Source organism: Mytilus edulis, chromosome 6 (assembly GCF_963676685.1).
Source record: "Mytilus edulis chromosome 6, xbMytEdul2.2, whole genome shotgun sequence".
NCBI classification, from domain to species: Eukaryota; Metazoa; Mollusca; class Bivalvia; order Mytilida; family Mytilidae; genus Mytilus; species Mytilus edulis.
Genome location: NC_092349.1, coordinates 84267859 through 84339947, shown reverse-complemented (window position 1 = coordinate 84339947; position 72089 = coordinate 84267859). Strand labels below are relative to the sequence as shown.

General features: G+C 32.5%; 2 protein-coding genes across 3 annotated transcripts in view; both read right to left on the bottom strand.

The window, feature by feature from the left end:
• Nucleotides 1-20082: 20082 nt before the first annotated feature.
• On the bottom strand, nucleotides 20083-48879 carry LOC139528703 (macrophage scavenger receptor types I and II-like). Of its 2 annotated transcripts, XM_071324829.1 has the most exons (9): nucleotides 48819-48879; nucleotides 43220-43258; nucleotides 42714-42739; nucleotides 34269-34407; nucleotides 28082-28266; nucleotides 25660-25737; nucleotides 24009-24169; nucleotides 22922-23005; nucleotides 20083-20783 (listed from the first exon to the last, which is right to left on the bottom strand). In XM_071324829.1, the coding sequence occupies exons 2-7, from the start codon at nucleotides 43252-43254 to the stop codon at nucleotides 24138-24140; spliced, it is 495 nt and encodes a 164-aa protein (XP_071180930.1). In that variant the 5' UTR covers nucleotides 43255-43258; nucleotides 48819-48879; the 3' UTR covers nucleotides 20083-20783; nucleotides 22922-23005; nucleotides 24009-24137. The 2 variants fall into 2 exon arrangements, with proteins under 2 accessions (XP_071180930.1, XP_071180929.1); XM_071324828.1 differs by lacking the exons at nucleotides 20083-20783; nucleotides 22922-23005; nucleotides 24009-24169 and having other exon boundaries at nucleotides 25452-25737.
• Nucleotides 48880-65076: 16197 nt separating this feature from the next.
• Nucleotides 65077-72089, bottom strand: part of LOC139526846 (uncharacterized) — a 20194-nt gene continuing 13181 nt past the window's right edge. The window contains exons 2-3 of the mRNA XM_071321992.1: nucleotides 68209-68660; nucleotides 65077-66485 (exon numbers count right to left, since the gene is read on the bottom strand). Of these exons, the coding sequence (XP_071178093.1) occupies nucleotides 65763-66485; nucleotides 68209-68589 (1104 nt within the window). The 5' untranslated portion in view covers nucleotides 68590-68660 and the 3' untranslated portion in view covers nucleotides 65077-65762. The remainder of the gene's footprint in view (nucleotides 66486-68208; nucleotides 68661-72089) is intronic.

The window sequence follows — 72089 nt, the reverse complement described above, 5'->3', positions numbered from 1 at the left end:
AGACAGATGGAGGAAATGGTGGATGGGATGAACGAATAACAGATGCAATGAGACAAAAGTGGATTGAGTTCTTCAAGGGAGTCTTTCAACTAGAGTCGATTCAGTGTCCTAGATGTATTAAGCCAGAGGCTGCATACAAGAACCCCGTATTAGTAGTATTTTCGGATGAGAGCAGTGTAGCATATGAAGCTTATGCATACATAAGATGGCAAATCGGTCCCGAGACATATGAAGCCAATCTGATTATAGCAAAAAAACCGGATAGCACCAACAAAACAATTGTCGATTACGAGGTTGGAATTATGTGGTGCAGTAATTGCATCAAGAATCAGAGAAAAAATAGTGAAGGAGATGGACACTAACTTTATTCGAATAATTCACGTGTTAGATTCAACAATAGTAAGAGCTCAGATACAAAGAGAAAGTTGTGGCTTTGGAACATTTGTGGCAACTAGAATAGCCGAGATTCAAAGTAAGACAGAACCTTCTGATTGATGGTGAGTACAAGGGGAACAGAATCCTGCTGATTTGACCACGCGTACGAGAGCAACAGATCCAACCGCATTGGTAATGAAATCAGTTTGGCAAAAGGGTCCAGATTTTTTTGTGTTGGCCATTGAACAATGGCCGATCAGGCAAGATTATTCAGAATCAAGTCAATTGCCGGATGCAGTTGGAATCAGGATGTCAGTTGAATATGAAGAAAAGAGTGGAGACATTGTGCCCGATCTAAGTGACATTGATCTGAATCGATTTTCGAATGTAAGCTAGATGTTGCGCGTGACAAGTATAATTCTGGATATAGCTAAAAATAGATCATTCAAAGGTTCAGCGAACCGAATTTCAGCAGGAAATATACAAATAGCAGAAATGATATGGATAAAACATATTCAGAAGAGTCTACCGAAGGATTCATTAGTGAGATTTCGAAGGTTAGGTGTACAAACAAACTCAGATGGCATAATAACAGTTGGACAAAGAATGCAAGAATGGATGAAACGCACTTGGAATCAGACTGAATTTATTCTCTTGCCAACTTCGCATCCGTTTATCAAGTTGATTGTTGGTTCCTTTTATTCGGAGGATCATTCAGGGGTGGATACAACGTTGGCCAAATTAAGGAGCAGATACTGGAGCAGATACTGGATTCCTGGGGTACGTCGGATTATTAAGCTCGTAAAGAAACGATGCATCATTTGTAGGAAGCGAGAGAAAAACATTGTAGGACAGCAGATGGGTATGTTACCGATAGAGAGACTACAACCTGCACCAGCATTTTATTATTGTGCTGTTGATTTGTTTGGACCATTCATGATTCGAGATACTGTGAAGAAACGAACACATGGTAAAGCATATGGTGTCCTTTTTAACTGCTTGACCACCAGAGCAGTATATGTTGACTTGGCAGAGGGTTATGATACAAGCAGTTTTATAATGACATTAAGAAGATTTATTACTGTTAGAGGATATCCAAGAAAAATGATATCTGATTCAGGTTCACAACTTGTGGCAGCAGGCAAGGAACTACAGCCAGTAGTTCACAAATGGGACTGGGAACCAATTAAGTCGTTTGGTGAATGCAAAGGTATGGATTGGGTCATTACCAAATCGGCAGATGCCCCATGGGAAAACGGAGTCAGTGAATCACTAGTCAAATCTGTGAAAAAGAGTTTGGAGGTTGCCATAGGAACATCGCTGATGACGTTTTCTGAGTTACAGACGGTGTTATTTGAAGGATCTAATCTATTAAATGAAAGACCAATTGGAAGCAAAAATTCGGACCCAATGGAAGGATCATATTTGTGTCCAAATGATTTGTTATTAGGTAGATCAAGCATTCGTGTTCCTAATGGAACCTTCAATGAGAACAGCAATTATAGATTGAGGTGGAAATTTATTCAACAAGTCGTCCAAAACTTTTGGAAAAAATGGACACGAGACTTTTTTCCTACACTAATCCTTCGTCAAAAATGGCCATGGCATACCAAACAAAGGAATGTAAAAGTTGGGAACTTAGTGATAGTGCAAGATTCAAACATTGTCCGTTGACGGTGGGAAATGGCACAGATAATCGAAGCGAATGCCGGAAGAGATGAGTTTGTGAGAGATGTGATTCTTAGATATAAAAATGTCAGTCAAGGAGTCTCATACAATGGATGCGAGGATCAAACCATACGCCGTTCCGTGCACAGGCTTGTTGTAATATTACCAGTTGAGGAACAGTTACAGGATTAACTATTTGCCGGGGGAATGTATCGTTTGAACGATATATATCTTGTTTTTGTAGAATTTAATTTAGCATATTCCAATATCAAAACTGTCGTTTCTATCCCCATTATTAACAATCCCGTAAATGAATGACAAGGCGAAACACATAACTTGGGTGTATTATGTCAATGCGTAAGTTGAATTACAGATTAAGAACAGTTATTTAACAGTTTCGTGTACAGAACAATGAATATGAACTGATAATTACGTTTGTTTTATATATGAACATGATTCGAAGATGTTATTATGTTACAATGATCAACGTTTGGGAAAAACTATGGAACACGTGAATAACATTTACATATCAATACAAAGATCAACGGCTGGGAAAAACTATGGAACGCTTGAATAACATTTACATATAAATACAAAGGACAATCGGAATCAATGATTAAGTTGAAAGTGAATTTACGGAACATTTATGGGGTTAATTTGATTTGAATTATTGTGTTTATTATGTGACTGAAAATTTGTTTTTTGTTTGTTTGTAGGTTGAAACGATAGGAATAAATAGTTACAACCTGACAATTGATTTCATGCCCAAGTTATACACCAATTACCTTACTACTATTTTTGGTTTCGTTATCGGTTTCGGTTTCAGTATCGATTTAGGTTTCGGAGTCGGCTGATGGTGAAAATGTCTACTAAAATATATTTATGCCCTGAAAAAAATCCCAATGAGATCATTACAAATAAAATTCAAACTCATGCAGGATGCAAAGGTTTGTTTATCACTTACATTGTAAACGTCATTAGTGATATAAGGAACCACATGGTGCTGAAAAGTAAAAAAAACAATATGATTTTGCATTTTTTGTAATTCAATAAAAAAAAATTTGGAATTAGAAGCACTTATCATATTTCATTCTAAAATGATTTTTATTTTAGTACATTGTCACCTTATCGAGAACGAAAGGCACAAAAGCCGTTGGGTACAACTTATGGTATAGATTGGTTATTTTTTTTTCACAACGATACAACATGTTAGTGAAGTATTATCAAGCAATTCTTCTGTATAATTGTTGGAGTCTATAACAAGGGGGGGGGGGGAATCTACGTCATCACGCAGGGTGTCGGCGATTGAAATTGGACCACCATTTTGTCGCTTCAAGGTAAGAATTTGACTTATTATGCCAGTTATATGAGGGTTATGATTATACAAGATAGTCCACCAAAGACTATATAGAGTAGGAAAATAAATGAGCCATCGCTCAATATTATTGGTTATCTCAATTTTGCAAACACTTCGATACCAGTTTTAGGAATTGGGTCAACATGCAGGATATCGGCAAAATTTTTCATAACAACATGTTGATTATCAAGAACCGCCTACTTTATCAACAAATGAACATGTCCGAATTCTTTATTGTACTCTGGAAAATACTTGTTACTCACAAATATCCGTCATTATGGTCGAAAAACGTCTTATTTTTAAAAAATTGAAAAAGGATGTCGGGGACACACTAATATATTAACAATGTAAGTGTCCTTTGATTATATCAACCATAATAAAGATACGAAAAAAAACAGGATTAGTGTTCCTTGCTTGCTTCCATTTCATGCACTCAATTTCAGGATTCAATTTTTGTAAATAATCGAAAGAGAAAAAGTTTTAGAAGGTGAAAGTCAGATTTCGTTTCAGTTAAGCCAGGGGTCCCACAGGGGTCAATTATTGGACCAAGTCTTTTTATTTATAAATTAACTGTTAACAAAATTTTGAATTTTTTGAAATACTAAGGCTTTTCTACCTCAAGCATAGATTACCTTAGCTGTATTTGGCAACACTTTTAGGATTTTGGATCTCAATGCTCTTCAACTTCGTACTCTATTTGGCTTTTTTAAAACTTTTTTGGATTCGAGCGTCACTGATGACGAAGACGAAACGCGCGTCTGGCGTATATATAAAATTTAGTCCTGGTATCTATGATGAGTTTATTTTATACTATATATATATATATATATATATATATATATATGACATTTCATCTGGCCCTACATCTACCGGGTGTTTAGTAAAGGCAACAGTAGTATACCGCAGTTCAAAATTCATAAATCGAGAAATAAAAACAAATCCGGGTTACAAATTATAACTTAGGGAAACGCATCAAATATAAGAGGAAAACTACGACACAACAGAAATACAACATTAAAATGTAACAAGCACAGAAACGAACTATTATATAACAATGGCAATCTTCCTGACTTGGTACAGGACATTTTAAGAAGAAAAAAATGGTGGATTGAACCTGGTTTTGTGACATGCCAAACCTTCCACTTTAATGGCAATAATAAATATAACATTAAAATGACAATATTACCTGACAGGATTACATTACAAAAAAATGGGAGAAAATATAGGACAGAGAAATACACTAATAATAGCTAACAAAAAGTATCAGGTTTAAAATTTTATACGCCAGACGTGCGTTTCGTTACATTTTTACTTGCATATGATACCGTAGTTAATTTGGCTTTTTAATCGGACTTTCATGTCTCTACAGTACAAAAAAATCTCACGGGAAACTATGCTGGTAAAGGCATTCCACCCAGACAATTATGCAATGTCAACCCAGACACCAGATTAAAAAAACAATCTTATATAACTACACGTTGTTCAACCACACATTAGAATACGGAAGAACTGCAGGAGCAAGTGTTATCAATTGTTGCAGTTTGTCATTTTTTGGGGAATCCTTTATTTCATGTTCCATTTCATGTAACATGTCGTTTTGAAGTTGATCTTTAAACAATCGTACGCATGGCCCTGTTGGTCCTCTATCGTGACATTTGCGCAAGTCTACAGGCGGTTTTGTTGAAATTTCTTCAGTAATTGGCATTGGGGAAACTTAACATTTTTGCCAGGCGTTTTTATTTTGATGACAAATGAGGACTTGCATGGTTTTGATTTTTTTTACGGGTGGCGATTTAGTGGGCGATCTGGTCGGCTGTTCAACATCAGATTGTATTCGCGATCGTTTCCGCCTGCAAAGTTTAAATTTGGTTTGCGGCTTGTCATGACCATTAGTTTTAAATTAGATCTAGTCACATGTTGAATAACATATGTGTTAAAAATAGTATATATTAGTGTGTCCCCGACATCCTTCGATATTCGATGTGTTGCCGACATCCTTTTTCAATTTTTTAAAAATAAGACGTTTTTCGACCATAATGACGGATTTTTGTGAGTAACAAGTATTTTCCAGAGTACAATAAAGAATTCGGACATGTTCATTTGTTGATAAAGTAGGCGGTTCTTGATAATCAAGATGTTGTTATGAAAAATTTTGCCGATATCCTGCATGTTGACCCAATTCCTAAAACTGGTATCGAAGTGTTTACAAAATTGAGGTAACCAATAATATTGAGCGATGGCTCATTTATTTTCCTACTTTATATAGTCTTTGGTGGACTATCTTGTATAATCATAACCCTCATATAACTGGCATAATAAGTCAAATTCTTACCTTGAAGCGACAAAATGGTGGTCCAATTTCAATCGCCGACACCCTGCGTGATAACGTAGATTCCCCCCCCCCCCCCTTGTATAAATGGACTCTGTAAGATATTCCTTTGGCAATAATACCTAACTGTTTATTTTAAATTCTTGGAATACTGTATATACAAAAAAAAGCCAGAACTCCGTCAGAACATGTCATTTATATTCTTGTGTGTTCTTTATACACAAATATTCCAAAAGATGAAGCAATTGCCGCGTGTGAAAAAGTATGGAATACTCAAAAGGATAAACATCCCCAAACTAATAAAATTGAGAATGGAAATGGGGAATGTGTCAAAGAGACAACAACCCGACCAAATAAAAAACAACAGCAGAGGGTCACCAACAGGTCTTCAATGTAGCGAGAAATTCCCGCACCCGGAGGCGTCCTTCAGCTGGCCCCTAAACAAATATATACTAGTCCAGTGATAATGAACGCCATACTAATTTCCAAATTGTACACAAGAAACTAAAATTAAAATAATACAAGACTAACAAAGGCCAGAGGCTCCTGACTTGGGACAGGCGCAAAAATGCGGCGGGGTTAAACATGTTTGTGAGATCTCAACCCTCCCCCTATACCTCTAACCAAACTGACTGTCTAGTTCAATTGCTCAAGCTAGTGCTTGAAAATAACAACTTTATTTTCAACGACAAGCACTTTTTACAGATTGACGGAACTAGTATGGGAACAAAAATGGCACCTTCTTTTACCAACATTTTTATGGGGGATCTCGAAGAACGCATCCTTTTGAGTGTGCCATACAAACCCTTGTCATGGCTCCGTTTTATTGATGATATTGACATGAAATCGAACATTTGCAAGATTTCCTAGATCATTGTAATCAGTTCCATCACTCAATTAAATTTACATCTGAATTTTCAAGCAAGAAAATTGCTTTTCTCGACACCACCACATTTGTAAAAAACGGGGTCATAACAACTGATCTCCACACAAAGAAAAATGATAAACACCAGTTCCTTTCTCCAAAAAGCTGTCACCCGAAACACTGCTCCAGGAGTATACCTTACAGTCAAGCCATCAGACTAAAGCGAATTTGCTCCTCGGAATCCAAACTTAACTATCGTTTGGGACAACTAAAAATACAGCTGAAATCAAGAGGATATAAAACCAAAAACATCACAGACGCTTTTGATAAAGCCCAAGAAAAAGATTGAGCTAGCCTCATGGAATACAAAGATAAAACGACCCGTGCAGATAGAATTCCGTTTGTTGTAACCTTCCATCCCGATTTGACAAATATTTCATCTACTATCCGAAAGCACTGGCGTCTTATCGAAAATGACTCTTCCTTAAAAGAAATTTTTCCATCACCTCCTGTTATTGCCTATCGCAGACCCAAAAATCTCAAAGACATACTTGTGACATCAAAAGTAAAGAAACAAGAAACTTCTAAATTTGGTTGTTACAAACAATGCGGTAGAAGCAATTGTGAGTGCTGTAAAGCTGCCAACACTGACCACTCTTTCAGCAGCACAGTAACAAAGCAGCGATACAACATCTATGTTACATCTAATTGCAAAACGGAAAATAGTATTTATATTCTTACTTGTGGAACTTGCAAGCTGCAGTATGTTGTTGAAACAGAAACTACATTCAACATCAGACTTAACAATCGCCGGTCGTTCTATACAATAGGAAGAAACTGTCCAATTACGAGACACCTCTTAAGAACAGGACATACTTTTGATAATATCACCTTTCAAATAATTGAGGTAAATCAAAATTAGGACTCCGAAAGGAGAAAACAGAGAGAAAGGTTCTGGATGCATCAGCTACGTACTCTTGAACCTGATGGACTTAATGAGAGGGATGAAAAACAGTTCTACCCAAAACCAAAGGAATAAATCATGAATTTCATTCTATTTAACTAAAACAACTATTTGTTTAGATTTAAAAATTGTTATGTACAATAAACGGCAAAAATATGTTTTATATACCCCATCAATCAATATGTTAAACTTTTACACAAATTTTGTGTAGCCGTCAAGCTACAAAGATATTTTTTGTCATGCATCCGATTTCACCTAGATAGATGCACACGCCCGATGAAGCTCATTTGTTTAGCGAAATATTGCGTGAATAATATATAAAATATAACAACTAATTTTATAACACTCATTAGTGTGTTAAAGTTACATTCTTAGACACTAATATAATTTAATTTAACAACTGCATCAGTTTATTTACAAACTGATCCACACCTAGATAGATTGAATGTTGATTGTTGCTATTTTTAGACACTATATATATATATATATATCTATATATATCAAACTGTTGCAAAAGGTTAATTAAAAAAAAACGAAACGCAGAGGAAAACTCAAAACGATAAGTCCCTTATCAAATGACGGATTCAGAAGCTTAAACCCATCAAATAATGGATAACAACTGTCATATTCCTTATTTGGTACAGAAATTTTGTTATGTGGAAAATGGTGTATAAAACCTGGTTTTATAGCTGGCTAAATTCCCATTTATCTGACAGTTGCATAATATTCTCTTATATTGATAACGATGAACGAGGAAAATAAACAGCCGTTTTAGGTAATTTTCAAAAAATAGGGGGTAATGGATTCAACATTGCAATAATCTGAATCACTATAATGATTATAAAAATTAACAAATATGTATAAAGAAATACAAAGACAAATACAACGACAAATTAAAAAATAAAGGAAAACAAAACAAATAATCGCCATAGCACAATAAGGTAAGAGCGGGATGTACAAATATCGAGCCACTGTCAAAACAATTGTATAAAATAAGCATTTCGATAAATAAAACAACAAAAGCAATGTGCTGCTACAAAAACAAATTATATTAAAAACTTATTTTATCAACTGAAAAAAGTATGGCGTACTTACAGTGATATTGCACTTCGGATTGTGGATTTCGACACCAGGAAATATTAATTTCATTTATCTTATTATATATTTAATAATTTGTAAAGAACATACACAATTACGCGACTGGCAAGAATGTATATGTACCATGACATACAACAATTGTACAAAGAAATGCATTATATTTTAAACATTTCCCGTTTTCAAAAAAAGAATGTCAGAAAAATACAAAGCATTTGTGATTTAAGTGACATTCATTCAATGGTGTATGCTCACGTTTCTTAACCGCTGCATATGTTATTGTCTAGAGGTAAACTACTTATTGTTAATTGTTTGAAAAACGTGATTATTATTTATCTATGATACATGACTATGCTATTTTAGTTATGTTAGCAAATAATCGGTCAGAAGAAAAACATGTCAAGCGGATGTTGAGAAAACATACTGACATACACCACCATTGATTTACAACAAAAGTAGAAGGATTACGTAACAAGAGTGAATCATAATGACAAACTTTTGAAACCACTAAAGACAAAATGCACTATAAATCATGAAACTGAGCAGAAAAATTATCGATGCAATGACCACTTCACCATTTCGATAAAATAAAGCAATTCTGCCAATTTGACAAATGGTAAAACGGACGCTTTTGAATATATTAATGTTTCAGAAGTGTTTCTTCAATCGAATGGAAAACATAATCTATGACAATTGATTACTAGAATATCAGGAAGTAGATGAAACAGTTCTAGATTTCCCATATCTTTTGGAAACAACATAGCATCTTGAGGGAAAGATAAAGCAACTTGAGGGAACGATATAGCATCTTGAGGGGACACGATAACTATTTTCTGTGAACGGTACAGCATCTTGAGGGAACGACTTAGTATCTTGAGGAAACACCATAATTGTTTTCCGTGGCCGCATTCTGCCACCGTATCTGCGCCTTGTAAAAGTAGGTGAACAGGTTTTTTCATTGTTATGTATTGTACCTGTGCATTTCTCCTTCGAAAAACACAAAGAACTGGCACAGAAACACTACTAGCTGAACTGCATGTGTAAACGTATTGTTAGGAATTGAACTTAAAGTAAGGACATCATGATATTTAGTATGCTAAAACAAAAGTCTTATAAAAGCGGGGACGATTAATAGCTCAACAAATATTGTATAGTTTTGTCCATCGATAAAGTCTGTCGGTTGCTGATTCCAAAATATATCTAAGAGGAATTGTATCGATCGGCTGGTGTCCTTTTGATATATATGCCATATTTTCAATCATATAAATCCTCTGGATCATAGTGAGTGCCATATTGCCCACCACGGTTTTTCTAACACGTGCTTTGTATATAGAAACAAAAAGATGAGGTATGAGTGCCAAATGCGGTATCTTTTCATTCAAGACACAATCTATTAAAGTAAGCAATCATATGTTTAACGCTAAGAAAATAAGCTATACATAAAAGTATCTCTGGTAGCGTGACTGAAGGAATCCTGGTTGCATAAATAAACAAATGGATTTTGATGTAGTCTGAACGAAGTCAGGCAAGTAAACATAAACACAAAATCGATTTAAAGTTCAATACTGTATTATTCAAAATCCAAAGTACATGTAACAGTAATGAAAGTTTACAACATCTAAACTGAAGGCTCAACAATACGGTGGTATAATCGTAAATCTCCTAAGTTCACGCCTCTCGTACACAAAATCGTCCAACCGTATCTACAACTATTTCTCACTTTTATACTACTCTAGTATCCCAATTACAATATGGTTAAATGACTCTGAACAAAGAAATATTCTACAGGATCTAAATTACAGGAGCCAGGAGCCTGCAACCCGGAGCCCGGGGCTCAGAGCTACGATAACCGAAGCTTAGGTCAACCAAGACACCTGTATGAACTTAGCAACGGGACACCAGCTGATTAACATAATGGATTTGACATTTAACAAGTACAATCTGACTGAAGGTGATAAACATAGATTGTAAGGAATTACTTTATAACAGTTAATGCGAATAAGTAATCTGATTATATCATGATAATAAAACACACTGATGCATGTAATAAATGAAAAACGTTACAGATATTTGTATATTGAAGACAATCGTCTTTGATAACAAAACTAGAACGTAGAATATTACATGTTCAAACTATCTCAAGTTTCCAAACAATCTTTTTTATAAAACAAAATTAAAAAGAAATTATGCTTTGAAACACACACTATGTATATATTGATGACTACAATGCAAAGAAATTTAGAAAACAGTTCCTACAACTGTCAAATTCAGGGAAATATATTTTTTCGATACTTTTTCATATGCAACCGGATATGACGTACTATGTTTTGGTGGTATTTCCCCTTAGAATACTTTGTTGTTAAATAAACTAAATGAGATTTTTTTTTCCTTTTTTAAACTGGGTTCATGTACAGTTTTGTCATACTCACCTCAATACTTCTGAGAAAATCCTAGTACAGCGATTCGAGCATTTTTTGTTCCTCGAAAAATCCAAAACCAGATAGAATAGAGAGTGGACCAATAAATTATCATGTATTTATCTTGTATGCCAACAAACAGTTGAATATTATACAAAAGGATGACATATTCCATTATTTTCTTCACTGTAAGGTCCCTTTTGGTCTATGTATAACTCTGTTTTCCTAATTTAAACATGTCAACGTTTAAGGTCAATAAATCAGCGTTGTGATAATGTGATAATTAATGAGCATTTTAAGTATTCCAGCTGAATGAATTATCCATATAAAAGTTCCATGTTAAACTTATTGAAACCTCCGTGGAGCCAATTAACTTTTATATGGATAATTCATTCAGCTGGAATACTTAAAATGCTCATTTATTAATATATAGACAGTTGTAAGAAAATGCATTTTTTAAGCAGTTACAACAAATTATTTTTGCAACTATATATATATATATATGAATTATTAAAAAGGAAACTGTTTTCATTATAGCAATATATAAGAAAGATTGAGAAAATATATAAAAAAAAAACTCACAAAAAACACTGATTATGACTGCTCTGTCTAATTATATTCATGGTAGAGTACTGCCATTTTTTTTCATAACTGTGATTATGGGAATCAATCCTAAATTCAAAATATTTTATTTTGGCAATATGTCACTAAAATAGCATGCCATCATGCTACTGACAAAATTTCAAATTACATTCCATTGCATATAAGATAATAATCATCATTGGAAGTTAACCAATCAAATTTCAATTCCTTTATTTCAGGTTTACAAGATTAAGTAACCATGAAGCCTCATAAATTTTAGAAAAACCAAACAAACCAAAATTAAAGATGCTTTAGAACAGTCACTCAATATATATATATGTAAATGACACCGCAATTGTCATCTGCAATGAATTGAAGGATAAATTTCCTACAACTGTCACATTCAAGAGATATTTTTTGTGTCCCCTTTTTGTATACAACCGGATGTAAAAAACTATGATTTGGTGGCATTACACCTGCACCTCCAGGTTTCGTTCGATTCCGGGTGTATGTTATTTCATCACTATCCTTGCTTTATATGATATTATACATGTTATAAAAAATAGTTTTTGACATCGGTCAATAAATTTATACACTTGTTTATGGATTTTCAATTCCTTTCGTCACTTTTATATGTGTTGTTCTATTGTTCTGCTATTCGTTAAACATACGACTTAAGTCGCTCGTTAGCCATAGTGATACTTTATTACCGTTGTTCAAATGACGTGAAAGTAGGCATTTATATCGAAAGGCTTATTGTCTACAGTTCAAGTAGACAGGTTTGCTGTGTTCAGAATAGCAAATTTATCTGATTATCACATACTAACTTATTGGAAGCAGATGGTAACAAATGAGGCAATTAGATTCATTAGGTAAAGGGAAACAAGGAACACCATGGCAAAATAAAAAAAAACCAACGAAATACTAAAAACCGTCTTTTAGACAATACATAGAAAACAATTGACAGAAAAAAGTTAAAACAACCGGTGTTTCAAAATGGAAATCCGATTTATATTGGTAAAACGTCTTGATAACTATCTATAGAATAACTCATCAAGGAACTCAAATAGAGAAAAATATCCAACGAGTGACCGAACAACAAATTAATTCACGAATGTACATAATTATCAGTGTTGTACGGTCATGATTTGAATATTTTTCGATATTTGAATTATTTGATTAGTTATTCTTTTTATTACATTGGCAAGTGGAATTAGTGTAGAAAATTTAAGGACCTATATCTTTTTCTACGCCTTCACAATTTGTTTTGATCTTATTGTTATATGACGTCACAGGAGTGATTGACGTCGTTTAATTCAATTATGAAATTATCGGGTTTTTTCACAGGGAAATCAATGTAACTCGTTGCAACCAATGTTATAAATTGTGTTATAAATTCTTCAACAATATTATGCGCTAGTTCAACAGCACAAGATTTAGATTGAAAAAGTCAAAATATATTACAAAACGGCGCATAAACTAATTTGACCGAATATTAAAAAAACGCGTCTACGAAACACACAAAAAGTTAATGTTCATAACGTTTCGTTGTTTTCATACATCGACTTTTCAGAACAGACACACGCACCGTTTTACACTAACAAACTACAATCGCAAAATATAAGTCAAGTTTGGATTATGTTTTACAGCTGTGAAAAGTAGACAAGTTTAAGTATCTTATCAGTCCCGTTAAAAATGTTTAAGAGAAATTAATGCTATGACTAATTTTATCATTTGACTGTAATATAATTGAAGAGCATCATTCCGTCTTCGGTACGATCGGGAACCTCGTCAAATTATCCTTGTATAAACGTTATACTTATAATAAAACAAAAACGTTATTTGTTTCTACCAAAAACCAAATATAAAAAAACTTCTTGTATCAACTGAAAAACTGTGGCGTACTTATGTGTGTACAGTTGGACTGCACTTCAAATATTAACATCACTAAACATTTTTCGTTTAGTCTATCTCATCGTATTGTTGTTAATTTTAGAATAAATCGTATACAATCAAGTGATTAATTATATATCACTGTGGATTCATTATTATTCGTTGGATACCAATTTTCGTGGATACCGTGGGTATTACTATTAGTAAACCACGAAAATCAAACTTCAACGAATGACAAATTTCACGTAGGCTTGTATTCTGACTTCGGTAAAACCACGAAATTAATTATCCACGAACATGTAAGCTTTCTTTAATTGTTGAAAATTGGTACCGACGAAAATAAATGAATCCACAGTATATGTATCTGTATCTAGTATTGAAAAAATCAAGACATTATTCGGTTTTCTTTGAGAATTGTTTACATTTAAATAACTTTCGTAGATGTTAAAAAAACATCGTCACAAAGGAATGTGAACAATTTGCATTCCATTATATTTAAAAAAAAAAATATCAGTCAAAACAAGTGATTATTTAGACTTTATAATGTTTCCTGATTATCCAGTCTCTTGATGATAAGTAGACATTGATCATATCAAATCATTAACCAACTAAGTGCATTATTGCCAAAAGTGACTGTTTATCAAAAATTACATATTTTCTGTAATGACCCTGTTTTCTGTAATGGCCCTGTTTTTTCTGTAATGACCCTGTTTTTCTGTAATGGCCCTGTATTAATGCCCAGTTTGTCTGTATTAAGCCATGTTAGGGTTTTTAATAAAGTTAATAAAACTAAGTTGTAAAGAGTATAATACCTTTTTGTATTTTATTTAATTTAGTAACCAGCAACCAACATTAAAGAACCATATAAAGGGATCACTGTTCATCCTGTTTTAACACATATCTCTTTCAACTTAATATCTTGGATATTTGGTATATTTAAAGCTTTATAATGTTGTAGTACAAATCATTTTGTTCAAAATAAACTGTCATTAAAAGAGTAAGACAGGACATCTTTACACTTTTGTTCGGTTGGTTGATAAATGTATAAAGAAATGGGTGTTTTTATAATGGCCCTGTTATATGTCCTCGGTCAGTAATAATGGCATCGGAAGTCTGTAATAGCTTTCGGCGTTGCCTCGAGCCATTACAGACTTCTTCCTCGACCATTATTACAGAACTTGGACACATAACAGGGCCATTATAAAAATATCCATTCATTAATACTATAATAAAATGTTTAACGTATGAAATATCCATTAGTTGCTAATCTGATTTAGAATTTGTTACCTAGTTGTATAGCTGTATGGTTGTGATCTCAGAATGTGACTAGCTGCAATTAATTTAAGTAAACGAAACGGTTCATAACAGAGTAGAGACCAAAAGTTCGGTTTGTACTTACTTTGTCAACATTTTGTGTATTATATTTTACTTGATCATCGATTTAAGTACTATAGGTATACATCACTTCTGAATAACAAGAAGCACATTCGATAACCTATCAAAATGTTTGGCAGTGTTGGAGGTGTATTTGCCGTAATAAAGCATGCACCAAACCTTTTTTTAGATGTTTAAATAAAAAAACTCAGTAAGAGTGCAAATGATGCGAACGTAAGCATTCGTATCTAAGGTTTATTGTCTAGAGAATAAGTAGGCAGCTTTTGTCGTGTTCAGAATGGCAAATTTGCCGACTGTTGCTACCTTCAAAAGAGAAGCTAATGATACAAAATGGGGCAATCAAATTGATAAGAAGTACTGTAGCGAAACCGCGAACATTACGGCAAAAATAAAATCAAACGATAAAAATACTCATAGAAGTTTCCAAGCCACCACTTAGGAAAGTAAGGACAGAGAAACACAGAGCAAACCATAAGGTCGTTTGTTTTCTCGGTTGAATTGTTTTACATTGTTATTTCGGGCCATTTTATAGCTGTCTATGCGGTATGGGCTTTGCTCATTGTTAAAGGCCGTACGGTGACCTATAGTTGATAATTTCTTTGTCATTTTGGTCTCTTGTGGTCAGTTGTATCATTGGCAATTATACCACATCTTCTTTTTTATGCATAAAACCAGGGATGATCGGAAGTGCTTCAAAATTGAAATCAGATCTTTATTTGTAAAACCTACAAAAATATTGTTTCATTTATTCATTCAACAATAATCTACGCTAGTTTTACAGCACAAGACTCAAATTGAAAAAAGTACTGAAATCCAAAAAATATTACCAAACAGCAAAAAAAAAATTGACAAACATTTTACAACGAATGCGTTAAAGAAACACACAGTATGTTGGTGTTCATAACATATCGTAAATGTAATAACACTATTCATCCAACGAAGTCGGAACATGCTTTTAAGAACACATAAGCGAACCGTGTTAAAGTAACATTTAATACAAGATTGATTAATCCCTCTCCAACAAAATATCAACTAAATTCAGCATATGTTTAGCAGCTGTTATGGCAACAATAAAAGTACAAAATATTAAACAAAATCAGTTTTGAAATAAGTCTCTTTTTCGACTTTATGCTGTGACTTTATTTTATCATTTGAAAGTTTAGGATATATTCCGTCTTTGCTGTGATATAGAACACCCTTGAATTGTTTTTAATAAATGGCTTGCTTAATAAAACAAAAGTGTAATTTGTTTTTTACACAAACAATGTATAAAAATCATGATTTTCATCTACAGAAAAAGTATTAGATACTTACTGCTTGACTGTGCTTCAGATTTTGACGCAAGGTAACTATTGTTTCTTTTCGTGAATCTTATCCGTGTTTGATTATTTCAAGATAATTCAATTACAGTTATTTGACAACAAAAACATTATCTGTATTTATTTATGATAAAACAATGACATATCTCAATTTTTCAAAGAAACTCATAAATATCAACATCTTCAGTTTTAGGACAAAAAAGATAACAACGACGGAATGTGAATAATATGCGTTACGTATATTTTTCTATACATGATATAAGGGTCTATTAAAATTAGTGATTATTGAGACGTTTTAATATTTGCTTATAATTCAATCCTTTATGCCCGCGTCACACTGTCCCGATTTTTATATACGATGGACACCCGAATGCGAAAATTGTAAGTTCGTACGAAGTTGGTCTCGATCTCGTTAAAATACTAAAAAGTGACCGAAGCAAGTACGATGAATAACGAAGTCTATACGATGGTGCCGAAATTATATACGATAGCAAAAGATGGACATACGAAGGTTAACCGAAGACGGGTATTTAAGCTTCATATCTCAGCCGAAGCCTACACGATGGATCACGAAGGCTACAAGATGGATTAAGATGATGGCGGGATGACCATACGATGTCTAAAAGATCATAGATACCAGGACTACATTTTGTATATACGCAAGACGCGCGTTTCGTCTACAAAAGACTCATCAGTGACGATCGAATCCAAAAAAGACAAATGGCCAAATAAAGTTGAAGAGCATTGAGGACCAAAATTCCTAAAAGTTTGGCCAAATCCAGCTAAGGTAATTTATGCCTGAGGTAGAAAAGCCTTACTATTTCAAAAATTATATGCCGAAGGGATCACGCGTTTTAAATTGTTTGATCGATATTGAATATATATTATATTGTACATTTACTTTCTGGTTTAATCATAAGACGGAAGACCGTGGGTTTGAAGGGTAAAACTTGACTCTGAGTCTCTGAATATAATGCCAGCAGAATCAGGGAGAAGGAGAATATCTTAAGCGCTATTGACATTAAAGTTCAAAGGTCAAGGTCACAGTGGCAGTTGTAATACAAGGCAATATCACCCTTGTGGACACTCTAAAACCAATATGCTTCAAGAGATTTTAACCACATTTGGTATATTGTTCCTCCTTGTCATGATCTGACATTTTTTACGTTCAAGGCCAAAGGTCAAGGTCATGCAGATGGACTTGTTTTTTTTTCTCCTTGAAATAGCATAATACGCAGGAAATTGGTTGCTCATTTTTTTACCTGCTGGTTCTAAAGACAATATTAAAGGTATTTCCAGTTACTGAATGTTATGTTTGATTTCTAAAAAAATAGTTTATGTATCAAATATGCATATTCAATTTACCATTTTCTGCATGTGTCAAATACATATATAGTGTCCATATTTGTCCCCAATATGTTACATACGAGGGGATGCCACGCTCGGCATTGCCTTGTTTGAACTGTAAAATGTGTGCACTAGTCTGAATAATCACCCATAATTATGCCCATGTTTACTGATCTATCTTAAAGGTAAGGTAATGGGTTCGTTGGTCCCTTTTATTCAAAAAGAGCTCTTTCCAGGAGAATATCATAATAATATAGACAAAAGGAAAGATGTGGAGAAAGCAACAAATGCGGCAAAATATGACATATAGAAAACAAAATGGTTATGGAGTAAACATTCGTGTGACAACAACTCAGACGCTACATAAAAAATCAGAATAATGAAGAAAAAGTTGGTTTCCCTTTATACGTGTACCTGCAGTGTTGGTGTACGAGGCGCGTTTATGATTTTCATTATGTTACTTGATATGAAAAATTGACAAAATATAATATTTTACTTGTAAAAGTAAATCCTGAGCCTGTAATAGCTGCTCTTCTTGTTCCATTTGAATTAATAGAAACAACGCTGTCGCCTTTCTTGTTCTCATAGAATCATATGATATGAGCTCCATGTTTTGTAAACCTCTTTCTTAACTGTCGTATTAGACAGACCAGTGCATATCGCGCATGGCACTTTAAATGTTTTTTAGCGCGAAAATTAACTTAATTACATTTAGCTGGATTTATTGCCGTCGTAGTTCCATCTTGTCGCCTTCGTACTTTTATTCGATGCCAACACGACGGGATTACGAGGTCTTCACGAAGTCGTGTTGCCATCGTAAGACATCGGGTAGCTTCGTGATTCATTCGTGTAGACATCGTCATGTCAAAACTGCCCGATGGAAACGATGGAAACACGAATGCAATACGATGTTCAAAGATGCATTCCCGGTGACATTACGATGTTGAGGATGGTGATACGAACTCAATACGAACCCTCAACATCGGACGCACCTTCGGGGATTTTTTAACATGTTAAAAAATTTAGAACCCTTCCCGAAGTTGTCCACGAAGGCTAGAAAAAGTGACCGATGGTTAAAGATGGTTAAAGATGGCACTACGAATAGCCCGATCTGGATACGATCAGTCCCGATTTTGAAAATTTCCATAATCGTGTTGCAATCGGCGTAAAAATCGGGACAGTGTGACACGGGCATTAACGAGTACTAGAAACCCATTACCTAAGTTTATTGGCATGTAACATGGCCCGTTATTGCAGGCTTTATTTAGAATAATTTCCACGATTGCACGCATTCATCATAAAAATTTAATTTACTACACTTGAATCGAAAAGAACGAAAATGTTGTATCCATTCAGGTTACAATAGAAGTATATGCACAGCTTAAAACAGTCAATTTATCGGTGTGTATAACTCGTGTCTGTATTTTGTGTAAAATGGCATATTATTCATGGCAATCGTCCAAAATAGCCAGAAAAAAAATTGATACTTTCTTTTCTCTTACAGATACATTGAAAGTGTAATGTCACTTCAGTAACCCATATTTCAATTAGAGCTTGTATTTCATATATTCAAATCATTTCGTGCTTATTGAATATATCGAAACTAGAAGGTTTGCCGCATATCTTTATTCATTCTGTGATATTATGTTTTGATGGCCGCCATTTAAAGCATATATACTGTTTTATCGTTTGTCCGTCGTTTGTGGTATTTTATTGGAAGGTATAATACTAAAAGACAATTTTGTGCATATCACTATGATATTTGTCTGAAACTAATTTTGACCAGTTTGTTACCATTATACTAACCCACATTTCGATAAGAGCGTGTACTTCATATATTCAAATCAGTTTGTACTCAATGAACCGTAACAAATAATGACCCAAATATGATGTATCGCATACCAGTGAAGGTCAATGCTGGCTTTAATCTTTGTTAATATCAAATTATCGACTTGTATATGTATATTTCCACATTCAAAATCTATGGTAAAACAATTAGAAATACATCTTACATCTAAAGTGGACGTGGCCGAGTACGTATATATCACTACAACAAGTACTGATCTGAGAGTAATGGTAGTTACTGACAGCCTGTTTAAAGCCACTAACAACTAATAATAAAAAGATAAAATGCTTTTTTTTAGTACGTCTGTAATACAGGTACATTTTTTTGTTCTAATTTGAAGATCTCGTCAAGGTTTTGTCGATTCGGATGGGACAACTTGAATGCAGTTATTAATTTTTTTATTAAACTTATTGTATTACAGCCAACATTATGTAATCCACCTGTTCATCTAGCGACAAAAGCGATGTAAAGCTAGGTCGATATATTGCTCAGGGTTATTGACAATAATAAATGACAATTCTGTTAGATAAAAAGGTTTAATTTGTAAAGGCTTAGCTTACAGCCTGTTTTCATTGGTTGTTTTTCTATTATATTTATTCGTGCAGGGTTACCAGATCCATGTCCGTACACACTCCTATTAACACAATATCTATATATATGTTCGAGTGACCGTTTATCATATAGTATCTATTGTGAATAAACAAAAAATAAAATCACAAAAATACTGAACTCCGAAGAAAATTAAAAACGGAAAGTCTCTATTCAAATGGCAAAATCAAAAGCTAAAACATATCAAACGGATGTCATTTCCTCCGTTAAAGATAAACCTGTGTAACAACGTGACAGAAGCTTCTAATTGGGCATTGAAATCTTCTACCGAAGAATACCTGAGAAACTATTCAAAACTATCAACATAATACAACAGTGCATAAAAACAGTCTCCGGAACAAGAATCCAAGCTGTGTATCACATTTATATATATAAATTTGTTTATTAAAGTGTCACATATTGATTGCCATAAAACATATACAACAATTATAATATTTACACATAAAACAATCAATATCCAGCCATAAATACTGACTTATGAGACACTAACAGTATAAAACTTTATACAATTAATGATCAATAGTTAAAACAACTAAACATTACTCATTAAAATTGTTTCTTATACTTATAAAATTAATCATTATGAATAGTCTTCAAGCCGCGATTGTGCTGGATTTTCTAGTCCACTTTAAACCAATGAAATATATAACTTCGTATGGATCGTCTTGCATTCTATATAACATGTTTCCCTTCCACGTGTAATTGACAACGCCGGACACAATCTGTTAAAAAAATAAACCAATCCAATGTTTACTCATAGTAAGTATACTGCCTAACGTACATGTGTAAACTGACTACATGTAGGATTTAACAAAACATTTCTTAGTAAGTGTCATTTGATGACAAAAGCTACGTAGGACACATTAAACGCTAGGTAGAAGACATCGGAGTACCACCCTCCCCCTAAATACAGCTATGGTATTTAACACCAACAATACACTGATTCCTAATGCAAATTCACCCAGAGGTTAATACAGGCTCATTACAAGTTGAAATTTGAAGGTGTCTTCTTTTGTTGTGTTTTCTTTTTCAGCTGTTTCGAACCCAAATTTTAGTCTTTGTCTTAATCACACACTAATCAAACATACTCATTTTTTTTTTTATCACAAACAGTGTCAATCTTGTTTCCATATTCAGAACTTGGTTCCATTGTTTCCTATTATTTTGTATGTGTTCTGTTGAATACAGTGGATATTGATATTTTAGTCTGGAGAACACTATCTTATTATTATGTGTAACTGCCTTTGTCATTTCCTTTCGGTAAATGCAAGTACTCATGTGTATTGGTATTGTGTGTCTAAAGTCATTTCGTGAGTTATTTTTGTCTATTTTGTGTCAATCATTTCTCATTGGAATTGATTAACTTTTGAACATGTCGGGCCTTTGAAAGCCTCCTTCATAGTATGGCTTTTGCTCATTATTGACAGCTATACTTTCAACCAAAGTTGCTAACATTTTGTGTAACGGTAATAGCCTCATCAACAACTATATCATATACAAAATACTGAATTATTAGGTCTTTCAACTTTTCTATGGAAAGACCTATTGTTTATCTTCTGATTATTTTTTCTTTCTTCCGCCTAATTTTGTTCTTGCGATAAATATTTGTTTTGCAATATGTCGCTTAGATATTTGGTATATGATATTAAACAGTTTATGCGCCTTTGAAATATACCCTGCGTAACCGAATACTTTTCTTTGTAGGAGTTATCTCCCAAACACTGTTTTCCTCGTGTCCACTACTCCTTCGCAACCGTAAAAGATAACGACAAATTTATTTTATAAAATTGCTCGTTATATCTTTTGCATGATTTGTCCTATTTTGACCGAAGCAATATGAACGCTCCATATGAGAGTTATTTTCCCTTATGCATTTGATATAAGTGATATGCATTTCTATCTTGTAAACCATAAGTGATAGAGGCCTAAGATCTTTTTATTTGAGGTCCTTGGTCCAAAAAAATGAAAATTAGGTCAAGGTCAAAGGTCAAGGTCATATTATAATTTTAGAATTTGGTTTATTTTCACTTATTCCCACAAACCGTATAAGATATCAACAAATTATTTTCATTAAATTGTTAGTTTTGACATTTCGTAACACGTAAATTTTGATTACAAGGGTACGTTGAAAGTAAAACGGAGCTTTCTCCCCTCTTGTATTTAAAAATACACGTATGGTGATATAATTCATAAACCAAATATAATAAAGACCTATGGTCTTTTAATTTGAGGTCCTTGGTTTATGGCCTTACATAAATCTCAAGGTCATAGCTTAATTTGACGTTCTAGATTTTGACCTTTGCTTTTACTTCACATGTATACATGATAAAGCCATGAGACTTTTGGCAATAGGTATCAAACTATTTAACCTTGAAAAAAAATCGGAAGTGACCTTAAGTAAACCGGAAGTAGCTATTTATTGTACTTTATTAATATAAAAGTATATAGAACCAGATATTTTTTGAATCAGTGTGAGGTAAATATTCAAATTTCATCGGAAGTAACATTTTTCAAACCGGAAGTAACAAATTATCTCCATTATATAAAACATATTGTATCGAAACCATATATTTTTGGAATCAGCGTACAATAAGCTATCATTTGACGATTGAAATGACATTTTAAACTCAATTTTACTACTTTCATATTAAAATACATTTTTTTTGGTGGAAAAATTTTTATATCGTTCATTGTTTGTTTTCACTTAGTAATCTATTGGAGGATTTTAGGATTGTAATATTTTATCAGATTAAAAGCAGAATTTTCATATGTGTTTGCTTACATCCATAGCTCATGGCTGCTTATCAAATGTGTGGAAACCGAAACAGTAACAAAAACATTAAATTATGATTACATGTACCTTTTGAATGTCGATTCACCAAGCTGAACGTGTTTGATAATACGGAAGCACCTTTTAAACAAATGTATTACAGTCGATCTGGATCTACAATAAAAGAAAAAAAGAAAAGGGAACAAAATATACGACTAAAATCTTTAATATCTTCAAAGTTGAATGCATTCTATCAAAATAAATTTAATTTATCCTAAAACTATTGACGAATATATATAAATTCTGTAACTTCTATTAGAACAAAATTAAAGACTCTCCATGCATAAAAAGGGACCTAACAACTACAATCAGCTACAATCATATGTCTATACATGAAATATTAGATCTGGTGAATATTTGTCTAATTTTCAATCATACACATCTTCCTTTTTACATAAAAATATTAAAGCGCAAAAATAAAAGTATTTAACTTTTAATTAATCCTATACCATGAAATCAAAAAGACCTAGAAAATCCAATTTGAAGAAGTCGCTTTATTATTTCATTTTATAGTTATGTCTAGATCGGGTTGTATGATAATCGACAGTCTCCGGTGGTTGTCATGAACATAAATTAGATGGCGTTTAGACTAAATGAGGGACGAAAGATGCCAGTGTTAACTGTTTATTTCAGACTTATTTAATTTTGAATTTGCGTTTTAGTATGTTATAAATCAAATATTAGAATATGAGTCAAATCGGTGAACATGAATTTGACAGCTTCATATATAGTATCCCTACATTTACATAATAATCTCTGTTGAATTTAACCAACTATTCGAATGCTATATAAGGGTCTTGGTGAGGTTGATATGCTAGAAAATACAGTGCAAAAAGTGCGGTATAAAGGGCTGCAAACATATATAATATAGTAGGGGAAGAAAAGGACAAAAAAATAAAAAAAATATTGAATAATTAGAAAACATTTAAGAATAGAGAAACATGTGTTACCATTAAAGTATAGAACATGACGGATCCTGCTACCAGAACTTCCTATATCATTTGGAACTGAACAGAAATGGTTTTTCGCTAAAACATGGCAAAGTATTGACCGTAATGATTATGTTAGATGATAATGTGTTAGTTTTCTAGAATTTCGATTTTTCGCTTTTATTTACTTGTTTTTCTTTGTGTTTTCTTTCATATTTTTGCCAGTGCTCTGTCAGTTTTCTATATAATAATGGGTAGTAAATGTCTCTTTCTACAACCAGTGTTATTAATATGCTAACCCATATTGAATAATTACTCTAGTTTTCTTGGACAAATATGTCGAGGATATCTGAAATGAAAACAAATTAATTATTATTAAAGTGGATATGTTTTTCTAGGTTAGGCGGCCAAAATAGAAAGGCCTGATTTCTAAATTGCAACTGTGAAATGAGGGCCTTTTGGGTAGTGGAGGTTTTTTGTATCTAATAGATGAATCAAATGCATTACTCTACTACTCGAAACGAACGAGTAATTTAGCTTTAAACCAGGTTAAATCCAACATATTCTATATTAAGAATGTCTGTACAAAATCAGGCCTACGATATGTGCTTTGAATTCGTTTGATTGGTTTAAGCTTTTGGGTTTGTCGTTTGATAAGGGACTTTCCATTAAAAATGTTTTCTGTTGTTCGATATTTATTTTATTCTACTTTTTATTATCATCCCAAAACTCATCATTACAAAAAGATGTATGAAGTGACGCTGTCAATGTGTGCTGGTCGTGCTTAACTCTATTTTGCATTCCTTTTGCAGAATGGTATCTTGAAATTGGTACCGGTATTATTTAGTTACGAACTAGATTGTACATAAGGATTTCCCCTTTTTCTCTGTTCAGTCAATACGCGCCATTTTTGTTTTAAGTGCATGCAAGACATCTCCTGTCTATGTTTACACATTGTTTCATTTCATTCCTTTTCATTGTAAAAAGAAGACAATATTTTTAAGCAAACTTACTCAGTTGTTTTGTATTCCATCAGAATAAGTGGATAGAACTTTGGACAGCAAAGAGTTACATTTATCGCGCCACAAAACAGAAAATTCGATGTTAAACAAGACAAAAAGAACATACATTCAAATGATATACTAGTTATGTTTAGATATGGAATATGGAAACAAAGGATGCAAAAAGTTAATTATGGTATCTTTGCAAGTTTAATATATAATTTAAGTTTTGATCAAACATAAACAAATATCAAGATGTCAGTATGTAAATGAAAATGAGAAATAATCTTTATGACAAATACTTACAGATAAACAAATTAAGAAAACTTTTTCATTTAGAATAAGTGTTACCTAACCAATTATATTAAGTTCAATGAATAACATATATTGTATATAGTAAAAGTGTTAAACAAAACTGTTACATTAAGCATAAGCATAAAATTAATAAAAAAAAATTGCAATACATGTATTATATAGACATATATATATATATATATATATATATATATATATATATATATATATATATCAAATTCATCACAACTACACGTGTAATATAATTAATTCATAAGATCAGTTAAATCATATTACTTGCGTGTTTTACTTGTATTTGTTTTGAAAAGGGCATTTAAAGGTCTCTAATTAATAGTTAAACCGTTTGTATTATGAACGCTCTGTGCAAATATAATTATTTGATACGTATGAAATAAAAATAGTTCTTATCATTTAACACACTGCAATAATAATTGTGATTTACAAGTGATTATCAAAAATATTCAGAAGTAACATTGCTTACACGAAAGGACTAAATCATAGCTCTGGTTGAAGTAAAACTTACCAGTACAACAAGCGTCACTGTCACAAATTGTCTTATTCAATACTGTTCCATTGCAATATTTCCTATAGAAATGTGATTCTGAAACATGTATTTGTAGAAATAACGAAAGTTAAATAAAGGCAACAGTAGTATACCGCTGTTCGAAATTTATAAGTCGATTGAGAAAAAAACAAATCCGGGTACAAACTAAAACTGAGGCCAACACATCAAATATAAGAGGAGAACTACGACGCAACAGAAACACACCACTAAAAAGTAAAACACACAGAAACGAACTATAATATAACAATGGCTACTTTTCTGACTTGGTACAGAACGACACAAATAATAGCTATCAAAAGGTACCAGGTTTATAACTTAATACGCCAGACTCGCGTTTAGTCTACACGAGACTAATCAGTGATGCTTAGATCAAACAAGTTCGAACACCAAAACAATAACAAAGTAACAGAGCATTGAGGACCAAAAGTTTCAAAAAGTTGTGCCTAATAATATGGCTAAGGTCATCTGCCTTGGATAAGAACATCCTTAGTATTTAGAATAATTCATACTTTTGCAAACAGTAAAATAGAAATGACTATATAATGGATATACATAATAACACCGAAGTGGTGACAAACGACAGAATAAAAACGTATACATAAAACAATCTAAACTAGCACATAAAAAATCACAACCGAGTTAGACGACGAGATCAACGCACAAAGTGACGTCACATTTGAATTTCGAAAAATTTCGAAAAAAAAGGATAAAATTCAAGATGAGGTTTGTAATACTGATTTAACATTTAGCAATACAATACAAATTACAATACTTATTAATATAAAATTGTGGATATTATCAGATATTTAATTTTACTATCTAGGTATGTCGTTTTTCTTCTAAATCAAAGTGTAAAAAAAATTCATCGTATAATCAATTCAATAAGTTTAATTACCATAAAGGTACATGGGCTACGTGAATTGTAATAAGTAACTTAGTAACAGGAAATTGCGGAGCCATCATGGTCTAATGCAGATAGAGAGCTGTAAAATGTAAAATCAAAAAACATATTAAACTCAAAATTCAAAAAGGAAAGTCCCTAATTAAATGGCAATATAAAACGCTCAAACACACCAAACGAATGGATAACAATTGTCATATTCCTAGCTAGCCTGACTTGGTACATTCATTTTCTTATATGGAAAGTAGTAGATAAAACCGGATTTTAAAGCCAGCTAAACCTCTCACTTGTATGACAGTCGCATCAAATTCATTATATTGACAAAACTATGTGTGAACAAAATAAACAGACATCATAGGTAAATATGTCAAAAATAGGGGTACAACAGTCAACCTTGTGTTATAATGTTAACCCCTATAAAAACAATGAAGCAAAAAAATGGCATAAAGACCAAATATATTACCAAAAACTGAAGACAAGAAGACATACATTTACCATAGTGCAATAACGCAATGAAGGGATGTTTAAGTACAGAGCCATCATATCATATATGTATCAAAGAAACATGAAAAGGCATAAAGACAAAGCAAATTAGCAAAAATGAGTGACAATAATACCACAATGGTTCACAATAGCACAATAACAAAATGGTTTACAACAGCACAAGAACGTGATGAATAAGTACAGAGCCACTTTATATGTATCTAAGAATTATCAAAAGGCATATAGATAAAGCACATAAGAAAAAACGAAAGACAAGAATTCGAGAATTATCATAGAAAAATAACACAATGACTTAGCTCAACATTATTGCTGTTTACAGTTTATATCTATCTATGATTATATTCAAGATAATAAACAAAAACTGCATAATTTCCTTTAATTTAGTGGAACCAATTAAAATTTCAGGGATAATAGATCTTGACCAGTTGAACAATTTTTCTCCCGTTAGATTTGATCAAAAAGCTTTAGGTTTAGAGATAAAAACTGCATTTGGTCCTCATGTTCTATTTTTGGCCATGGCGGATCAAAACGTTGGATACAATTTATAAACTAAATACTCTAGGAATGGTGTGATTGTGTAACGTGCGATCGGGAATGGTCACAACCATTTAAAAATCTTATAAGCCGAATAAGGCCAAAAAAACAAATTAGGCCAAAATGAATGATCAAAATTACAATCGCATAGAGATACTTTATTTTTCTTTTGTTTGTACATATGCTACTATATCCGAATAAGTACTAAGTTGTATTTGTTATAAAACAAAAAGCACACGTTATTTCACTCATAGATTAAAAACAAACTGACAACGCCATGGCAAAAAACAAAAAAGACAAACACACCAACATTAGTATATAAGGCACAACATAGAAAACCTGAAGGTGATCTAAGGTGCTCATGAAGAATAAGCAGATCCTACTCAACATGTGGTTTCCATCGTGTTGCTCATGTTATTACATTGTTTTTTTTTCACTTACCATAACTGTTATCATATGATCTAAAGCAATACACTCCTACATCTTCATGATGCTGGCAGTTATGATCCTTCCAAGGTCTATGTGGACATATTGTTATGCTGCTCTCTGTCCCTTCACAATGTACGTCGTCCAGCCAAATCGGACCATTACCATCTTTCACAAAATTTCCTAAGGAAAACCCTATCCTGTTTAACGATACAATATATGATAGTTTGTCAACTAAGTTAAAATAATTTACAGAACAAAAATAGTATGTATCTGATAATAAAATCTGTATTGATTTCGAATTGTCACTTGGGACTGTTTTATCCTGCAATCAGACAACTATTGTACAAATAACAGGTATACTAATAACTTTGTGTTTTATCCGTACATGTAAATAAAAGACTCCTGTTACCCTGCTTCCATGTTGAGCACGGGGTAATGTAGATTTTTGTTTTTTTGAACCAGTTCATTTTTAGGGTTCTCTTCGCAGTCCGCGTTTAAACTATGTCGATTTCTTTGAAAAATTAGAGACAATGATTTACATTTTGATAACGAAAATTGAAGTGTTGGGTGTAAATTTCAGAATAAAACAATACATGCATATTGTCGGAAAATATAAAATTCATTTGTACTCGCTACGAAACAGGCGAAGCCTCGCTTTTCGCCCTGTTTATTAAGCTCATACAAATAAATTTTCCAACAATGTAAATACACTGTATGTAGGACTCTAAAGTGCGATGGTATTTTAAAGTGCGATGGTCACGCTAAAGTGCGATGGTCTACGCTAAAGTACGATGGTGTCTCACGATAAAGTGCATTGGTTGTTTGTTCGCTAAAGTACAATGGTGTATCAAGCTAAAGTATGATGGTCCAAAGGGTAAGATTCGAAGTATTTAAACATTGAGGTTTAAAAAGTCTTTTTGCAAAAGCTATTATGCTAAGGTAAAACATATGTGACAGGCTTTACAATTTTCCGGTAGGCGGAAATAATTGTTTCTAAATTAACAAGTCCGACCAAGTAATAATTGCTATAAAGGTAATTTATGTTTTGCTAATATTATATTTCATGTAAAATGAATTTTTAACAATTCGGAGCGTATTGAATATTTGGATAATTGGTGTAGATTGCCTTTCACACTAATGTTACAACCTCCCTTACAGTTATCAATGAAAATTAAAATTCCCTAATTTGTTCATTGTCGAAATATGCAACATTTATTTTCATAAGCTTAAATCAAAATGCAGGAGAAATGCAGTTTTCGCCGAGCTTTCTCCTTTTCCGTATTTTTCTACAATATACAGAACGAACTTATGTTTTAGCATACAATTTATAGTTAACGCATAAAAATATGTATCTCTATTTTACCGACGTTACTTTTCATTAAAATCGATGGCATTTTAACGGGGATAACAAAGTAAACTACTACATAAACAACGATTCGAATGTATCCGTTCGCTTCACATAGAAGCAGGATAAGTATGCGTATACTGTTTAGTATTTATATAGTCAAATGGTCGACTGTAGGATACAAGTCCTTTTTCCAGCACTCGAAAAAAACAAACATTGTGATTCAGCCGACAAAGAACGGTTAAATTCAATCAATTACTCGTAAGTCATGGACATATGGTAAAAAAATTGTTGATCAAATAATTCTAATATATTTCCCGGTATGTTCATTTTTTAGTTTGTATAAACAACTGTTAACGTCATTATCGAACAACGTTTTTACACTTTAGCGTATGGAACCACGTACTTTAGCGTAGACCATCGTACTTTAGCGTCCACATCGCACTTTAGAGTCCTACACATATATTGTATATATATGATATAGGGTCAGAAAGATTTCCTGTCATCCGACCATATACCGACATAAAAGAGAGTTGTTGTGATGGTGAATTATCACAGGAAACATTGTGTACTCTCTCTACATGAGGCATATATCGACAAGACGTTGGTGTTAATTAATGTATCCGGCATTGCTTAAAGTACGCCTCTCTACATAAAATGGTTTTACTATTGGAATGACAGAATATCTATGATATATATAAAAGAACGATTAAACCCTTATGACGTTATGATGAAACAAATAATATAATAAACATCAACCGTACACTTTGCTGTTAATAGTAATACGGATACTATATAATGTTTCGTATTTATCTGGGTAGGAGTTTTCTCAACAACTACTTTATAAAAATAATTATTATTTAGATATATAACATGTAATAGTAATATATAACATAACAACATAGAAAGACACACTATAAAATTTCAATTGAAACCCGATTTAAAAGACATATTAGCAAAATCAATTAATATACATAACCTGAATGAAGAAATCGTACATCTGATACAAAAATTCGATCTAAAACTAATGTGTCTTTGACAAATTTCTTTGGCGGAAAATGATTAAAATTTGACTACTGGTATTGACAAAAGGGAAATCATAAAAAGAATCTGCCTGGAAACTTATAAAGGCAGAAAAGATAAAAATGTATATAACCTGAAAACTAAAAATATAAGGTGTTCCCTTTATGTGGACAAATCATGAAAAATATCGTCCTCCATCTTTATTTGAGACAATATCTGTAAATGTCTAATTTTTGGCAATAGGAAAAAAAAAAGAAAAATGTCTTTAGAACCGGTATTTTAATAGCACAAATAAAACGCACATATTGAGGATCTAGGAACTGTGGTCTGTAATTCAAATAATTGTTAAATGTGATAATAGATGTAATTAAAATGGTACAAACAAATTCCACTTCTTTCTTTTATATCTGGTTTACTAGTATAACCTACAATGTTTTATCAAATGCCAATTATTTTATTTAGCATTTTCAATACAAAAGGTTAGCAAATATCCTAAAATGTAGTCCGATATGTTGGGTAACATGAAAGAATCTTGAGTAACAGGACAAGTAATAGGACAGAGTTGGTTACAGGAAGGCATTTTTGTTTCAAAACAATTACTTTATTTTGTACTTTAATAAAAAAAAAATACATTATTTCAAATTGATCACAATCGGAAGATAACAACAAAAAATGTCATTTATCTTTTTAAACTGTATTTGCAAGATGAAAAACCTGTCTAGGTAATGAAAAATTCTAAAATAAATTCCTTTTTGTTATCATAAACTATATAAAAATTGCACAATGTTCTCTGCTGTTATCAAAAATTTAAAAAAAAACTGTCTTTTCATTCAATAAACTGTATATTATGTTGAGATCTATTTAATATGATGATCATAACTTAAAATTAAATGAAATGGTTGGCATATAGTAGATTAACTTGGTAATTCGTCAGTGAAATTGTTTTTAACATCCTTCTCTAATTTGGGGAGATCGGATTTTTCCAATCTAATTAAAAACCGATCTCTCATGCTCCCGTTTTCTGATATGTCGCGACATATCAGAAAACGGGACCATGAGAGATCGGTTTTTAATTAGATTGGGATTTTTCAAACTGGCTGACATTCAGCTATACAATTAGGAAATGATGCTCTTTTTTATTGGAATGCAGAAATAGAAAATTGATCTTTAAAATGTTTCAACACGCGAAAAAAAAACAGTCACTGAGGTAACAGGAGGGAAATTATACCTAGGGACAAAGTTTAAAAGACCCGTAAAACTGCAAAATTTTATCATATGCCTTAGTTACAATAAAATCAGACCTGTAAGGGACAAGTTTTATATATGATCTATCATATTTGTGAAAATTGGAAGCCTGTTTAATTAATTTATGTATTCTTTGAATGATTTAGTTGACAGAAAAACAACACCGATTCGGAACAACATTATTTGATTTTTAGTTTTTTTGTTTTTTTGTTTTTTTTTGCTTTTTTTTGGGGGGGGGTGTTGAACATGTAAATTTTATTATTTTATTAGAAGAAAAATTAGAAAGAGTATTTGATTGGCATGGCATCATATACTCTAGTTAACACTGAAACTTGAAATGTTCCAAAAGGATGCCTGAATAAATAAACAGCTGCGCCATGAGCGCATGATACGCCCGACGTCTTGTGTGGAAGTTTTTTGCAATAATCATAAATAGTTTCTGAGAAAGTTTTAAGCAATAACCATATATTCGTTTAAAGACACAGCAGGACATGTGAAACCCCCCACCCTGTTATTTTTTTTTTACATAAACCTAAATATCACTAAAATAAAATTTTGAATCAAAACCAAAAAGTATACAGATCTTAAGATTTATATAACAAAGAAGTGTGTAAAGTTTTAAGCAATAATCTAAAATTGTTTTTGAGATACTGCACAACATGTAAAAAAACCCTCCCTTTTAAAAAAAAAAATACTAAATAACTCAAAAATGAAATTTTGAATCATCACCAAAATGTATACAGATCTTTAGATTAATATTACAAAGACATGTGTAAAGTTTTAAGCAATAATCATAAAACATTTTTGAGATATGGCACGACATATAAGAAAACCCTCCCCTTTTTTTACAAAATACTCAATAACTCAAATATGAAACTTTGAATCCTCACCAAAAAGTATACAGATATTAAGATTAATATAACTAAGAAGTGTTTAAAATATTAAGCCATAATCAAGAATCGTTTTTGAGATACGGTGCGACATGTGAAATAAACACCCCCTGTTTAAGTTACAAAGTGCCGTAACTCAAAAAGTGTTAATCTTATTTTCACCAAAAAGTATACAGATCATTTGACCATCATAAGAAACAACTATATCAAATTTAATGAAATTTGGATAAGTCTTTCTCAAGTTACGGTGCGACATGTTTACCGACAGACAGACGGACAGACGGAAAGACAGACGGACAGACAGATGGACAGACGGACTGACAGACGGACGGACACCGGAAATTTGTATACCATAATACATCCCGTCAAAATTTTGACGGGCGTATAAAAAAATAACTGCCGGTGAAAGATGGAATATGGAAATCAGACTTTTTCAGATATTGTCTCATTTCTATTTTGGATCATGCTTTTTAAAAATGCCGACAGTTTCAAATTAGATGTGTTTATTTGTACACGGAAAAGGGCCTAAAAAATCATAGATGTACAAATTTTGTGACTTTATATCATCCCGGTAAAATTTCTAACTTTAAAATAAATTTGATATATTTATAGATTCATATAAAATATATAATTGATCTTGAAATGGTGTTACTATTTGAAATTTCTAACCATATAGGTTTTCCTTCTTAATCAGAAGTAGCTGATTTATTTTCTTAATTTTTACATATGTATAGAACAAGAAAAATCAAATAATTTTGAATTAAGGCAAATCCATGTAAGACCAAACAGTAAACAAGCATGAACACACACAGCATAGAAAACTCTGTATACGAAACACGTGTAACTCGGCTCAACTGAAAAATAAGGTAATGCAAAAATTATCAAAAAGATACATAATACTACACAGAACACTAAAGACTTAGCAAACTGAACCCTAGAGAAAACTGTGGGATCTTAGGTGCTTCGAAACGTTAAACAGATCCTGCCTCACCTGCAGCATTCAACGAGTTGTTCGAGAAAATAAGACCATACTTCTGAATAGAAAAATGAAAATCTCAAATCCACAACTGCTCATTTATATATTCTTAAAAAAAAATTAGGGACACATGCTTTTGAAACATTTTCCATTTGCTGTCATGTTTTGACAGAAATTTTTTCACTCTCATAATTCGAAGCCATATTTGATTAAAGATATGTCTTGAAACTGAGGAATTGTATTGTGTTGGGACAAATTTCTTTAATCATTTGAATTTGCAGCTGGCAGACTCAAAGTATGAAAAGGTCATTTATAATGTTTCCGTTAGGTAAATACACACAGTCTTATCAATATTTGCCAGCGAAATCATCCGTCTACTCATTTCAAAACACCTGTGATAGAGTGTAGGCTAGTATTTGATTTTTATTTGTTTTTATCATGGTCGATACTAATTTGTATTTTCGCAACAAATAATGTTCCTTTCAACAAAATGAAATTCCTAGGTAGTCTAAGTGTTTAATGGTAACAGAGACTGGGTAATCGATTTTAAGGCTTGCAAAAAATGGAAAGTGAAGTTAAACCTAGCATTGTTCCTAGTGGTTAGTATACAGGAGTTTCATAGTTTTTCTGATAGTAATATATTGACATGGATGATATCTTCAATATATACAATAATTGATTTGAGGCAAATGTATCATGCTGGTAATGAAATTATTAAACCTGTAGCCAAGTTGTCGACAAACTACCATAGCAGCAGCACAATCGAAATGATCATCACAGACAGTACCCCAAATGCCATTGTGATAAATTTCTAATCTTCCTTCATCTAAATTAGATCCATCAACTAATCGTATACTATCTGTAAAATAACCGGTTAACACATATAATATATAAAGAAAAATAATAAAACAATACATCAAAGCTTCACACTCATATACATGTAGAGGAGCGATAGGGTTTATCCGTTCACAATTGATTCAATCTAAAGAATTTTTTCGAAGATATAAAAAGTCTTCACCTAAAAGGTCAGGCTCTGCATAAAGGGGTATTCATAAGGCTTTGTGCAATGTATTTTAATATTTTGATCTGCGTGCAATAACAGTTTTAATGTCCGTAGTTTGTTAGAATATGTTGCATGTAAACGTTTTTACACTCTTCCATCTACATTCATAGTCCAAGCTAACGGTAGGTAAAGTTGTCCTGCAAGGGAACGTTCTGTGCTGGTGATTTGGTCCTGACTAGTAAGGATAATAATTAATCAAAGACAAAATTGATGATTTGTGACGTTTTCCTGAATAAAAAATGGAGAGAAACGTTGAGATGTTCTAATTTTGTTTCTAATGTGTTCAAACAATTCAAAGTGAGACCCTCTAAACTGTTTGAGTAAGCGTAACATAAAAGTACAAATTTTAGGAATATCTAGAACTGAAAAATGAAACAAAAATGCTCCTGGACTCCCGTTTTCTATACCTAAATCCACACAACAAAATGATATTTTGAAAAACCTGTGCAATTTATCAAAACTTAGCATTTTCTCAGTTTTGACAAGTTCTGATTCTGTGCTGATGGGATCTAGCATTGTGCTGGTTATTTTTGGTAAAACATTGATCCGATTTGAAACAAATGGTCTATGATTAATAACATTGGGCAGATGAATGTTGTACTAATATGTCGTTGAGAGATCAACTGTTTATTGGTGTACAGACCCCCAAAGAGGGTGAAAAACTGAAAGTACAAAATAACAATCATAAGCATACCATTAAGTCAACACTTATACAATAAATGTCAAAAAGTAGTACATTCACAAAGAAAATGGTTACTGATAGTTCAATAAAAGTAGCTCTAGTACACTACACTTCGAAAAACAACATCAATATATCAGAAAAAGATTGCACCCACATATCTATATATATGCAATAAAAATGACAGGTTGCATATGTCATTGACTGTATTTTCTTACCGTGCACGATAAAAAAAAATTACACACGTTAAAACTGTGCGGTACTGTATTTCTAAAAAATTGAGCGTGACTCTTGTTTACAAATAAAACACAAAAATAAATCCTAATATGTGGGATTGACAAATAATGAATAAAATGTAAGGGGCAAATGCATACATAAAAAGTAAAAACAGTACTGTAAATTCACATCGGCAATATTTGTTCATGTCGTGCGTATCTAACACCAATAATCAAATATGAAGTTGCATAAAATGTTTAATTCAACAATATCCACAACGATATAAAAAATGAGCATAAATATAAAAGGTAAACTTACTCCAGTGGTGGATTAAACTTCAAATAGAAAAAAAACTACGTGTTTCAGTTTTGACAAATATCGAGGGATAAATGAGACTAGGGAGTGAAATGATAAACTAGAGGCTCTAAAGAGCCTGTGTCGCTCACCTTGGTGGGTCTATGTGAATATTAAACAATGGACACAGATGGATTCATGACAAAATTGTGTTTTGGTGATGGTGATGTGTTTGTAGATCTTACTTTACTAAACATTCTTGCTGCTTACAATTATCTCTATCTATAACAGTACTTTCTGTGGAAAATGTTATTGAAAATCTTCAAATTTTAAGAAAATTGTTAAAAATTGACTATGAAGGGCAATAACTCCTTAGGGGGTCAATTGACTATTTTGGTCATAGTGACTTATTTTTAGTTCTTACTTTGCTGTACATTATTGCTGTGTACAGTTTATCTCTATCTATAATAATATGCAAGATAACAAAAAAACAGCAAAATTTCCTCAAAATTACCAATTCAGGGGCAGCAACCAAACAACTGATTATCCGATTTATCTGAAAATTCCAGGGCAGATTGATCGTGACCTGATCAACAATTTTACTTCCTGTCAGATTTGCTCTTAATGCTTTGGTTTTTGAGTTATAAGCCAAAAACTGCATTTTACCCATGTTCTATTTTCAGCCATGGCAGCCATTTTGGTTTGTTGGCCGAGTTACCGGACACATTTTTTAAACTATATACCCCAATGATGATTATGGCTTAGTTTGGTTAAATTTGGCTCAGTAGTTTCAGAGGAGAAGATTTTTCTAAAAGATTACTAAGATTTACGAAAAATGGTTAAAAATTGACTATAAAGGGCAATAACTCCTAAAGTGGTCAACTGACCATTTTGGTCATGTTTGACTTATTTGTAGATCTTACTTTGCTGAACATTATTGCTGTTTACAGTTTATCTCTATCTATGATAATATTCAAGATAATAACCAAAAACAGCAAAATTTCCTTAAAATTACCATTTCAGGGGCAGCAACCCAACAACGGAATGTCCGATTCATCTGAAAATTTCAGGGCAGATAGATCTTAACGTGATAAACAATTTTAACTCATGTCAGATTTGCTCTAAATGCTTTGGTTTTTGAGTTATAAGCCAAAAACTGCATTTTACCCCTATGTTCTATTTTTAGCCATGGCGGCCATCTTGGTTGGTTGGCCAGGTCACCGGACACATTTTTAAACAAGATACCCCAATGATGATTATGGCCAAGTTTGGTTAAATTTGGCTCAGTAGTTTCAGAGGAGAAGATTTTTCTAAAAAATTACTAAGATTTACGAAAAATGGTTAAACATTGACTATAAAGGGCAATAACTCCTAAAGTGGTCAACTGACCATTTTGGTCATGTTTGACTTATTTGTAGATCTTACTTTGCTGAACATTATTGCTATTTACAGTTTATCTCTATCTATAATAATATTCAAGATAATAACCAAAAACAGCAAAATTTCCTTAAAATTACCATTTCAGGGGCAGCAACCCAACAACGAAATGTCCGATTCATCTGAAAATTTCAGGGCAGATAGATCTTGACCTGATGAACAATATTATTACTGTCAGATTTGTTCTTAATGCTTTGGTTTTTGAGTTATAAGCCAAAAACTGCATTTTACCCCTATGTTCTATTTTTAGCCATGGCGGCCATCTTGGTTGGTTGGCCGGGTCACCGGACACATTTTTTAAACAAGATACCCCAATGATGATTTTGGCCAAGTTTGGTTAAATTTGGCCCAGTAGTTTCAGAGGAGAAGATTTTTGTAAAAGTTAACGCAGGACGACGACGACGGACGACGACGACGGACGACGGACGCCGGACGCCAAGTGATGAGAAAAGCTTACTTGGCCTTTCGGCCAGGTGAGCTAAAAAGGGACGACATGGTCAATTCGGCACTTTAACAAAACAGTACAAATGTATTCAACCGGATTTGTGACTCCTTCTTTTACTTTTGGGCATCCATTTTGCTGTTTAATATACGTTTTCAAATAATCGTCACTTATATAACAGGACAACAACTTCCGTTCAATATCAGATGAAAAAATATTTAATTAGAATAGTTTTATTTTAAGATATGCCCTTAAATTGAAGATTTCCAACATTGTATGTTAAACACACGAGGTTAGATAATCTGACCACTGGTGTCTCTGATTTCTTAAATATATACCTTGGCTTTAAAAAAAATCGACTGTATAAAAAAAGACATAGAGTTTCTTTTCATACATGACTGATAAAAACTTACTAGAATAGAACAAGATGCTAAGAATTGCAAGTCAAAGTACTATTATGACATTCAACAACTAGCAAAATTCATAACGAATACAAGATATAAAAATTCTAACGATTAAATATGAAGACCTTCCTTCTGATTAAAAATACAAGTTTGAACGAAAATCAAATATGACAGAAATACAACTGGTATTAGGCACGCTTGAAGCCTTAACATTTTTGTTTGCGATACCATGTCCCTCCCCACCATCCAATATAAGAAAAAGAAGTGGTGTGACTGCCAATGAGACAACTCTCCGCAAGAGATCAATTTGACACAATTTGGTACCTAACACTACAGATAGATAACTATGTAAAATCAGCTAAATGTTTTAATTACGTTGTTTTAATAGGAGTATCAAACTTCTCAATGATCAAAAGTAGTGTTTGTCAAACTGCTATATAAACAGTGTAATTTTTCTAAAAAAATGGTTGGTTCAAATTTTTTGAAATTTTTATATTTTTGTCAAAGGGTAAAATTAAATACTTTGTCAAAATTTTATGAAAATTAAAAGAGCAAAATTAATTTTAGTGAAAGCTTTGGGTACCACCTTAACAACTATAGGTCACTATACGACTTTCAACAATGAGCAAAGCACATACCGCATAATCAGCTATAAAAGACCTCGAACTGATAATGTAGGACAATTCAAACGAGTAAACTAAGGACCCAATTTATGTACAAAAATTAACGAAAAACGAATATGTAGCACATAAACAAATGACCACCACTGAGTTACAGGCTCCTGACTTTGGACAGGCACATATATAGAGAATGTGGCGGGGTTAAACATTTTAAGACGATCCCAACCATCACTCATAACCTTTGGGACAGTGTTATAATAGTACAACATAGGAACGAACTATAAAAATTAGTTGAGAAAGGTTTCACTCATCAGATGGATTAAAATACAAAATGTACAAATACTACAAATACAATAGGACACCCCACCCTTTCTCAATCCCCCCTTCATTGGTACAGTGGTGTAACAACACAACTCTTAAAACACAAAATACTAAATAAAAAGACACAAGAGTATTCGCAGATCCGTAAAGCTAGTTCAAAGTCCCATTCCAACCACATATAGTAGATAAACCATGATTTGGAGATAAAAATGTCAAGCGATAAAATTTGCAAAACCTTAAGTTCACATTTTGTAAGTTTTGGATTTGCATGCAGATCTTTGAAAGTGTGCAGTGAATATTGTTTTCACAACAGTTTGTCGTGTGGTTTTTTCTTTAGTTCTTTGTTGTGCCATGTGTACTATTGTTTATCTGTTTGTCCTTTTCATTTTTAGCCATGGAGTTGTCAGTTTATTTTCATTTATGATTTACCTGTCCCTCTGGTATTATATTTTGTCTCTCTTTTGTCATACATAAGACATTAAAAATCATGTGGAAGATGCTAAGTATGATCTTTTACAGGAGACTGCATGGAGGTAAACATATGATATGAAACCATTTATAGTTCTCTGTTGGTGAAATACTTTAATTCTTCTTTGCATTATTTTTTTTAAATATTCCCGTGTTACAGAAAGTATTTAAGTCTCAGCAAAATCTCAATAACTTTGTTGGAATAAATAAAGGTTTAAAATTAAATTGTCATGAACATTAAATATATTCCACTCTGACGAGCCATGGGAAATGTTGGTATCCTATTGCATCTACCGCATGATGGATAAGGTTGTCCTACGAGAAAACGTTCTGTGCTGGTGATATGGTCCTGACTAGTGCTGGTGAACATTAAAAATATAAAAAAAGAAAAGACGAAAATCGTGATGTTTGTCGTTTTCTCCCATAAAAAATGGAAGGAAACAGTTGAAATGTTTCAAATTTGTTTCTTATCTGTTCATAGGCAAACAATGTTAAATATGACCTTCTATACTGTTTCAGTAAGCGTAACACAAAAGTTTTCAGAAAATCTAGAACTGAAACATTAAAACAAATATGTCCCTAGAGTCCGCTTTCTATACCCAAATCCGCACGACAAAACAATTTTGTAAAAAACCTGGGGAATTCATTGAAATTGTACATTTCGACTGGATAAAAAAATGACTTAGACTTGATTATCATACATGACTGAAAAAAACTGACTAGAATGGAACAATTAAGATGTTAACAGTTGCAAGTCAAAAAATAACCTTCAACAATGAGCAAAAAACATTTAGACGTACGGCCTAGTGAAAAAAATCGCTTTAAGCAGCCAGTATGGTCCAATTTTGTCAAAATTAGCTTATAAACATTAATGATGATTTATTTACTTGCAAGTAATTACTAAGACCTCATTGACTCCGTATCCATACAAACTTCAATTTATCCCCTTAGCTAGAGATGGATAACGCTTGAATTTTGTGCGTGTTTGGTTATTTAAAGGAGCACTAGCTACGAGATATATACAAAATTTAATATAGGATTTGTTCAATGCGTTTTTGAATGGATGTTCTATCTCGCAAACATACTGCACACCACATCGACATTGAAGAATGTATACAACATGCTCTTTGCATTGCAAGTTACATTGCAATATGTACTAGTAGTGTATACAGCCCTAGTGGAGTAGCAAGTGAGTGTTTGAGCATTCAGTATTTGTTGGCAAGTAAAACATTGTCTGTTACCACGCGACTTGTACCATCCTGCAGTGAAATAACTTTTATTAGATGAAAAATCATCTCTAACAAATAAGTCTTTAAGACTGTCCGACAGACTAAAACAGGAGTTATAGGAACAATCTTGGATAAGTTTTGGTGTTTGGCAATAATCTAGCCATTGGCACGTATCAAACGGGAGAGGTACGTTGTTTGTAAGATAACGCGGGATTGTATATTAAAACAAACGAAACTATTGTGCTTCGCCTCTTCAATTTGTACTGTATTAGGTCATTGCAGCTGTTATTGTTATCACACACAAACCCTTTATCTACATCTCATTTCTTATAACCTCGATTGGTAAAAAATTCCCGAAATTCCTGTAACCGTTTAGTGACAGCCTCAACAGAAGAGTAAATCAATTTAACCTTAAGAACCTGACTGTTCATGATTTTTTGTGTACAGGGTTTGGGTGACAGCTTTCGAGAGAAAGACGCTGAAGTTGATCTGTAGGTTTACAGTCGAGGTATGTTGATATGACACTGTCATTTAAAGATGTAGTTGTGTCCAAGAAAGATATTTCAGAGTCTGAAATTTCATATTTTTCTAACTGTTGGGTGTTGTTTGCATGTTTGATAAAAATCATCCAGTTAGAATGCAATCTGTATATTTCATATCAACATCATCGATGAAACGAAACCAAGAAAAAGGTTTCGTCCCAATCGCTGTCCCGTTTATCTGACGGTAATGTTCACCATTGTAGGTTAAATTGTTGCATTTCAGAGCCAGTATAAGCAGCTGAACTGAACATTCGGTGGGTGGTTCTAAATATTGCTCGATTGTATATCGTCATCATGAGGTATGTTTGTATACAATGAGTTGACATCATAGATGACAAGGCGAATTTCCGTAGGAAGAGGTTTCATGGATTCCTGTATACGGGGTAATTTTTAATTTTAGCACATAAATACAATGTAGTTTGGTCTTATTTACACAAAGTGAAATAAAACATAAAGGAATCTACCAAGTAATTATAACCCACTCAACAAAGTTACAAGGTATTGATCCGTCGGCCGTTTTGTATATCAGTCATATTCCTTTCATCGCAACTCCTTTCGAAACCATACAACAGAATTTCAGGAAACATTGTTGATCATAATTAAAACATATTATTTTGATGTTCGTATCATTGGAAGTGTTATCAGTTAAATGAGTCTATAAAGCATGCTCATAAAGGTTATTTAATTGACATCATTTTCATACTGGTCATTTTTTTTAAACTCCGACAGAGCCTTGGAGAAAACCATAAGAAATCTTCTAAGAAACAATTTCTATATTTAAACAAAATCTTTAACTAATTAGTGGGAAGCTATTTAACTCATTTTACAGTTTTTGTGGGGGTAAACAATTAAGAAATGACCACTCCAAAGGAACATATTAAAATAGAACCATACAAATAGAACATGAATGCAGGTTTTCAGGTACCATCGCGTATATGAAAATTAAATCATGCAGAAATGTACCTAATGTGTGACTGCCCTAATTTTGAGTTTTTGCTCCTGCTATGCAAAATCAAAGTTTTTGAACTAATTTCATCAGAATTATTTGGTGGTCCATGCTATTAGTGTCACCACCATGTTGGTCGTAAACACTAAACCTAGTATTAAAGACATTGCTAGCTTTGGGTATGGGACAGGTTAACTGTCACTGCGCAACTAATTTTGTAAAACAGAGAACTCTTTTTGTCAGAAAACACTATCAAACATTTAAACAGACTATTCATGCTGATCTGTGTCCACCCTTTTACATTATATATTTAAGAAATAATGCCTTCATATCATGCTCTATGCTCGTTTTAACATGGGTAGGCATTATATTTGTCGATTTGTTACACTGAGCGTTAGCGAGGTGTAAAATGGGGTCAAATATAATGCCTACCCATGTTAAATGAGCATAGAGCATGACATGAAGGAATTATTTCGATTCTAATAGGACAATATGTTACTTTACCTGTTGGAGTGCAGGCCACATCAGTCCTACAATAGTAAATGTTAACGATTTTATTGGGATTCTTGCATTTTATTCATTTAAAGTTTTAATATGTATGTCTTGAATTCATTTGTTTGTTTTCGACAAAGATTTCGTTTCGTTAATTTTAAGCTATTTTTAGTATTTAATGGTTAAGTTTAAGTACTATATAATGTAAAACAGGTTCTGTTTAAATCGTGTACTTGATTATTAATGCTTATCATTGTACATAATAAAAAATTCGAATGTGAATTTCCTGCGTACAAATCTGGTGTATTCAATTAATTAAACAAATAATTATCCACCCTTTTTTAAACTTACTTTAGACCGTCACATTATTCTAAGCAACAGAAAACAAGCTTGTAGGCAGAGAAAGAAATGTAAGTGTATAAAATAATAATAATATGTGAGTTTGTATGACCAAAATGAATTCCAATGAAACAATTACAAATAAAGATCTAATTCATGCTGGATGAAATGGTACGTACATTCTAAACGCCACTAGTGATATTAGGAACCACATGATGCTGAAAAGTAAACAAAAAAAAAACACCATAATATTGTATAATGTATAGTTCAATTGATATATTCGTTAACATTGCAAGCTCTATCATAATTATGTACTAGAACACACCCGCGAAATCGGGGGGAAATAGAGCGTATGTAAACTGTAAAAAAAATATATCTGGAGAATTTCAGGAGATGTATCAAAAGTCAAAGGTACTTATGGACTGGGCACATTTGTTTGCCCTCCTCCTTTTTTCCCAAATACCGATTTTTATTCCTTCTGTTTTTCTGTATACTATGAACATACATATACACTATAATTACTATGAACGGTCACTGATATCATATATATATATATATATATATATACATCAGTGACCATTGTGGATAGTAAAGAGCACCCCCCCTGAAATACTACAATGTATAAGCAAGGATAATAAATGCTAGAACACACCCGCGAAATCGCGGGTAGTGAGAGCGTGGTTGAAAGTATGTAAAGTGTTGTAGGAGGAATTTTAGTAAAAGATTTAATGACTGGAAAATTTCAGGAAAGGTATCAACAGTCATAAGTACTTGAAGACAGGCGATTGTTTTTTTTTTCAATCCCTCATCCTTTTTCCCAAAATTCCCATTTTTTTGTTTTCTATTTATTTCAATATGAACATACGTTTAGTATTATTTTATTATAAACATTCAGTACTATAAATAGAGTTTGTTTGCTTTTTACTATCAATTCTCAGTTTACTAATCAATCATCGGCGGTCATTGATATACATGTATTCTATTGACCCTCTCTATTTAATATACTTAGTGACTCGATGATTTTTTGTAAAAGATTTTATGACTGAAGAATTTCAGAAAAGGTAACAAAAGTCATATAGGTACTTCGTAACAGGACAATTGTTTTTCTAGCCCGGTTCCTCATTTTTTTCCTCCCAAATTCCCATTTATTTATATTTGTCTATTAATTTCAATGCTGTTAGCGTTTATCTGTATATTATGAACATTCATTACTATAAATAAAGTGTATTTGCTTTTTACTATCAATTTCCACTTTACTAATCGATCCACGGAGGTAATTGACACATTGTATAGATCCTCTCTATTTAATAAACTCTGTGACCGCCGTGGATAGTTAACTTGAAATTGATAGCAGATAGCAAATACATTGTATTCATACTCTTTGTATGTTCTAAGTACAGAAAAACGCAAACCAAAAGTCTAGTCTGACTTAAAATTTCGTCCAATGACGGAAAAATATCCGGACGCATTTTTTTTTCGTTTTTCTCCCAAAATAACCCAAACTGAATAATCATAAGAATGGACGACAAATGCGACTATACATAGTACCTATAGGACACAGAGGCATGATGATTAATTTATTGTGGAAGGAGGAGAGTTGACACACAAAATGAGGTCTTCTCGATTAATAGTATAGATTTCTAAGACGATGCAATTATACAAAAGGCGTTGAGTTCCACTTAAAACAGTAACTCGTGATATAAATTGATTCTTTTGTTCATAATGATACATAGTTGTTAAATATAATTGTTTGCTTCTAACTTGCAAAAATCTAGAAAAAAAATATGTTTAATAGTTATATTATCGGCAATATACCACATCTTCTTATCTTACATGTGTAAATACAATATTTAATCCATAACTCCACCAAGAAATGGAAACCATTGTATATCAATCTGTTGCTCATCTGTGTGGTTTATTATGGAGGCGTTTGTGGTTTTAGGGTTTACTGATGTTCGCAACCTATGCAAACATTTGAAAATACAATGTGCTGTTTTAAAAAAAACATTAAATCATTATTTACAGTTAAAGTACAGTCCGTATTTTGGAGCGTTAAAATTACTCCGATAAAAATAACAAGGAATTGTATATTTAACAGGAATGGAAACGGACATCAATCGGGAAACCAGCAGAGCACCTACAGAGCTACAATCCAATAACAAGTCTGACTCGGTCGGAAGTATGATGAATAATATAAAGAATCATGGCGGATGTCCATTTCCTGTCATTTAGATCGGTCTTATAAATTCACTTGGTCATCTTATTTGAGAAGATATAAAAGGAGATAGACACCCAAAATCAAGAATAAACCTCTGTTATGTGGAAAAGTTAAAGCCTAATGCATCATTTCAATGCATCATGGAACATACGTTTGTAATATTTTATTATGAAAATTCTTATTGAAATAGACCTAGGTCTTGAAACTTGAGTGAGTTTCATCCGGATTACAAAACAAAAAAAATACAGTGCTCTGATATTTTTTCTGAAAGCTCGGCAACTACGAAGTGCAAAACAAAAAAGTTGATATCATTATAAAGCTGAAACCTTGTTCTAGCATTTTGTAACTTTTTTCAAGTTTCTGATAACATTTATAAATTTTCTACGATTTTTCGAAACTTTAGTTCTGAATTTCATTATTCTGTCAAAACACGTCTTTCAATCTGAGATTGAAATACGATTTCTTTTAAATATTGGAAAGTGGGAAAAACAAAGTGCAAAAATAAGATATGATTTTAAACAAGGAATATTTTCCTACAGTTTGGTCTAAATTACGAATGCTAAATGTTATTGGGACAATGTTAATGATTTTATTTCAAAACATGTCGAAAATTTTTAAGTAATTCGTCAATAAATACACCAACACGCCTTATTTTGGTAAAGGTTACATAACTTTTTGAAATAGATGTGACATTGACATACAATTTAAAAGCTTAATATTTGTTCGATCACATAGTGTTTGTTTCCTGAAAATGATGATAAAAATTCAAAATCCCATGTTTATCGTTCACATTGCCGTCATTTTGTTCAGTTAAGTTCCACACCGACAATGTCGATTTTATTCATTTATTTTTTCAAAATACTATGTTTCATACTTTATTTTTTGGTATTGCAATTTGTCATTATATAGCGTTGCCGCAAATTACCATAAACGTGACAGCAAAACAGTTCCTTCCTTTTTTCTCGAAGAACAGTAGTCTAGTGGACTCAAAATATAATCTTCGTTGTTAAAATAATAATGTTGACACCTTAAAAATCAGGGACAGCCTATAGTAAGTATTTATATACACTGTTCCTGCTTAGGTATAATATACGACAAAAATGAGCTTATCAAAGATACATTACATGATAGATTATACCTGCAAATTAAATTTCATATCCCATACCAGTGTGTATTATAACACCTACATTCTAAGTTCTTTTATTTAGATAAAATACTAAATCTTTTCACGTACTTCTTCCTTTATACTTTTCTATACAAAGTCATATTCCAAAATTGCAAAGTGATTTTTCAAATTTGTTGTATTACTTTAAATCTGCTTACAAACTCGTATAATGTCAGATTTCATCTAGAAGTTGACCTTAATTGGGCCATTCCAGTTAATTTCCGACAGGTGGGGATGGATGGGGAGATTTTTTTTACATATAAAAAAAAACATCATGAAAAACTACCTATCAGATCTATAAATTAAGACCTATCAGATGTAGTTTCTGTTCATATTGGGTGGATGGGCTTTCATGGGAAACATTGACCTATCAGAATGTTTTACTGCAAGGATTGTACCCATCAGAATTTTAAATACAATACCAGATAATGCATGATACGAAACTGTCTACATTTCAAAGCACCCATAAGATCTGAAATAGGTATTTTTTGTAACCCCTAAGATGTAATGTTTTTTAACTATTTACTGCTGCAAGACCCTCAGAAATGTTTGCGTATAAGTGTACGTGTCAGATGAAAAAACCCAAAATTTCACCCCTAAGATGTATAAATTTTACACCCTCAGAAAGGATTGTGTATCTAAATAGACAATTCCTTATTTCATTTCATGATTAGATGGCCAAGTTCGATAACTACTGCCATCCAGTTAGATCGACGGGATGTTATTAACGCAGAGATGCATCATACAGTTTTCTTTGAGGTCGGTCGCGTTTCCATTCCTTTTAAATATATAACTCCAATAGTTAGGAATTTGCCAAAAAAATATGTTCTAGAAATTACTAAATTTGAAACAAAATGTTAAAGACCCTATGCACATTTGTGTGGTAAATGCTTTGATAAGTCTTAATATGAAATTCAAAATATGAGGGGAAAAAAACAATACAGCTTGAATTAAATAAAGATTAAAGAAAAGGAAAGGAACGATCAAATATGTACTTTCTTCCACAAGTGATATATTCGAAAAAAATAATATATCTGTTTATCAGACCATTTCAGCTGTATGTAATATAAATTATATGTGCAGTACTTTTTATGTGATAAACCAAATCTGACGCCGAAGTGTAAAGCCAGATTTTATCATTTTTTTCCCAGAGTTTTGACCAAGCGAAGATAACTCCATCTTCCTTAATTTTATTCATGACGTCATCAAATGAACCATGAGCGACGCTGGGATAAAAATGCTAAAGACGTATATATCAGATGCCCTATTGATGGAAAAAGTATTACAATATGATGTAAATCTATCATAATTACTAATATTTAACCTTATCTATAATACTAAAACTACGAGGTCCAATTTGTCAGCCGTCATCGGGTAAAAACGACAAATCAAAGAATTCAACTTTATATACACCTAATATAGTACAAAGGTGTAGATTAAAAATTACACCACTCCAGGCCCTTTTCGGTTTTCCACGTAATTAATATTGCCAATAATTAACAAGTTCCGGGTCGAATCCGATACCGATACCAATAGTATAATCACATGTTACCTATTACCTTATCTGTACGTTCCGCATCTGACAGGCGCACCACCAAACGGTGTATTCAGGATTAATATGCTATATACACGGGTCATAATCACAGGGTTGACACTACTAAATTGTCAAATTGTTACCTATTGTAGTATTTTAATCCGTAGGACTTTCTAAAATAACAATACGAATACTAAAAATCTGGACTAAAAATAAGTTTCAATTTGTTAGCGGGCATGACGTAAAACAGCGAATCAAAGAATTCAACTTTATTTATAACTAATATAGGACGATGCTGTTGATTAAAAAATACTCCATTCCATGCAGGACCTTTTGTTTTCCAAATAATTAATATTACCAATAATTGATAAGTTCCAGTTCGACGGGTTCAAACAGAAAGATTTGAAAGCAGAGAAAATTGTGTATCTTATAATCGGCATGACTTTATCAGATGACAGTACTAATATTAAGATAAGGCTTGCGCATAGTTATATACTTTAATTCAGTCACGGACCCGCGATATCACGGGTGTGTTCTAGTATTTATAAATGAATATCAAGTTTATTAAATTTAGCCGTTTTTCTATTGTTTTATAAACAAAAATAGACAAAGCACATTAGCAGCAAACAGTAGTCATAGCACAAAAAGATATGTATAAATGTATAGCACAATAGGATGTATAAATACTTAACCATTGTCAAAAGAGTCAAACAGCTGTATAACATAATGAAGTTCGTTTCGTCTTAAAGAAAAGATCATTTAATTCTCCCTTAATTAGTATTTTGCTTACTGAATACAATGTGCTGCTGCAAAACCAAAACAAAAATTATTGTATACACTGAAAAAGTATGGCGTACTTACAGTTAGACTGCACTTCAGATTTTTGATATTGACACCAGGAACTAGTATTTATTTCATTATTTCGTTTATCTTATTATCTTTTAATAATGTTTAAAGGAGTCATACACAATTACACGTCTTCCAAGAAATTATATGTAACATGACATGCAACAATTCATTCAATGGTGTGCTCACGTTTCTCTACCATTTTGTATATTTGTATCGAGAGGTAAACTAGTATTCTTTGAAAAAACGTGATTATAATGTAACTAGTATAAAAGTTTTAACCTGTTATTATAGATATGCAGTATCTTACGAAAATCGAACAAATAATTTGTCAAAAGAAACATTTCAAGCTCATTTAAAAGAACTGACCTTTTTTAACAAAATACATTATACGATGATAATATTGAGAATGGACATGGGGAATGTGCCAAAGAGACAACAACCCGACCAAAGAGAAGACAACAGCCGAAGACCATGAAATAGAGCAGAAAAAAAATATTCACCAGACACAACTATACAATTTAATTTGCAACGGCAAAGTATTCGTATAACATACGTTTTAGATATATAATAAAAGTATTGAAGCACTGAATATTGGATGACCGCAAGTTCTTGTGGATGGTCCGACAAGCACTTGTCTCAGAAAAAAATCACATATCTATACCTGAAAGTGAGGTTAATGTACAGATATTTTTTTTCTGGGACAAGTTCGTGCGTGGATGATAAATTAATGACATGGAATTTAAACTCACCGTAATGATGTTACACAATTGTGTACCATTCATTAATTATCAAGGAGTATTAATTAGGAATTTATTAAAAAGGAATTAAATAATTCAATGACAATCATGTACGCTTTGGACACTTTTAAATAACGATCTGTTCAAATATTATAAACATACCATGTATACCCTGCAGCCAATAAATGACCATGTCTACTGTGAAATAACATGTATCCTTCAGGGGTTAATTGCATAGTTTGACAATTAACCACAGACTAGAATTATCTAACATCCAGACTATTAAGTAACCGGCCATCAGCTATGGGCCGTTGTTAATGGAGTACTGGACTATATAAGATCCAGCTTTGGACTTGAAGGAGGACAGATTGATAACGGAGATTCCGCCAAGGTCTCCCCCCCTTGTGGGTAGGCTGGAACTCATGCGCTTATTATCCGAATTACTCTATCAGGACTGAACAGTTACACTATACGATACCGTGCCCGTGTGAGATATTGAACATTCGAACTATTCAACTTTAAAGACAGTTTGTGAACATTCGAACATTTGAACTTTAGAATCTTTCTTGACTTTGTAATTACTTAATGAAATATATTTATTCAATTACTGACTTCGTCACATTAGTCAATTTGATGCCGTTTGACCAGGATCGACTTGGATTGTCTAAAATAACGCGAAGGAATACAACAGGTAAGAACTCAGTTACTTTCATTTTTCTTAATGGAAAATCAAGATATTTCTATGTCAGTTCAAAAAGAAGAAAAGGCTTTTCAAGGGATGTTACACATATTAAGTAAAGTTTTTAATTTTAAAGGGATTGAGGCTGCACTTTTAAAAGGCTTAAAATCTGATGTTTTTTCACGAAATGTGGTTGGCACGATTTTTGTTATTAGGTATTTTTAGGTACTATATATATATAGGTCAATTTAAAAATTATGAATACATATTTTTTTTCATGATAAGAATGAAAGGTTATTTTTTGTGTTATTTTTTATGCTGTACGTGTTGTTTAAGGGATAGGATAGATTAAACTTATGATTCTTCAAAATAAACCGTTTTTTGTGAAGTTTAGAGAAGCTAGTTTTTCGTTTAAAGTAAATATGTAAAAAGATAAAATGTCTGATACATTAGCATTTTTTCCGTATTTAATGGTGGTTTCTGGTCATATGATGGGTTATTTTTTTTGAAGATACATTCAATTATTCTAGAAAACATATGTTTTACGTAAAATTAGGAGAGCACCGGTGTAAATTAAGGTTGATTTAGAACCTTTGGTAGATGAAGTTAAGGGTACATTGAGGATACATTGTTTGCGTATTCTAGCCATTGTTGATTAATGGGTTTATGCAGTTGGATAGTGTGTACGCACATTTGTTTAGAGAAAACAAATAGTCTATAATTTTAGATTCCAACCCCTTCTTCGGATGATTAACATAAGTGATGTTAAGTTATTAAATGGTGCAAGTTGTTTATGGTGTTAGATTACGCCATATTTACATATTGTTAATAGATTAAGAGAAGTATCTTCATAAAGTAGCACATTAAAGAAAAACATGGATATGTTTGCCCTTAGAGATTTACTAGTATTGTTGTAGTAGACTAATATTTGTAAAGAAAAAATAAGAGACATATGAACTTCAGAACTTAATGACAAAATTTTAGTGAAATAGATAATTGATATAAAAGGAAAACTAGCATTCAAGTAACATTGAAATTTAAAAGTAAACAATGATGAGGATTATAATCATGAAATAAGAATAAGGAAACAATTATTTAAGGAGTTGAAAAAATAATCTTAACGATGTGTTTTGTTCATAAGTAGTCATAGATTTTTTTTAATTGTTTTAGTTTTAAGAGGTTAGTTAAGTTTTAAATGTATATACTATTTTTAAACTCAGATCTCAACATAGTCGTATGTAAATGTATAAAAGGGATAGGCAGTAGGTTTGAAATTTTAAAACAAATGAAAAATAGATATATAAAAAAGAAAGGAAATAGTATAAGGAAACTATATACTAATTTTAGAAAAATGTAATACATTACAGAGAACGATATTTTTTTCGCAATAAGGTGTTTTTGTTGTCAAATATGAAATGTAGAGTCAGTAACAAATTGCGCAAGAGGTAGTTAAAATTTTATTAATGGAATCTTAAATGTTGTTAATTTTTTGGTCTATATTTAACATTAAGATTAATTAATGAAGCAAACAAAATAAAACTGTAAAAGTATTACAATTGGGAACAAAGTAACACATATAATATTTAGTATATATTAGTTGTTATAGGTATTATGTAGGTGTAGGGGTTATAGAAAAGGATCACATTATATATATTTTTTTAATTTGTGAATTTTTAAATCTATTTTTTATGTCTTGTGTTAATAAACATATATTTGTTTTTATTATGTAGGATTGTAAAAACTTGTAGAAGTTGTATACGACAGTTTTCCCCTTTTATTTTTTTGTTTTGAATAGACAATTTAATATAAAAAAAAAACGTATTTGTTTTAAATAGATAATTTGATATAAAAAAGAACGTATTGATTTATATACGTAGAAATTGTGAAAACTTAATTTTGCTAGGCTTAGATAAATTTTGGAACTTAAGGCGAGCTAACAAACTGTCAATTATCTGATTGATAAATAAAAAATAGGAAATTAAGGGGAAGTAAACAAGTTTTAGTTTGTCCAAATTGGGATAAATTTATCAGTGGGGTTTAGGTGCGATCTTCATTGGAATAGCCATATTTTTATACTGTTAATTAATTAAGAATATATCTTGGTTAGCCAAAAAGAATGTTGTGAGTTCTGGTTCTAATGCCACGAACAATTTGGTAAAAACAAATGGTGTCTTCGCAATTGGTTGGAATAGATGTTACTGACAACAGAGAGATGTCTTCCTCTGTGCCATTGGTCAAGGACAAAACTTAACCGAATGCCGATGTTAACAGCCTCTTAAGAAGGACGAACCAAATAGCTAGATGCGTCAAATACTACGTAATGGAGATGATGATGACGACACTTGTACAAAGATGTGCGCCCTTTCCAGCAGTTGATGAACCTTATACTATGATGGTGACGAAAATAAAACATGAACTATGTATACCGAAATATTGAACTTATGATTCGAATGAACTATGTGTAAATATATCCAGATATTGGACTAGAAGAATGTGATGAACTTATTATATCATGATATTGGACTTATAGAACTTTATAAACTTAGATATGTGGTGATGGTTACCGAAAACCTTACAATAAACTATTAGAATAACCTACAGGAAGAAAAATACCGTATTTTATTGAACTTTCGTTCTCTAAAAATTGGAGGCATTATGTTACACAATTGTGTACCATTCATTAATTATCAAGGAGTATTAATTAGGAATTTATTAAAAAGGAATTAAATAATTCAATGACAATCATGTACGCTTTGGACACTTTTAAATAACGATCTGTTCAAATATTATAGACATACCATGTATACCCTGCAGCCAATAAATGACCATGTCTACTGTGAAATAACATGTATCCTTCAGGGGTTAATTGCATAGTTTGACAATTAACCACAGACTAGAATTATCTAACATCCAGACTATTAAGTAACCGGCCATCAGCTATGGGCCGTTGTTAATGGAGTACTGGACTATATAAGATCCAGCTTTGGACTTGAAGGAGGACAGATTGATAACGGAGATTCCGCCAAGGTCTCCCCCCTTGTGGGTAGGCTGGAACTCATGCGCTTATTATCCGAATTACTCTATCAGGACTGAACAGTTAAACTATACGATCACGTGCCCGTGTGAGATATTGAACATTCGAACTATTCAACTTTAAAGACAGTTTGTGAACATTCGAACATTTGAACTTTACAATCTTTCTTGACTTTGTAATTACTTAATAAAATATATTTATTCAATTACTGACTTCGTCACAATGACTATTATATTGTATTGATACAAATCAGTATACTCTGGTTTATGGTTTATTATATATTAATACTTGTATATTACAGTACCATGTATATATAATTTTCATGCATTTGTATATTCTATACTGCTTTCTCAAAAGTTGCTAAGACAGGGCTATGAATCAATCAAATTAAGGTCATCACTCAAGAAATTTTACGGTCGCCATCATGAGCTGATTGACCATTATGACAAAAGTGTGTCAGAAATCATATCTGGTATTCTTCCTCAGTCATAATAACCTTCCATCATTACCGAACTGAACAAAGAAATAACACGACGGGTGCTGTATACGGTGCAGGAAATGCTTACCCTTCCAAAGCACCTGATGTCACTCTCGGTTTTTAGTGGAGTTCGTGTTGTTTCTTAATTATTATTTATAACTGTCCTGTGGTTTTGTGAGTCTTTGTTTACTCCTTGGTTTTGATGGTTATTGTCTCTACTATATTAACAATAGTGCAGTGCAAGTGCATGTTGGACATTCTTCTGTAATGATTCGATTTTTCGAATAGAATGGATTTGACTAGGCATTCGTGTTTTCCCGCAAAAAATGTTTAATTATCCATGCAGAGTTATCGTTCTTTGAGATTGCAAAAGTTCTTGAGATATTCTTCCGCATGCGTGTGCATAGATGTTTTAATGATTTTTACTTTTATGTATAATGTGACGGAACCCAAATTGCACCTATTTTGACAATTGTTTTAAATACACGTTTTTATGATTCAGACCAAAGTTTCAATTCTGTATTTATTTTGTAGATGTATCCTTGTTTATTTTTGATCCATAATGAATCATAGAAAAATGGTCTGAACCGTTCTCCAAAAGATCAAGGATTCCATTATGAGGAGTACCCAAATCGCACCCATGCTGAATTCACATCCTGCAAGATGAATAACAGATTTTTTGTTCTAATTCTTTAAATATTTTGAATAATTTGACATTTGTCCATGCTAACTATCCGTTTTATAAGAAATGGATGCTTGTAACATATTCAATTTGCTCATTGTAAAAGATGACTTTTTGAGAACGTCGCATGGCGGTGTTTCCGTAGATTTACTTTTTCAAGTAAACGATTCATCAGTTGATATTTACTGTGATCGTTTTGTGAATACTCAGATATTTTAAGCTAGTATGTTAAAAGACGTGTATTATGTAAAATCATAAAAATACCAATCGTGTAGTCTCAAAGAAAATTTGTAAGATTTCCACAGCCGTTTTTGTACAAAAAGATGCAATTTGGGTACTGCGACGTTATACATACAACAAAATATTTTGATAGTATTAATGTATCTTCTTTAAAAAGTATTTGATGAGTATTCATTGATGAAGTGAATTTATAACAAGCGATAAGTAATGTTCGTTTACACTTGATGATGTCTGCGCGTTCATCATGTTTATAGATCATCCACAAGAACTTGCGGTCATCCGATGTACAGTTCTTCAGTACTTTGATTTATTAAAGACAGTAGTCTTGTTAATGCATTTAAAATTGATGGTTCATATTCATTATATTGAACTGGACATAAAAAGATGAAGGTGACAAAACTGTCAAAAAAGGTGCAATGTGGGTACCGTCACATTATACATATAAGTAAAAATCATTAAAACAAATATGCACACGCATGCGGAAGAATATCTCAAGAACGTTTGAAATCTGAAGAAACGATAACTCTGCATGGATGATTAATAAAATTGAGAATGGAAATGGGGAATGTGTCAAAGAGACAACAACCCGACCAAATAAAAAACAACAGCAGAGGGTCACCAACAGGTCTTCAATGTAGCGAGAAATTCCCGCACCCGGAGGCGTCCCTCAGCTGGCCCCTAAACAAATATATACTAGTCCAGTGATAATGAACGCCATACTAATTTCCAAATTGTACACAAGAAACTAAAATTAAAATAATACAAGACTAACAAAGGCCAGAGGCTCCTGACTTGGGACAGGCGCAAAAATGCGGCGGGGTTAAACATGGTTGTGAGATCTCAACCCTCCCCCTATACCTCTAACCAATGTAGAAAAGTAAACGCATAACAATACGCACATTAAAATTCAGTTCAGACTACTAGCAGTTAACTGACATGCCAGCTCCAGACTTCAATTAAACTGACTGAAAGATTATGATTTCATCATATGAACATCAGGCACAATCCTTCCCGTTAAGGGTTTAGTATCATACCATCATAACATATATGAGAAGAACATAACCCGTGTCATGCCAATAACTGTTTTTAGAATAAATGTTTAGCTCCGATGCAAAGACCTTATCAGTGACTCAATATTAACGCCAAAATATGCAATTTGTAATGACTTGACAACAGTATCGTAATTATATCCCTTCTTAATAAGTCTATTCAAAGGTTTTGTAAGTTTCTGAGGTGAATACTGACACCTTTGTGCTTTATAAAGAATATTTCCATAAAAAATTGGATGTGAAATACCTGAACGTATTAGAAGTCGGCATGTTGAGCTATATTTACGAATGATGTCTTTATACCGATGATAAAATTTAGTAAAGGTTTTGACTAGTTTGTGATATCGAAAACCCTGGTGTATTAATTTTTCAGTAATACATAAATTTCTCTCGTTAAAATCTAAAACATTGTTACATACACGAGCGAATCGTACAAGTTGAGATATATAAACACCGTAAGATGGTGACAAGGGAACGTCACCATCTAAAACGGATAATTAACGATAGGAAATGAAAAATCGTCCCTTTTATCATAAATTTTAGTATTCAGCTTTCCATTAGTGATATAGATATCAAGATCGAGAAAAGGGCAGTGGTCATTGTTAGTATTAGCTTTATTTAAAGTAAGTTCAACAGGATAAATTTCATTAATATACATACTGAAGTCGTCATTATTGAGAGCCAAAATATCATCCAAATATCTAAAAGTATTATTAAATTTGTTTATCAGATGTTGTTTCTATGGGTCTTTGCTTATTTTTGTCATAAATTGTAACTCATAACAATACAAAAACAGGTCCGCAATAAGTGGTGCACAGTTAGTTCCCATTGGAATTCCGATAATCTGACGATATACGGAATCCCCAAAGCGAACAAAAATGTTATCTAGTAAAAATTCAAGGGCATATATAGTATCAAAGCATGTCCAATTAACATAGTTTTTTTGTTTATTGCTACTAAAAAATGACCTAAAAGAGTTTGAACATATATATTCACATTCTGATATTTTGAATGTCCATTTAATTAGGTGTGTGAATTTTTTCTTAATGAGAATGTGAGGCAATGTGGTATACAGGGTAGAAAAATCAAAACTTTGAACAGATTCAAAATCACCAATATAAGCATGCAATTTATCAAGTACTTCCAACGAGTTCTTGACACTCCAAAAGTAATTTATTCCACTATTTTCGAAGGCCTTATTTGAACAATTTATTATCAGGTTTTTTATTGTACCAAGTGTGCTGGTAAGAAGAATAGACAATTTAGTAGTTGAACAATGGCTTGAAGACGAAATAAATCTATATTTGTAAGGGGTTTTGTGTAGCTTCGGAAGCCAATACATAGTTGGGACTTTCATTGTATTTGGCTCTGCTTGTAAAGCGGTGGCTAAAAGTTTATGTTTGTTACAGATTTCGTTTTCTGAAAATGGAGTCAGTTGGAATGTTGGTGAATTGGTGATTTCCTTTTTCAGAACCTCAATGTAAAATTTACGTCAAACAATAATAATATTATTAGCAGCTTTATCGGCCGGGACAAAAACAAATTCCTTGGCTAGTTCTTTTAGTTTATGTTTGATACGAGAAATAGGTTTATTGTGGTTATTGTTTATAGTAAAATGTTCTTTAAAATGTTGAATACGTATATCAACTATCTTCATTACTGAATTAAAAAAAGAATCCAAAGATTTTTTGTCAGCTTTTTCCCGTTTTATCCATTTCATACAGTAAGTATGGAGTGAGTCGTGGATGATATTACGACACTCATTCCAATTAATAATTGACGGGGGACGATATTTAGGTCCTTTACTGAGGAATGATTTTAACTCTCGGTCTTGAACGATGTTAAGATCTCCTGTTATGACATGGGAAATGGGTCCATAAATATATTCGGAATTACTGCAATTACATGAAGTAGGTGTATTTTCACTGATATTAACATCTTTACACAATTGACTATAATTAAACACAAATTTCCGGGTAGATTTCTTGTAAATATAACAAATAAGAGGTAGCTCAGTATTGTCAAAATATCCAGGAATTTGTTCTTTAACAGAATGGTCGTTAAATATACCGGCAATATTTACAAAATCAAAGCCTTTATTGACATACTTAATTTTAATAAAATGTTTTTTATGATCTTCAGGGCGATCAATTTTGGGAAATAATTTAGAATAACAATATGCCATAATAATTTGAACAATTTCATACTTAGGACTGCTATATGAAATTGTGTTGCAATCCTCCAAAATTTTATTTAACTTATTAACCGGTAACGAACAGAGTTTTGTTAACAGATAATGTCTGCCGTTGTTTTTTGAAATAGAAATGAGGTCCGAAATATTGGTATGGTTGGCCCGAAATATTCTTTGATTGCGATTTGTTCTACGACCGTGAGAACGTTTTTTACGAACAGTTTTAGAAACTATATCCAAAATGTTAACGGAATTGGTTCTAGATATATTACCAATTCCCATGATATTATCATTTAGACCGAGAGGGTAAACTGTCTGTAATTTTTTAATCCAATTTAATTCAATTATTTTCCGTGATCGTACAAACTTTGAATGCGATTCACCAGGCTGCTTATTTACTACTTCTAAAGGTTGAACTGCTAAATATTTAAAAGGATGGTTGTGTTTCTTAAGGTGTTGGTAAATGATACTTTTGAATTTATTGGGTCTTTTAAAACGATACAGATGTTCTTGAGTGCGTTTAGATAAATATCGTCCAGTTTCTCCTACGTACTGAATACCACACCCCGGTTTGTTTCATGTGAGTAAATAAATAATACTGTTTGTTTTTCAAGTTATATCAGTTTCAAAATTTAAAGAAAATGTGCGACCATTAAACGTGGACCTTACCGTATTGTTGGTGGAAAGACGGGGACATGTAAGTCATTTTTTGGCATGACACTTATCGATAGAAGGGTAACCAAAAAAACGTTAAAAACGTTAGCGATGGTAGTATTTTTAGATAACCGATTTTGAAGATTGAGACGTGTAGATACCCTTTGAACAAGTTTAGTATTTAGTAATTTTCCATTTCTAAGCTTCATAATTGTTTTGTTAGTGAATTATATAATAAAGGAGCAAAGATTGGCGTCCAGAATATGAACCAGCATACAATAATTTAAGTTAAATAAAATGGATAAATTTGTTCGGCTAAAAATGTCAAACGCTATCAGTATTAATTACCCGAAAAAGATGGGGTATATCAGGGTAGGACTGATGGCTGAGTAAAGAGTAGAATGGGGCTGAATATTGAAAAACATTTTTTGCGGGAAAATACGAATTTCTACTCAAATCCATTCTATTAGAAAAATGGAATTATTACAGAAGAATGTCCAACATGCACTTGCACTGCACTATTGTTAATATAGTAGAATAGAATGATCCGTTATCAAGCATCCATATATATATTGAGATGTGTACTACACATTGTCAAAGCAATGACCATGCTTACCATCTCGATACCTACTTCTAGTACCGTACAAAAACGCAATTCCGCCAATTTGCCAAATATAAAACGGTCGATTTTGAATATCTTAATGTTTCATTAGTGTTTCTTCATCCCTCAATCGAATTGGAAACATAATCTATTGATTAATGGAATATTAGGAAGTGAATGAAACAGTTCTAGATATCCCATATTTCAATTTATCTAATGTACATTATATAATATAAAATTGAGAATGGAAATGGGGAATGTGCCAAAGAGACAACAACCCGACCATAGAAAAAAACAACAGCAGAAGGTCACCAACAGGTCTTCAATGTAGCGAGAAATTCCCGCACCCGGAGGCGTCCTTCAACTGGCCCCTAAACAAATATTTACTAGTTCAGTGATAATGAACGCCATACTAATTTCCAAATTGTACACAAGAAACTAGAATTAAAATAATACAAGACTAACAAAGGCCAGAGGCTCCTGACTTGGGACAGGCGCAAAAATGCGGAGGGGTTAAATATAATACATGTATACGAAATCATACAGTTAAGTTTTTGTAAATTGTGTGAGTTTTTCGAAAATTCTCTACTATGTCATGTCAAAATGTGAATAGAATCTTTTGTCGCATACCATCAAAATTACATAACTATACAAAATTTCAATAAATACCTGCATGTATTCACACTCGTGATCTTGTATTACGTCAACTGGAACTAATACGCATATTAAAATATTAATTGACCGAAACTAGTACAATGAAAAAATGGGATTGAGTAATGCAGAAGTAAGACTTGTAGCTTATATTGTATTTCTTTTTAATACGCATTACATTAAACTCCAGTCCTTGACTTACTTTAACTTAACAAATTGGTTCAAGGTTTCCTTTTTGTTTTGTTCATATTAATAAGATATACAAAATGTACTAGTAAAATCATCTAGTATGTAATAAAGGTCCACAAGTTTAAATAATAACACATAGATTAAAATGTAGGTAGTATGGGTTGAAATACGAGGGGCTGAATTAGGTTGACGAGGGGCAGAATAGAGAATAATAAACTTGAGAATGAAAATGGTGCCGGAATATGTCAAAGAGAAACCAACCCAACCAAAGATTAAATAACAGCGTAAGGCCACCCATGGGTCTTTAACGCAAAAAAAATATAATGAATATAGAATACTAGTAATGGGGAGCAAAAGTTAAACAATAAACCTTTAGTTATATCATTTACCGGAGAATTTTCAAGAATAAGTTTTACTTTAAAAGATAAAGAAAAAATGCCCTTAATATAAACAGAATGCAGAAATTAAGGAAAACCCATCAAGACCCCCATACCCTTGGTATTGGTATTGGTATATATGTTCCAGACCATACGAGTATTTGGACAGTACGCGTACGGTCCGGACCGTATACGTATACTCGTACGGTCCGACCATACGCGTACGGTCGGACCGTATGAGTATACTCGTACGGTCCAGCTTACCATACATGTTTTGGTATCATATGGGTTAAATTAAAAAAAAATAAACAATAACCAAAAATGTGTAGCTTTAGTTCTCTAAGATGCTATTTTTACATCAGATGGGTAAGTGAATAAGCGTACAATTGAAATTAAATGTTTGTTTAATTCTATATCTGAATCCCATTTTTGTACTCTCGCTCCAGTTGACACTAACTACCACAAGGAATGTTATGTTTTTTTTTATTAATTTACATTTACATGTTTGCGGTCCATTCATGTTCCTTTGCATATGCATTTTTTTTAAAGTTCACAAATATTATAAAACAATTGTCCTTGTACGTTTTGTTTACATCCGTTAACATCAATTTCAATGAGCATACTGGGCGTATGACATTTGCGCCGATTTTGAAAATTTCCATTCTTTCATTTGCGCCGATTTCATTTTTTCATTTGCGCCGATTTTATAATTTCTCCTAATTGGATTTACAGGTAAAAATAAGTTAATAAGTTAATATTTTTACATGTACTATAACTTGAAGGTTTATTGGTATATCTGATTATAAACGTTGTTCACTTATGTTTAATAGATATAGGAAGATGTGGTATGAATGCAAATGAGACAATTCTCCATCCAAGCTGATTGGAAGACTATTTATGAAAGTAAACTATTTTTAAGTTTATTTTGATTCTAATTGTTCTGGAAATTCGTTGTAACACGATGGACATATTGTAACGACCTGGTGAGTCAATTCTTTAATCTTCGACAGCCATACATATCGGAGGGTCATTGTCCAGAAAAATAACATATCTTACCGATGTACCATTAAATCTTGTAAAGCCAGAGTCACAACGGATTCTGATTGGGAGACTATTGTCAAACCAAAACACAGAAATAACATAACCATCTGGCAGTTGACGGAAAAAGACCGAGGCTGAAGATCTACGAGTACGGTAAAGGAAAAGTCTGGAGATGTATCTTCAAAGACTGGGATGAAAAGTTATCTCTTTGGCACTATTACCATATCCTCTTATATCTGTTTACCTGTAATTTACCTGTAATTTACCTGTAAAAAAATCGGCGCAAATGAAAAAAAAAATCGGCGCAAATGAAAGAAAAAATCGGCGCAAATGAAATGCAGATCGGCGCAAATGCAAAACGCCGGAGCATACTGGCCTTTAATTAATTACTGACATGCTAATTACAGGAGATTAACAGATTAAACTAGCGTGACCTTTTTAAAAAGTTAGAATATTAAGTTTTCATTTCAATATCAATTGAACTTTTTATATTCATTTGAGATATAAGATTTTTTTATCTGTTATTTACATTTGTATCTGATAAACTTGACCACCTTCTTATTATTAGTTGGACCGTACGCGTACGGTCCAAATACTCATACGGTCTGGAACATATAAACTAGTCATCATTCTTTGTTAATACCCTTTAATCGCTGTTCTTCGTTAACAGACTTGGAGAAGTATTACACGTTAAGCTTTTCAAGTATTTAAAAATACCACTTGTTTCGTTAGACGTCTTTGACTACTACCGCTACAATTGACCACTTAAAACAAGGGAAAAGTAAAATAACAAAAATACCGAACTCAGAGGAAAATTCAAATGACAAAATCAAAAGCTCAAACACATCCAACGAATGAATAACAACTGTTACATGTATTCCTGAGTTGGTACAGGCATTTGCTTACGTAGAAGAAATTGATTAAATCTGGATTTATAACTAGCTAAACCTCGATCTTTTATGACAGTCGCATAAAATTTTATTATAATGGAAGTGATGTGTGAAAAAAGAATACAGACATGATAGGTAAAAATGCAAAAACATAGCGGTAAAGCAGAAAACACTGTGTTACCATCTTCACCACTATGAAAACCAACAAAAATGTTAACAATGGAACACTCAAAGGCATAAAGACAAAGCAAATTAGCAAAGGTGAAGGACAAGAATGCAAAAAATTATCATTGCACAATAACACAGTGACAGGTTGTCAAAGTACCGAGCCACCTCAAACTGATATTACCAAAATAATAGAATAAAAAATAAAAGTAGTCATCAAAAAGACATATAATTATAAAGGCATGCAACGCTATTACGATGAAAAATGTCAGTATCTAGAATTTATGCACCAAGACCATCGTGCATTGTTTGTGAAGTTGATACGGAATATTTATCAACAAGATCTTAGGTATCTTCTGATGAATTCTTTTTCAGACATACCCCTGGTTCATCACTTTTCTACTCAGACACTGGTGACGTTTTTCAAAGTCTGAGTAGCAGCTGCAAGCTCTTGAATACCGGACGCCATTACGAGTTGGTTGACCGTTATGAAATAACCGTTTCACAGATGATATAGGATATGTTCCTTATGTCGTTACTACAATCCCCTTCCCTTTTCAAGAATGTGACCTACCGAATTAGACTTTTTACCGGATTTAAAATAACATGAGCAACACGAAGGGTGCCACATGTGGAGAAGGATCTGCTTACACTTCCACAGCATCTGAGATAACCCCCAGTTTTGTTGTGGTTCGTGTTGTTTATTCTTTAGTTTTCTATGTTGTGTCTTGTGTACTATTATTTGTCTGTTTGTCTTTTCTTTTTTAGCCATGACATTGTCGATCGCGATCTATGGATATAATGAGTTTGACTGTCCCTTTAGTATCTTTTGACCCTCTTTCAAACCATTTTAATTGATATTTTATAGTGTGCCTTTCTATGTTGTGATGTAATAATATTGTATCAGATAAGGGTGAAGGGGGGTACCTTTATAGCTTGTTGTTCGGTGTGAACCAGGGCTCCGTGTTGAAGACCGTACTTTAATCAACTTTTTCATATTTTGTTGTTGTTTTTTTTGGGGGGTGGGTGGGGGGGTTATTAAACATAAACAGAGCATTAATTTCAAATAAGTGTGATTCTGTATCCCCCTAACTTTTCTGAATCTGAGAAGGTTATATAAGTTATTATTTCATTTACCAAAGATACAACTGAATAGAACACGGGTTTTCCATTTTAAATTAAAAGTAAAAAATGTCAGCTGTGCTAAGGTTCTAAATTTTGATCGAAACATTGATCAAGTGTGTCATTACACCTACAATGTACATTTATCAAGGACGAGTAAATGATACTGAAAGCGTGATTATATACGATGATATAAAATCTCTTTACAGCATTAACAATACATTATATTTATAGTCCAGTGAACAAAAAAAAACATATATCACCATAAAACTTAAAAATGTCAAATCATTAATTTTCATAACTTACAATACTTAGAATCGGTTTAATGTTGTATTTGTACTACTTTCAAAAATAGAGACATTGTGTTCTGAGAAATTATACTGGCTACGTAATTTAAGGATAAAAGGCGACTTGTCCTAATATTACATTTAGTACACGTCAAGTAAACACAATTATCTTGTACGGTAAAATTCATGCATTGTTCTTGACAAACAACAAGTTGTTCAAACCTTAAAGAACAGGCACAAACGTTGTCCTCTATTGCATTACAATCATGAATGCAATTCCATAATAGAGAATACTAAGAGGAACCAACGTGTCTTTTATTACAATTAAAGAAGTAGTATATTATCTTAAATAAGAGACAATGATTTCAAATATCCTTTCTCTAATGATAACATACCGTACGTATCATGGCCATCGCAGACGAATGACAAAGAGCACGGAATCTCTCCTGCTCACATTCAACAATGGCAGCCGTACCAATTAATGATGGAGGGGTGTTCTTCCGAATTGTCTCACTATTCATATTAACAGTTTCCTTTGAAACACCGCTTCACATTTGACCTAACCCTAGGTTTACCCATCAAATATCTTATTCCTTTCTATGTGTATTAAAGTATATACAAATACATTAAATGAGGGTTCGAACGAACTGTAACTGATTTAAAAGTAAACGATCTAATATAAGATATAAATTCATAACAATGATAAGATGTAATATGACCTAATATTTTGATTATGTTATAAAAAGAAATGTTTTAGTCCCAATACAAAATTGTAAGTGCAGTTCAAGTTCTCGCATTTATTTATCTCACTCTGAAAAAATTACACATTGTACTTCTTGTTAATGTAAGAATAAGTAGGGGTTTTACGATTACCAATGCGACAACTTTCCACCATTTTCAAATGAATTAAATGTAAGCACTTGTAAGTAACAGTATACGGCCTCAACATTGAGAAAACACATAACGTGTAGCCTACATTTGTACATGAACAATTGAAACTAACGGCCAGCATCTAGATAAATCAATTTACGAAACTCATCATATCAATACCAAGCAGACTGACATCTTACAAAATCACAGACTGAAAGTAGCAGGGTATTTATACATCCCTAAAACAACAAAAGGCTGCAAGTACAGATATGAGACCACTTGCAGTTATTGACGGCTTATTCAGTCAATAACAACTAATTAAAACGACAAGCATCTAAAACTAAATTTATTTTGTATTGAATATTTCTTACTGGGTCTTTAGCAAACAACAGTTAATCGATCAATCACTGTAAGGGAATAAGTTATTTTTTTTTTTTTAAATATCAAATACTTATGCATGGTTTTAATGTTATTCGCCAGGATAAAAGTTGTTGGGCTTTCTAATGGACAAACTTTTAAGTAATTTAAAGAGTAAAAAACAGCTTCGGTTACACAGAGAAACTATCAGAAATGGGCATAATCTTGATTTTCTTAAAAGAGAGGTGAAAGATGCAAAATGAAAAAAATATTCCCCTCCCCTTTTTCTTGTATGTTTTCGCTTGTCCCAAGTCAGGAGCCTCTGGCCTTTGTTAGTCTTGTATAGTATTTAATTTTAGTTCATTTATATGTTTGGTAAGTTAAATATGACGTCCATTTTCACTGATATAATCCACAGTAGTATTTAAGGACCAGCGGAGGCCCACCTCCGGTAGCGGGATTTTTTCGCTGCCTTGAAACCCCACTGGTGGCCTTCGGCTGTTGTCTGCCCTTTTTGTTCTAGTTGTCTCTTTTACCTTTTTCCAAATTTCATTCTCAATTTTATAATAAATCGAAAATAAACTGACTTTGCCATGGAAGAAAAAAAAGAAGATTAACAACAAATTACTAAACACAACATATTAACGGAAAATTTCTTTTGTTTATACACTGTTGATATTTCTAATAGCTTCAAAGTTGCATTTAATTTCGCTGCCGTTGTTTAGAAACCAATGTCCCCACTCTTTAGCACGTGCTATTTTATTGCCATTGCCTATTATCCAATTGTTATGAATGACATATGGCTTCCATGAATTCCGTTCAGATTCCGGTAAGGAGTACCATTTCCCGTCGGGGAAAACTGTATGCGGTAAAATTAAAGCTTTTAATCCGCTATAGCGTTTCGAGACTAAATCATTTAAATACACTTGGTCATTTTCCCCTTCGGAGATTTTTTTCTCTGGCGGCCATGTTTTTATTCTGTCTGCTAACTTCAGCATTCTGCTATACAACTCTTGAAGTAGTTTAACCGTAGTATTAGTAGGAAACATGTAGAAAAATCCACCATTTACTGAATTTGTTACCATGCTATGCTTATCGCTACTTTGTGAAAACAACATGTCATATTTACCGGCATATGATTTGAATAACGACAGAGGATCTTGAAGCCAGAGAAAGTCGAATTCAAACAGGAATGTTTCTATACGATTTTCCAACAATGCTAAAAGTAGTTCTGTTCTGTGGACTAAAAGTCTGATATAACCCACGTGACCAAAATCTTGATCTTTTTGGAGATTTTTGTCGACAGTTAATACAACTACCTTGATGTCGGATGATACTGATAAAAGTTTCTCCTTTGCTTCCTGATTCGTTGCAATCACTAATACCTACAATAATAATGTGAGTCGTGTACAAACTACATAGTTTACTCCACAATCAGGCAACCCTATCAAGACACACACTAACACATACATGTGTGTCTGCATCAGGTGTTCTGTTCCAACACACTAATTATCTAAAAAAAAATTGTCGGTTCTACTCTTCAATATATGCATGTATGCAAATAAATAGTTGTTCCTTTGAGTCATTTAAAGGAGTTTCATCATCATGAGAAAAAGATCTGTTTTTCGAGACATCTTATAAATTTGGCACGGTTATCTATGTTTTTTTTTGTTTTTTTGTAATTATATTTTTGTGAATGTTCTATGTATTTGAATCTCTTTTTTGTGTATGTTCTTTATTTTTCTATTATTTCTATAATCATAATATAATTTAGTTGTGGTATTACCTATTGCAATATCATTGGCATTGCCACTAAATCAAGTGTGTATGCTTTTAGGTTATTTCTTGAATATCATTATATAAATAACACATAGCTGAGAGGGTGATAGAGCAGATTGTTACCCCGAGAAAACATTGTCAACCGCTCATATATGTGTTATTTAATTTATTATACTGAATGTTCTGTTATTACTGTCGATTAAATTTCAAATTCAAAGTAATAAATTATGACGTCTTGTACAACCATCCGTATTTAATAAAGCGCAAAATTGATCAAGCGTCTCCGTGAAGGGTAATAGAGTATTTGCCATAGGATAGAGTCGTATTTAATAAAGCGCACACTTGATCAAGCGTCTCCGTGAAGGGTAATAGAGTATTTGCCATAGGATAGAGTCGTGTTTAATAAAGCACACACTTGATCAAGCCTCTCCATGAAGGGTAATAGAGTAAATTAAATAAAGGCAACAGTAGTATACCGCTGTTCAAAACTCATAAATCTATGGACAAAACACAAAATCGGGGTAACAAACTAAAACCGAGGGAAACGCATTAAATATAAGAGGAGAACAACGACATAACACTAAAATGTAACACACATAGACAAAACCCCACGAGAATAACAAATTTAACATATATATATAACATCAAAACCAAATGCATGAATTTGGGATAGACAAGTACCGTGACACGTCTTATCGCAATGTGAATTTACACTCAAAATTAAGAGAAAACAAACGACACAACGTTATAATGTAATTCACACAGAAACGAACTATAATATAACAATGGCCATATTCCTGACTTGGTACAGGGCATTTTTAAAGGAAAACACCCTCGTATTAGCCAATTAAAATCTGGCATTTTGACATGAAGTATAATAAAATAATTTGAATACTTTTAACGCATCTCGTGTATACGTTTCAAGTTAAGAATCTCAATACTTATTGCTGCAATTTTATTGCTATGTACCTCGCGACCTTTTTTTATACATAGTATTTATTGAATGACTGTAGTATTTGTTTTAATTTTGAAGAAGCAACATACGCGTTACCACTTTTGTGAAGTTATTTCGAAGAAAAAGAAAAAAAAGAAATATTTGACTAGTCATTCGATAATATGATTTAGCTATAAATTATGTTGAGTTTAAGTCAATCATGAAAAAACATTGATGACGTCGTGGTCACATGACAACACTATGTATATGAGCTGATAGACAAAAAAAAACATTCATATTATCCGAAACGAAATTATACAAGTGTGTCAAAGGAAAGCAATATTATAACGAAAATAACAAAAATCAACCACATTTAAAATTTTAAATGTACCAACCTGATGTTGAATTCCCATATGTTTTGTATTACATAACCAATTATATGCTAGAGGTAAATATCCATCATTTATCACTGTAACAAGCACTGCCTCCTTGGACATAGATTTAGCTATTGTTAGAATAGATTCCAAGTCTGTCTGTTCTTGTGTTAAGTTTTCCCACTGACTTTGGTATGAATTCTTTCTGAGATTTTCCCTCTGACGTTGGTATGAATTGTTTCCGAGATTTTCCCTCGGACGTTGGCATGAACAGTTCCTTGATACAATTGTTTGTACTGTCTGTATATGTAACGAGTCGTATTCAGCAGATTTATATTCAATTACACAAAATGATATCATAAATGTTATGAACAATGCGAAAACAAAGACTTTTCTTTTCATGACTCTACTGGGAAATTGACCGTCACACGTGTGATTCTATATACACTGCTGCAATCGCAAACCGAAACTAACTGCAATAACAAAAAAAATACATCAGTTTAAGTACATAAACATCGCATAGTTGAAGAACAAATATAAAGCCAATTTGTATTCTGTTGTCCAACCATTTTGGAAGAACCCTTCCAATGGGTTTGAACTGAATGATGTTGTTTCAAAGCAGCAAATTCCTTTGATGATTTGTATGCTCAATGATGAAGGCCGTACGGTGATCTATAGTTGTTAATTTCTGTGTCAGTTTGTCTCTTGTCAAGAGTTGTCTCAGTTGCAATCATACCACATCTGCTTTTAATATTTATTAGAAAATAGTGAAATCCATCACGCCGACAAAATTTATAATTTACATACGGGTACTCATATACGTGTTTACACACATAGAAAAAGTAGGACATACAGGACCATTAAGGAGTAGATATTATTTAGTTGAACTAGAAATTAATACTGTGGCTACACCAGCTTGGAAGCGAAATCTATACTATTAAACGAGAAAACCTCATTTTGTTTGTCGCTTTTCTTTCTTCCACGATAAATTAATCATCATACCTCTGTGTTCTACATTGTATAGGTAACATGCAAAGTCGCATTTGTCACCCATTCTTATGATTATTCAGATTGAGTTATTTTTGGAGAAAAACGACAAAAAAGGTGTGAGACCACCAATTAATCCCTCCAATTTAGAACGTATGTAAAAGTACCCCTAGGCTACTCTGAAACAAAATAGTGCTTTTGATGTCCTTTTTTACTTAAACTAACCAACAAATTTGCAGAAATGAACCATTTGGTGAAAGAAAAATATATCTTGACCTTTTTGAGCCAAAATTTACTTGTCTATGAGTTTGCATTAAAAATTGAGGATTAATGCGCTCCATAGTATACTGATTTAAGATTTCCAGAAAACCAGGCGTTATTTTTTGAGTACCTCTGTTCGAAGGTCAGTTATTTTGTTATAAGGCTTTAAAGGTATGGTGAAAATTGGCATGTAGAAAGCTGATACATGTACTGTCCAATTCAGGATAAACCTGGTTTCTATGAAGTTAAACTTAAGGTGGTACCTAACACTACAGGGAGATAACTCTGTAAAATCAGCTAAACGTTTTAATTACGTTGTGTTGTAAAGGGAATATTAAGCTTCTCAATGATCAAAATAAGTGTTTGTCAAACTGCTATATAACCAGTGTAATTTTTCTGATAAAACGGTTGGTTCAAATTTTTTGAAATTTTTATATTTTTGTATAAGGATCAAAGTAATACTTTGTCAAACTTTTAAGAAAATTAAACGACCCAAATTAATTTTAGCTAAAAGTGTTGGGTACCACCTTAAGGTAAAATATTTAGAAAGCTGTGAAAATTGCCAAATTTGGTTGAATAGATAGGGATTTTTAATTGGTGGTCTGACATCAAAAGGAGTCCAGATATTGATTCCGTCATCAGACTGACTTTTAGACATAGATAAGACTTCCGATTTGAAATCTGCACAAGAACAACCAATCGTATGATAGATAACAAAAATGAAAAATAAATAAGGCAATCAGAACGTTCTCCATATCATGGTGTTTAGAAGAACTACAACTATTATACCTCCTTAGAGAGGACAATTATTTTTCTACATGTAAACTACGATTATACTACTTTAATATATAGAGACTCTCTGAATTCTGTGTACTGTTTTCTTTGAAATGTTTACTATTTAAGGGGTCATACCAGTTGCATATATATCAAAATAAGTAAAATATTGTATTAGAGTTTTGCAATTTATTTGTTTCATATAGATTATTGACTAATTTATGTATGGTCATTTGTTACAGTTATTTATCGACTTTTATGTATAAAGGGAAAAGTAAATATCAGCAATCGCATATTTTCACGTGTATCTTGCTACTAACAAATTTACCCTTTACACATACCATGAAGCTTTGACTTGGTTACAAACTATTAAACACACCAATTCAAGATTAATAAGATGGGCGTTAAAACTACAGGAATACAAATTTGACGTTATACATCGTTTGGGATCGCGAAACCAACACTGTGATGCCCTTTCCAGACGCGATTATGGAAAACAATCAAAAACAACCAAAGTTTTAACCGAAATTACTTTCATTCATCCAGGAGAAACTTTAGAACAAATTACTAATTCTGTAAAAGAAATTCCAATCTTTTCTTTACAAGATATTTCATCTTTACAAAAGCAATGCCCCTATTTTGGACCAATAATCACCTTCTTACAAAACGGTACTTTACCAGATGGTAAGAAAAGAGCACAAGCTATACCGTATGAAATTAGTCAATATGAGCTTCTAAATGATACTTTGTATCATTTCTTTCAGCCCCGTACAAAAACTAGGACATCAAAACATCAATTGATAAAGCAAGTAGCAATTCCACATCCATTACGCAATGATATTTTATTATCATTCCACGATCAAAAAGCAGGTGGTTCACATTTAGGAGTTCAAAGAACTTATGAACACTTTAAACAAAGATATTTTTGGCCAAAAATGTATCAAAATGTTTATGATTATGTCACTAGTTGTCAAATTTGTCAAACTGTGAAAAAAGACAGTTCTGCTAAAAAGGCACCTTGAAAATCATTGCCAGTTCAAGGACCTTTTGTACGACTTCACATGGACGTATAAGGGGGGTTGCCAACTTCAAAAGAAAAATATAAATACATCTTGTTAATAACAGATTCTTTCTCACATTGGTGTGAAGCTTTTCCAATGAGGTCTCAAGAAGCCGAAGAAAATGCAAACATCTTATATTCTGAAATTTTCACTAGATATGAAGCTTGTCGTTATTTGGTTTCTGATAAACATGCAAGCAATCTAAGCAAACTTGTCAATATTCTATGCAAAATGTTCAACGTAACACAGCATATGACAAGTTCGTATCTCCCGCAAAGCAATGTTACATGTGAACGAACTAATTCTACATTGGCTCAATCATTGCGAGCGTATTGTTCTGAACAACAAACAAAATGGCCCGAAGTTTTACCTAGTATCATGATGGCATTTAGGATGAGTCCTAGTACTCAATCTACCGGGTTTTCTACTTATCATATGATATTTGGAAGATAAATGCCTTTACCAATAGACACAGCTTTAATTCCGGAAGAATTAATTGCCCAATCTCCAGAAAAATACATTGATCAATTAATAAATAGAATTAAAATTATTCAAGATCTTGCTGAAACTAATTTAGAAGATGCTCAACTTAAAAGTAAAACATACTATGATAAATCAACTATATATAGAGCACCAAATTTCAAAGTCGGTGATCAAAGAAGAAATATAAATAAGCATTTGACTATACCATTAGCGTGGCAAGCAATTGACAAACACATTCCACTTGATTAATCCTATATCAAAAATTGTCCCTTATTTAGATCACTGAAAACACATTTATTCCCAATCTTTTGATCATCAGTAACAAATTAATTTCTT

Bases quoted from the DNA above. Each gene is read 5' to 3' on its own strand.
- LOC139528703 (XM_071324828.1), bottom strand. From the start codon at position 43,254: ATGTGGTTCCTAATATCACTAGTGGCGTTTAGAAT. The intron at 34,408-42,713 runs GTAAAGTAACAT...GTTATTTTACAG, and splicing joins TGTGGCCTGCACTCCAACAG to ATAGTATACGATTAGTTGAT. The intron at 25,738-28,081 runs GTAAGTGAAAAA...TACATGTTTCAG, and splicing joins ATCATATGATAACAGTTATG to AATCACATTTCTATAGGAAA.